Source organism: Sceloporus occidentalis, unplaced genomic scaffold, assembly GCF_023333645.1.
Source record: "Sceloporus occidentalis isolate IW3139 unplaced genomic scaffold, rSceOcc1.0.p SCAF_206, whole genome shotgun sequence".
Taxonomy (NCBI): Eukaryota; Metazoa; Chordata; class Lepidosauria; order Squamata; family Phrynosomatidae; genus Sceloporus; species Sceloporus occidentalis.
In genome coordinates this window covers 847,661-919,385 of record NW_028317186.1, presented here as the reverse complement: position 1 = coordinate 919,385, position 71,725 = coordinate 847,661, and the positions used below count along the sequence as shown (strand labels likewise).

The 71,725-nt window shown below is 44.3% G+C and overlaps 3 protein-coding genes across 4 annotated transcripts; 1 reads left to right on the top strand and 2 right to left on the bottom strand.

Moving 5' to 3' along the window:
- Window positions 1–26,645: 26,645 nt before the first annotated feature.
- Window positions 26,646–35,135, bottom strand: LOC149277892 (GPI-anchor transamidase component GPAA1-like). Of its 2 annotated transcripts, none has more exons than XM_089502614.1 (12): window positions 35,062–35,135; window positions 34,334–34,513; window positions 32,842–32,953; window positions 32,359–32,506; window positions 31,533–31,634; window positions 31,045–31,241; window positions 30,450–30,646; window positions 29,576–29,729; window positions 28,468–28,565; window positions 28,023–28,211; window positions 27,172–27,342; window positions 26,646–26,889 (listed from the first exon to the last, which is right to left on the bottom strand). In XM_089502614.1, exons 1-12 carry the CDS (start codon window positions 35,133–35,135, stop codon window positions 26,646–26,648), a joined length of 1,866 nt encoding a protein of 621 aa, XP_089358740.1. The 2 variants fall into 2 exon arrangements, with proteins under 2 accessions (XP_089358740.1, XP_089358741.1); XM_089502615.1 differs by having other exon boundaries at window positions 28,023–28,219; window positions 28,491–28,565.
- Window positions 35,136–38,754: 3,619 nt separating this feature from the next.
- Window positions 38,755–40,319, bottom strand: LOC149277891 (exosome complex component RRP41-like). The gene is made up of 3 exons (XM_089502609.1): window positions 40,149–40,319; window positions 39,211–39,417; window positions 38,755–39,126 (listed from the first exon to the last, which is right to left on the bottom strand). The coding sequence occupies exons 1-3, from the start codon at window positions 40,317–40,319 to the stop codon at window positions 38,755–38,757; spliced, it is 750 nt and encodes a 249-aa protein (XP_089358735.1).
- Window positions 40,320–46,320: 6,001 nt separating this feature from the next.
- On the top strand, window positions 46,321–62,292 carry LOC149277890 (5-oxoprolinase-like). Its single transcript, XM_089502613.1, has 26 exons — window positions 46,321–46,488; window positions 47,168–47,359; window positions 47,761–47,844; window positions 48,129–48,271; window positions 48,492–48,687; window positions 49,360–49,525; window positions 49,685–49,823; window positions 50,398–50,465; window positions 52,869–53,134; window positions 53,638–53,750; window positions 53,913–54,083; window positions 54,529–54,666; window positions 55,667–55,805; window positions 56,249–56,361; window positions 56,579–56,730; window positions 56,810–56,970; window positions 57,107–57,208; window positions 57,727–57,901; window positions 58,433–58,617; window positions 59,027–59,173; window positions 60,127–60,261; window positions 60,342–60,491; window positions 60,647–60,804; window positions 60,907–61,067; window positions 61,765–61,862; window positions 62,143–62,292. Exons 1-26 carry the CDS (start codon window positions 46,321–46,323, stop codon window positions 62,290–62,292), a joined length of 3,870 nt encoding a protein of 1,289 aa, XP_089358739.1.
- The last annotated feature ends 9,433 nt before the right edge of the window (window positions 62,293–71,725 follow it).

Genomic DNA, 71,725 nt, shown 5'->3' with positions numbered 1-71,725 from the left:
CTTACCTATCTATAGATACTTCCCAAAGCAGGGTGGTATCACCCACCACGTTTAGAAAGACATCCGATTACATGGGAAATGAGACATCGTGAACATCCTTCCAGACAGGACGCGTAGTCAGAGACAAAATTAACATTGTAGAACCCTGTGATATCCTCATACCCAACAAACATTCTGAGCTCTTAGAAAAGACCTCCTACAGACTTGTCTGCTCAATTCACTCTTGGAAAATAGACCTCCATATTTTTAATTAATCAACACAGGAATGAAACACCAAACCTCCACTGATCCATTCACGTGACTTTCACCCAGACCAATATGTAGCTTTAAAACACAGATACTGATTTATTTCATAAAACAAACATAGAAACCCAGGACCTGCCCGCAGATCAGACCCGTTTGGCCCTGTCTAGTCTGCCCATGATGTAAAGGCTCAAACCTTAATGGGTCGTTGGTCTCGAATCAAGAGCCATATGCTTATCCCATCCATGGGAAGTTGTTCCACCTATCTACCACCTTGCACCAACTTCTAATATTCATCACCATGTAAGATAATACAGAGAAAATAAAGTCTGCAGACGTTAATTCCTATGTGTCGGAGACATGAACGCAACCAGAGAACCAGGCGCAGTTTGAATGTAATGTACAGGCTGATGTCTGAGTCTCTTGCTAAGTGGCCTATTAGGTCTTCCGTATCCATGTCTGTGGGGCCGGGAGACATTTATTATTTCCCACTGCTTACTAACTTCTCATTAATGCCACAGCTTCCCTTCTGCTTCTGCGAGCTCATCGGCTTAGGCTTCCTGACATGATTAGACTATTACGGATGGAGTGATTCAATTACATCTGATGTAAAACCCAACTCAGGACCATGGAGTCTGTTCCCCAAACGTTCGTTTTGTCTGTTGGCGTTTCCAGCATCCGGAGCGTTGGAAAAGCATTGACTGTGATCTGCATTTATCATGTCTGTCTAATGACATGAGGAAAGAGCTGGGTCGAAGAAATTCTGAGACTCCCGCTGCTTAACCAAATGGACAGATTGGCTCTGATGGAACACGGTAACCGCAGTCATTAGGGTAAAGATGTTCCGGTCCTGATATTGCTAAGTGTCTGGTACACTAACAGCGGCAAATCAGTCCTTAAACCGAAAACGTCCAACAGATGGTTAGGACGGCTCCAAAATAAATGTGTCGTGTAAGTCATTCTGACGGGTGAAGCGTCGTTGAACTCATACAAGCCAAAAATGTAATGAGATCGATTCCGTGTAATAGTTAAACTAACAAAAATTACCCAAGATACTCATCTGACTTTGTTAGTTTTACGTGATGGATATCATTAATAATGGATACCCCAATAAGCCAGTAAGACTGATGGATTGGATACTACTACCTTCAGAACTCACGCTATTAAACAGTAAGTGGTGGATATCACCACCCCATTATAGACACCCCCAACACGTTAGTGATGGATGCCACCATCATGCCAGTATAACTGGGTTAAAGTGCAGGCCAACCGATTTCGCTTATAGGTAAGTAATATAGCCACGGAAAATTAGACAGGACTCTCCAAACTTGGGGTACTTGGACGCAATGATGGACGAAGCAATATATGCACACAGATATGCCTTGCATAGGTGTATCTTGAATGGTATGTTTTTGACTTACACCAATATAATAGAGTTTAAAGTGAGTATGACTGTACATTGCTGAAAGGATCCTGCAATCTACCCAAATAAAAAGACAGAGGCGAGCCTTTGGATTGTGAAGGTCACAACATACTTTTATTAAGCAACATAAAAACCCAGTGTGACACAACGTTATATATAAACTATAAAATTGTTTTCCGAGATCACAAATTTTGATTAACGGACATAAGACTGGTCATAAGCCCACATCCACTTATACCGACCCATTGCTGACATAACCCACAAGCCGTAACGCCAGAAAGTAGACCCAGTACGTAAGGAAACCGAACACAGAGCCACCAACAAGTTGCCTTCCAATTGATGAACACCCCAACTTTAACAGTCAAACATCTGCTTCTTGTGAAGGACCTCCTCTGCTGGATGGCAACCACCAGAACCACTTGACCCTCAAATATCAATACTTAAGGTCCAATTGGTACCGGATCTCCGTACTGTTGGTAATGAGTATAAAAGGCTAGCAGAAGAAGCACAGAGCTGGCCCTATATAATACAAAACAAATTCATCTCACTGTACTAACTATGCATTTGAGAAGACCAAGTCCCCCTTTTTTTATTTATGCTGTGATTGCCCAGATGTCTGAAGATACTCAACACAGCTCACCTACAAAGTCATAATTAGTGAATAAAACCCAAACACTGATGTTTTTACCTGTTTTATAGTAACATTTGTACATACAAAGATTTATTTTTGTGCTGAAGTTGGGAAGCCTATATGTTGTAGCGTGAGTTGCAGTGCTACAGTTCCAATACCAAACAAAGGTTCTCTGCAAGGCGTTTGATGTGACCAGTTGTAGTTGTCGTCTCTTCACAACTGTGGCCTTCGTGCCTCTCAATATTACCACCCAGGGGGCACAAAACATTCATGACCGAATTGCTAGTGGGAAGCTTAGATCTTCCTTGAGGACCTTATTGAACCTCAGAGCTTTGCTGGTCTTCCACTAAGGAGGACCAGGCCCAGAATTGACAGAGAGTGGTCAAAAAGATCTAAACCCTCCACTCCTGCCAAAAAGTCTTAATCTTAGGGTTCTTGGCTCTGTGGCATTCCCAGCGTCCAAAACAAATGTTGAAATCCAAAAACTTGACACCTATTAAATTGATTGGTGCTCAACAGTGCAACACCAAAAAGTATCAATGAGATAAAAAACTAAAGAAGAAGCCGTTGGGTGGCCATTTAAATTATTTTGCCTTCCAGCCAAACAAAGGCCTGGGGAAAGAAAAGGCTGATGAGTGTTGAAAACTGCCAGCAGGTAAAACACAACCGTAAAAACCACTGGGGGTCTCATAACACCTTCAGCCTCAGGTCTGAGGAAGAATCTCTTCGATGTTCACAGTTTCTCCCCTACCGGGAAATAATCCGCTTTTTAGTGTCCTAGGAATACTATTTTTCTAGACATGTACAGAAAGACATGCATTTTTTTTCACCTGAAAATCAAACATTGAATGATTTTACAAGCTTGTCCAAAACGAGTTAGAAATACACCAATAAATTATTTGATTATGAAGATTATTAAATCTGAAGTATAATAGGAAATATGTTTAGGTGGCAGTTTTTGGGGTATTCAGCCATGGGGTATTAAACGCCAAACCACTATATATGTAAAAAAAAATTTGTAAAAAAAATTCAATACTGCATACTTTGTGATTAAATCCAATGCGATCTTCTGTTAGAGTAGAAAAAAAAAACATTAAAATGAATGGTGTCGGGAATTATAGCGGGTTCTGTGTAATTTGAGAAATTAATTCTGACATTTTCCATTATTATTGTTTTTATGGAGACGGCACCATGTGCGTTGTAACCGCAGTCAATTACGACACAAAGCCTGGATGAACTCTCGTTTCGCGGCTCATCTGCCTGAATAGGCTTCTCACAACAATTACGGACATCTTGACCCCGGTTTACATTAAACATTTATTGATTCGGCTGGGAGTTCATGAAGACCCATGTCAAGCGAGACAGAATGCATGCGTTTCATGTGATGGATGCCGTAAGCCTCCATTATTATAGCTTTACCCACAATCCCTCGCTGCAACACTGACTTACTTCGCCTTTTTCGGTGGTAAAGGGATACACGGTATCACCACTAGCACAGAAAGAGTTAAAAAAAGAGCTGTTAAAATGCTGGCCACCAATGTGGATAACCAGTAAGGGCAGAGATGGTAGAACAAGGGGTCAGGATCTATCACTAGAGGGTCGGTGGCCAAAGGTGGTAGACATCAGCCGAATTAAGGAGCTTTGGGCCCTCATATTATATATTATACACTCTCCAGCTCATGTAAAGGCACCCATTGGATCTGATGGTGCAGTCTCAGTGGGGAGTGGATTCAACGTCTTTACTGCTCTTACTGTAAAGAACCCTTTTTGCTGCTAGAAGTGAAGATTCCTTTCTTCAACTCTGAATGGACGGCCTCTTGCCCTTGGCTCAGTCCTATCAACGAACAGATCACCAGAGAGCGGCTACTATTGCCCCGGTATGTATATGACTCGTGACACCCAAAGCCCCACTTGCAGGGGACACGACATTGTTGGAGGCAAAGTGGGCAGAATGTGGTGAAAGCTGCAACGTGTCTCCCATGACAAGTATTAACCCCGTGGTGACCTGGAGAAGTGGCTCTTAACCTGGAGTCTCCTGGTTAAATCCCGGGTTTGACCAGTTCCCATGTCTGTGTATATGTCTGGATTTGTGTTCCGTGTACATAAAGCAGTATGTGTTCTTCCTCCCTGAAATAGATGGCATATAGACATTGTATACCTGTTCACCCTTTGTTATAGGCATTGTATACCTGTCAACCCTTTGCTATAGGAATAAAACAGCTAACATTCTACAGAATATCTGCAAAACCGGACAGAAGCTGAGGCAGATTACACGCTGCTGATTACACACGCAGCCGTTAGTATTATCCTTTTGTCTGTGTTAAAAATGTGGATTATTGGATTATTGAATAACCTTCTAACCCTTTATTTTTCCCTTGTTCCGGATGTGAATCGTCTTTGTACAATCGAAAATAAAAATGTAGCAAATGATGTTAAAACAACAAGGAAAACAAAAAAGTTACTTCTTGAAATAGCAGGGCTTTGAGCCACTACACTAAGTTGGATTTCAGAGGGTTAAGGTATTTAACTTTTTGCCAAAATAATAATAATTAAAAAAAAAAATTAAAAAAAGACTGGAAAAATACATGAGCAAATTGCAAAAAAAAGCACCTCTGCAGCAAGCCCACACAGAATGTAATACAACAGAGAATGTACAGCAATTAGCGAAACGACAAAAAGGAATGCCAAATCCATTTGAGAGGCAGTGGAGGTGTGTGGATTTTAGATAAACAGTTTAGTACTGCGGGTCTGCGGCTAGAAGCCCAAACTTCCGACTAGCCAGAAATCAGAGATACAATACTGCCATCTACTGGCAGTCTGGTGGTATTACAGAACAAGTGGCTGGCATAATGCACCAAGGTTATTTGGTGGTACATTGTGGAATAATGGCTTCTTGCATTCCGTGGCTTATCCAGATCCTAACTTGGAAAGTCTTGTTCCCTTCCAGAGAAGAGCACGAGCCCAACAATGGAGGCAGAGGAGTCACTTATACAAACATAGAACCTGCAGCAGATAAGATCCATCCGGCCCCCGTCTAGTCGCCCGTTTCTCCTGCTGTAAAGACTCAAACCTTAATCAGTCGTTGGTTGATATGACTATCCCCTCACTATATTACCCTCTACCACTCCTGCCGGGGGGCTGTTTCATTTATCTAACATCACTGCAGTAGGGTAAGTAGTGAAGGGGAAAGGTTTGCGAGAAAGGAGACAGTGTATAAGGCTGAGCATAAGATAGTGGTCGAAGGCTAAGAAGGCAGAGAGGGACAAAATATTTGGGTGTAGAGAGACTAAAAATAAAATAAAAAATAAGCATGACATTATTTTATATATTCTAAACCCAGGTATTTTATTTCATACGTAACAAGTCTATTGAGTCCAACTAATCAAGGACAACAAAAACCCTCTGAAAATCATAATAAATTTGCATGAAAAGCTGGAAAAAAGCCTTCAAGAGCGGTCACAATAGTCCCTGGATCAGATTTTAAGCTATGATGTAAAACACATTCTTGCCATCCTCATAAAACGGTACCTTCAACCACTACTTTTCGTTGGCAGTGGATTCCAGAGCTTTACTGCCCTCACTGTCAAGAATGCTTTTCTTTCTTGAAGCTGGTAACATTGGAATGTAGTCGCACATTCTTCTTTATTTGTCTCGGCCGCCTGTGCAGAAACCCGACTCACGCCATATACAACCTATCTGTTCTCCAGCAAGAAACACCTAGAGAAGCCTTTGATTTAATATATTTATTGTCCAAGTGGATACAAAGCGCTTTGAGTTTCAGGTTTTGGTTTCATTAAAACGCAACCCTTTGGGACACGGAGATGAATCAGACATGGGTTCATAAAAAAGAAGTGCAGTTCACGGCGGTTCGGCTTGGCCCCCATGTCAGACGCACATCCTTAATGTTAAATTGGTGAAGAAACATGGCGCATGCCTGTAACACAATTAATTGGAAGAGTGTTAATTAGTACGTTTCCTGCTGAATGAAGTCCACCATGCAACCCACGGCTCTGCCAATGTTAGTGAACTACCATTAAAATGAATGAACCGACGTGTTTTCATTCCCATCCTGAGCCTAACAATTAAAAGGTCGAATAATAAACCTATCTGGTTATATTAAGACATGAAAAGGAAGAATGTGGGCAATCTGTTTATTAACCGTTCTTGCAATGAAAGTGTTAAGAGACAAGATCAGGGTACGTTACCTTTTGAATAAATTCATTAATTGTTTGGGTAACGTTTTTCTCCGGGGAAAGGGAGCTCTTTATTTTGACATTCAGAACAGTCCTTTCTGTAAAGAAATGATCAATTAGAGAATGGAAATAGAAATTTGCGATCATAAGCAAATATCCGCGAAGAACGAGCCAAACCGAGCCACAGTGACTTAGCCAACCAGGACCAAACTGCCTATCTGGCACACTGGGCAAAGGTTGGCCAACAGCGTTCCATACTCACTCGATCTGCCACACCAGCAGCAACTTTGAAAATGCCCAGAAGAGACCTCTGAGGTCTTAAAGGCTTATGTGACTCTATAAATGCCAGTCATTAAAAGATATCACCAACAAATCTAAACATGATTAAATTGGGGAGATTGGAAATCTGGTCTGGCTTTAAGAATGTAGAATGCACAACTTACCGACAACAGGGCTTTTGGCAGGAGTTGTAGTAGCTGGAAGGTCGCCGGATGATGGGCTCTTCTTGGAGGTTGAGCTGGTAGAGGGTTTCCGTGCTGTGCTGGGAGTCACGTTGGCTCTAGTGTTAGTTGCTAGGCTAGAAGTGGTTCTACTGGGTGTTGGAGTTGTAGTCGTAGAAGGTATCACGTTCATATTGGTTTTAGTTGTAGTAAGTAGAGTGCGAATACTATTAGCCCCATTTATGGTATTAGTTAGAGGACTCGCAGTGACATTAGGGATTGGTTTGGTAATAGCTTCACTGGCTGATTTAGTTACGGGACTGTCTTGAATTGTCAGAATTTTTAGGAGTTCGGTTGTACTTTTAATTGTCTGACTAATATTCGCCTCAGTGGGGTCATTTGTTAGTTGACTAGTAAAGGCCTCTGTTGTACCACTGGTTGTCAGATGGTTATTTGGGATCTTGTTTGTTGTAAAACCGGTATTTGGTTGAGTTGTTACATTAGTTTTGAGGTTAGTAGTTGTTTCAATTGAATAACTGGTGGTGAGTTCAATTGCAGTGCTAGCGTTCACAGCACTAGTGACTGTACCCGTGTTTTTGAGGGTCTGATGTGTGGGTAGATTTGGTGTCATGGTAGATATCTGCTCAAAAATGGATTCCCTTGCACTAGTAATGATTAGATCAGTAGTGGCTGCAGTTGAAGCATTCGTTACTAGACTGTTCCAGGTTTTAGAACTAGTGACAGGTGCCAGGGTAGTATTTAATCCGATTGTAGTGTTGGTTACCTGACCGGTAATTGATGTAGTTGAAGTTCTGACAGTAGCATTAGTTTCCAAACTAGTTATTGGCTTAGTTGTAGTATTATGTGTCAGACGAGTACTAGATCCACCTGTACCACTTGTTTTCAGATTGGTAGAGAGTACAGTTGTAGCAGTAGGTTTCTTACTAGTAGTATTTTGAGGTTTGGCATTATTTAATCCAATGGTGCTAGCGATAGTTGTAGCATTGCTGACTCTCAGGCTGGTGGTATGCTTATAGCTAGTTTCTGTACTTGTATTATTGGGTATCGGATTGGTAAAAGGTACCCCTGTAGTACTTTCAGTTGAACTGGTAATATCTTCAGCTCCAGCGTTAGTCACCAGAGCGGAACTGGTTATTGGGGTAGTACTTGGTCTCAGAGTAGTCGTACGTCCACTTATAGCACTTATTAGACTGGCAGGGGTTATAGTTGAACTATCGGTTATAACACTGGTTGTATAGTTAATTGTACTGTTACTTAGCAGAGTAGTAGTAGTTTCACTTTTCGTTCTAGTAGTGGGTGTAGTTGTTGCAATGGATGTCATACTGGTAGTCACAAGCTCAGCACTGGGTCTAGGAGTGGTTATGAGTGTTAAGCTTGTAGTATTTTTAGTTGTAGTGTTAGTCATCAGGCCAGCAATGGGTATAGCGGGAATACTGCCGAGTGTCAGACTGGTAGAGTATTCCGCTGCAGAGTTAGTTATCCGACTACTAATATCTTCACCAGTAGTATTAGTAGTAAGATGTGAATTGGTTACAGCTGTAGTAGTGGTGATTGTCGGACTGGAATTATCTTGAGTTGTTATGTTATTTAAAAGGCTGTTGGTGGGTATAGTTTTAGTTTTGGATGACAGACTGGTAGTATCCTTACTGTTGTTATTATTTTCCAGACTGGTAGAGAGTATAGTAGTAGTAGTACTAACAAATGTTAGTTCGGTAGTGTCTTCTTTTGTAGTATTAGCTATGAGACTAGTAAGGGGTGTTGTTGTGTTAATGTGATTGAGACTGATATTATCTACACTTTCAGGATTAACTATCAGATTCCTAGTGGGTATTGCTGCAATACCAGGTGGCAGACTGGTGGCAACTTCACTAGAGTTAATTATCAGACTTGTAGATGGTATAGTTGTAGTACTAGGTGTCAGAGCATTAGTAACAGTACTCTGTTGACTGGTTGTATCCTCCTGTGTAGTATTAGTTGCCAGACTGGCAGTGAGTGAAATTGAAGTATTAGGTGGCAGACTGGAAGTATCTTCACTTTTAGTGTCTGTTACCAGACTGGTGGTGGGTACAGTCAAAGTCCTGATTGGAGTCAGTCGACCAATCAGACTGGAAGTATTTATTATGAGACTAGTAGGAGGTATAGTAGTAGCTCTGGTTGTTGGAAAAATAGAAGCCCGACTTGTGGCATTAGTTGTCAGGCTGGTATTTTGTATAGTTCCAGTACTGGTGGGTAGCAAACTATTCCCTGCTTTAGTGGTTGGGTTAGTTACTGGCTTGGTAGTTGGTAGAGTTGTAGTACTGGTATGTATCAGACTAGTCAAAGCTTCAGTGTTTGGGTTAGTTTCTGGATTGGTTCGTGAAATTGTAGTACTGGTATGTTTCATCTTAGTCAAAGATTCAATGGTTGGGTTTGTTTCTGGATTGGTAGTTAGTAGCGTTGGAGTACTGGCTGGTATCAGACTAGTCAAAGCTTCAATGGTTGTTTTAGTTTCTGGAATGATAGTTGGTAGAGTTGTAGTACTTGTGGGTATCAGGTTAGTCGTAGTTTGAATGTTTGGGTTAGTTTCTGGCTTAGTAGTTGGTAGAGTTGTAGTACTGGCAGGTATCAGATTAGTCAAAGTTTCAATGGTTGGGTTAGGTTCTGAATTGGTAGTTGGTGGAATTGTAGTACTGGTAAGTTTCAAGCTAATCACAGATTCAGTGGTTGGGTTAGTTTTCAGATTGGTAGTAGGTACACTTGTAATACTTGTGGGTATCAGGTTAGTCGTAGTTTGAATGTTTGGGTTAGTTTCTGGCTTAGTAGTTGGTGGAGTTGTAGTACTGGCAGGTATCAGACTAGTCAAAGCTTCAATGGTTGGGTTAGTTTCTGAATTGGTAGTTGGTGAAATTGCAGTACTAGTAGGTATCAGTCTAGTCAATGCTTCAGTTATTGTGTTTGTTTCTGGATTTGTAGTTGGTAGAGTGGTGGCTATCAGGTTAGTCGTAGTTTGAATGGTTGGGTTAGTTTCTGAATTGGTAGTTGGTGAAATTTCAGTACTAGTAGGTATCAGTCTAGTCAATGCTTCAGTTATTGTGTTTGTTTCTGGATTTGTAGTTGGTAGAGTGGTGGGTATCAGATTAGTCGAAGCTTGAATGGTTGGGTTAGTTTCTGGATTGGTAGTTGGTAGAGTTGTAGTACTTGTGGGTATCAGGTTAGTTGTAGTTTGAATGTTTGGGTTAGTTTCTGGCTTAGTAGTTGGTGGAGTTGTAGTACTGGCAGGTATCAGACTAGTCAAAGCTTCAATGGTTGGGTTAGTTTCTGAATTGGTAGTTGGTGAAATTGCAGTACTAGTAGGTATCAGTCTAGTCAATGCTTCAGTTATTGTGTTTGTTTCTGGATTTGTAGTTGGTAGAGTGGTGGGTATCAGGTTAGTCGTAGTTTGAATGGTTGGGTTAGTTTCTGGATTGGTAGTTGGTGGAATTGTAGTACTGGTAGGTATCAGTCTAGTCAATGCTTCAGTTGTTGTGTTTGTTTCTGGATTGGTAGTTGGTAGAGTAGTAGTACTGATAGGTATCAGATTAGTCGAAGCTTGAATGGTTGGGTTAGTTTCTGGATTGGTAGTTGGTAGAGTTGTAGTACTGGTAGGTATCAGGTTAGTTGCAGTTTGAATGTTTGGATTCGTTTCTTGATTAGTAGTTGGTGGAATTGTAGTACTAATAGGTTTCAACATAGCCAGAGATTCAGTGATTGGGTTAGTTTCTGGATTGGTGGCTGGTACAGTTGTAGGACTGGTGGATATAAGGCTAGTCAAAGCTTCAATGGTTGGCTTAATTTCTGGATTGGTAGTTGGTAGAGGTGTAGTACTTGTAGGTATCAGGTTAGTCGTAATTTGAATGGTTGAGTTAGTTTCTGGATTGGTAGTTGGTAGAGTTGTAGTACTGGTGGGTATCAGGTTAGTCGTAATTTGAATGGTCGGGTTAGTTTCTGGATTGGTAGTTGGTGGAATTGTAGTACTGGAGGGTTTCATGCTAGTCAAAGATTCAGTGGTTAGGTTAGTTTCTGGATTGATGGACGGTATAGCTGTAGTACCGGTGCCTACGAGACTAGTAACAGCTACATTTGTGGTGTTAGTTTCTGGACTGTTAGATAGTATTTTTGTAGCACTAGCAGGTGTTGCATTCCTGGTAGCCTCCTTTGTGACATTAGTTATATGATGCATTATACTCTTACTTGTACCGGTCACTAAGTTACCTGCAGCTGTAGGTGCATCATAAGTAAGCGTGCTAATAGTTTGATCATTGAGAGTGTTAATAATAGGACTTGTCTGGTGTTTAGCACCATTTGTCATATTATTAACCACCACATTTGGACTGATTGGTACATCGGGTGTCCCACTGGGGGTGTCCTCAGCTGCGGCTTCAGGTAATAAAATACTGAGGTGTTCAGTTATTTTAGTTGAAGGATTGTTAATCTCGGTACTGGCTTTAGTCGTTGCACTAGCAGTGGGCTTAGTAACAGTGGTAATTACTAAGAGAGTTGTAGCTTCTGATGGTGATATAGTTTCAGTTATAGATGCAGGTTTAGTTGTATCTGTTGGAGAATACATAATTTGCATTTGAGTAGCCTTATCAGCACTACTAGTTACCAGAGTACTAGTAATTTCAGGTGTAGTAATAGTTACTTGATTTTCAATTGCTTTATCTGTAGTAGTAGGTAACAAACTAATAGTGGCTTCAGTTATAGGACTAGTAATTTGATCTGTCGTGTCTTCAGCTGAGCTACTAGTAACTAAACAATCAGCTTCTTGTGGAGTAGAACTAGTTACCAGGCTAATGGTACCTAAAGTTGCAGTATCTGACACATCAGATGTAACAGTAGACATTAGACCATCAGTAGCATGTGGTATACTACTGTTATCCAAGTTGTAATTCACTTCTGTTGCAGAATCAGTTAACTGGTTTGTTGAAGTTTCAGGTGTAGTACCAGCTGAGTCCTTAGTAGTAGCTAACGTTTCTATATCTGTTACATGATCTGTTCCGTCACTTGTTAATTTAGATGGGGGAAAGGTGGTGAGCGTAGTAGTGTAGCTAATAGATGGTTCCATTGAAGTACTATGCAGGACACTAGTAGTGGCTTGAGTAGTTATACTAGCCCGAGTTACAACGTCCATTTCAGGGCCGTGTCCTTGAGGTGTTGTATCAATGTTCAAACTGGAACTAGTTGGCACTATAGGATCAGGTGACAGACGAGCATTGCTTTCAGTTGTAGTGTCGGCTACAGGTTCTCCTGGGACATTGATTAATGGGATGGTGGTAGGTTCGCTTGTCCTGTGAGTTACAAGGTTAGCCTCAGTTGTGGTTCTAGTTACTAAATAAGGAACTGGAGTCTTGATTATTGTACTGCAAGGCTTGACGAAATTCTTAGTCACTTCAAGCTTGGTACTGATTTCCAGTGTGGAATCCATGAGCGCCTGTGTTGTATTGTTTTTTGTATTATTACCAGCTGGAGCATCAGTCTCCATGGTGTCACTTGTTCTCATTGTGGAGGTATGAGATACAAAGTTATAAGTCTCAGTGTTGGTGTCTCGTGCTGTCTCTGATGTCAGGGTTGTCGCAGTGTCAAAAGTTCTATCATTTGATGTTGTAGCTGTGGTGGGAGCTATTGTATCTGGCCCTGTGGTCGTTCTGCTCTCAGATATTGTTTCGCCCTCCAAAGCTGGCTTAGCGGTTCTAGTCTGTGTAGTCCTATCTGGTGATGTACTGGTACTTGCTGTGGCTTCCATGCCTGTTGTAGTAGTACCAGTATTGATTGCTGTATCAGGCTCCATACCGCCACATTGTTTGGCCTCTGTGGTTACAATGGCACTGGCCTCAGCTGTATTCGGTGCAACAGTTGTACTAGTGTTGGTTGGCCTGGCAGGTACTATAGTGGTAGGGGTACCAGATGTGTTACCAAGCGCCACAGCTATATTGTGATCTGTTGCCATGGTTACATCTGGATCAGTTGTTGAATTAATAGGGGTTTCCATGGTCATGCCAGCATTAGTTGTTGAATTGGTATTGCTTGCTAAGGGTATGTCAGCAGAATTTGTTGAACCAGTTGCAGTGGTTACACCAGTACCAGTCACATCCCTTTCTGAAGTGTTGCTGGTGTCAGTTACCACCATAAGATCACTGTCAGTCGTCTCAGAGACATTGCTGTCACTTATTGTACCTGTTGCCATGGTGCTACTGCTATCACTTGTCGAATCAGTTACCATAGTGATACTGTTGTCACCTGGGGCATCAGCTACCATAGTAACACTGCTGTTGCTTGTGAGATCAGTTACTGTGGTGAGAGTGTTGACACTTTTGGCATAAGTTTCCATGGTGATAGTGCTGTCACTTGTAGGATCAGCTGTCATAGTGATGCTGATGTCACTTGTTTCATCAGCTGCCACGGTAATAGAGGAGTTGGCTGGGTTTTGATTTGCTACAGTGATCTTTGTGTCAGTTGTTTTATCCGTTTCCATAATGATAGGGTCTTCAATAGGTTTGCAAGTTACGATAGGAATACCGTTCTTAGTTAAACCAGTTGTCATTGTAATAATGATGTCAGTAGTTGTATCAGTTGCCACAGCAATGCTGGTGTCAGTAGCTGTATCAGGCAACACAGTGACGGTGGTCACAGTAGCTAAATCAGTTACCATAGTGATACTGGTGTCGATAGCTGTGCCAGTTGCCATAGCAATGCTGGCGTCCGTAGCTATATCAGTTCCCATAGCAATGCTGGTGTCAGTAGATGCAACTGTTGCCATAGCGATACTTGTGTCAGCAGCTGTATTAATTACTATAGGAGTGCTGGTACTGGTAACTTTATCTGTTACCATAGTGATGCAGGTGTCAGTTGCCATAGCGATGCTGGTGTCAGTAATTGTATCAGTTGATCTAGGCATGCTGGTGTCAGTAGCTGTATCAGTTAACATAGGGATGCTGCTGTCAGTAGTTGTATCAGTTATCACAGGTATCTGGGTGTCAGCATATGTATCTATTGCTATAGTGATGCTGGTCTCAGTAGCTGTATCAGTTACCATAGCAATACTGGTATCAGTAGCTGCATCTGTTGCCATAACTATACTGGTGTCAGTCGCTGTATCTGTTGCTGTAACTATACTCATGTCAGTCATTGCATCTGTTGTCATAATGATGCTGGTGTCAGTAGCCATAACTGTTGCCCCAGTAACACTGGTGTCAGTGGCTGTATCTGTTACCATAGTGATGCTTGTGTCAGTTACTGTATCTGTTGCCATTACTATACTGGTGTCAGTATCTGTATCTGGTACCGTAACTATAACGGTGTCAATAGCTGCATCTGTTGTCATAGTGATGCTGGTGTCAGTGCCTGTATCTATCGCCATAGTGATGCTGGTGTCAGTCACTGTATCTGTTGCCATTACTATACTGGTGTCAGTCGCTGTATCTGTTGCCAAAACTAAACTGGTGTCAGTAGCTGTATTTGTTGCTGTAACTATACTCATGTCAGTCGTTGCATCTGTTGCCATTACTATACTGTTGTCAATAGCTGCATCTGTTTTCATAGTGTTGCTGGTGTCAGTCGCTGTATCTGTTGCCATAACTATACTGGTGTCAGTAGTTGTATCTGTTGTCCTAGTGATACTGGTTTCAGTAGTCGTGTCTGTTGCCCTAGTGACAGTGGTGTCAGCAGTTGCCATAGTGAAACTACTCTCAATTACTGTATCAGTTGCCGTGGTAAAACTGGCATCAGATTCTGCATCAGATGTATTGATAATGCTGTCGGTTGGCTCAGCGAGCCGTGTGTTACCGGTCTCCATGGCTACAGCTGTTATGCCTGGTGTTGTAGGCCCATTATTTGTAAATTGTTCTGTAGATGTATTATCTGGTGTAATAATCATACTGTTTTCAGTTGTATCAATGGCGGTATTGGTACTGGTGTCAGTCCTGGTGACAGGGGCTGTAACTCCTGCTGTATCAGGTGTATCAGTTTCGGCCAAGGTGGTAGCTGCATTTTGTCCATATATGGGCATAAAGGCTAAAGAAAATTGAATATATCGAAATATTAATCAGTGCAATATTTCTCAGTTCCATACAAGTAACTGTACTGCTGCCTCATGCTAAATACTACATGTGCCCTTTGTCTACCCCGGCCCCATCGTAAATACCCAGCATGCAGTATAGTTTAGGTTCCATGAAATGAAGTAAATCCTTCTGTATTCGTCATTTAGATATAAGAGAAGAAATTAGCCTGGATATCATTTCAGGAGCTTACATGGTTTACTAACAAGCACCATGCCAGGCTCCAGGTTACTTTAATATAGTTCCTACGGCTGCCACCTGGCCAGTTCTTTTGCTTCATACTAATCTTCTAGAAGCAATAATAACCACTTTTGTTAAAGGTGGCAGCCTTATTTTTTCCATATTTAATGTCTTGCACATACGGTGGCGTAGAGGTCTACCTAAAAACCATCATATCAACACAAATTACCCAGTGGAACTCTCACCCAAAACAGAAGATGGTAAAGAGGACCCTTGGCAGGTCTCAGCTTGAGGACACCTTAGAAGTTCCTCAAGCACTCCAATGTCTAGGATGTCCTTTCTGTGCTACCCCCACCATCTAGTACCCTTCACAATACTACCTCTTTTTCCTCCATATCAACTAATAACCATTGACCATGTTTAGCAAGGTTCTGAAAGTAGCGCAATCACCGTAGAGCTCTACTCCAGTATTGCTCCATGACTCGAGTCTCTATAGCAAAAGGTGGATGGGTTTCTTCCACAAACGTTATTCTTCCTTGTTTAGTGCACAAATTAGCACAATCATACAGGAATTACTAAATTACAGGGTACATTCTGGTGGCAACCCTAGTGCACATGGAAGGACCACTAACATGATGGGTTATGATGTCATGCTGTGTGTCCATCATAAGGGAATCTGATGAGGACATCACATGTCCAGTGATGAAATGCAACCTTTTAATAAAAAATGTAATCTAATGTTCCTGGAATTGTCCCCTAAGGTCTAATCCAACCCATTTTAGGTCTAAAAATTCCAAGAAACCCAATATTTTCTGTTAAATTGTTTAAATGCATGTAGATGTAAGAAGTTCCTACCATAATCAATGCCATTATAAAAAATATCAAGTAAACATTTTATTTCATTAGTTATAATTTGTAAGTAATATATTAGGATCCATAATTTGAAATAAATACTTTAAGCATGCTTGGTTAATGCTCCTATTGGACTAAGGACATAAAATGAGCCGCATTCATGCTTGCGCATGCTGATGTTACGTGTATATATATATATATATATATATATATATATATATACACATACTTGTATTATTTAATGTCTTTAGTTGGTGTCAGTTGGTCCCTGGAATTCTAATATGGATAATGATAATGCGAAATGCGTTAACATATGCCTTATTTCTTTGACTGAGCTCAGTGACCAAGATTATAGCCCCAGAGGGGCAGTAGATATCCCTTATCTAGATGTCAGTAAGGGTTAGATAAGTTGTAGTGTTAAAAAAGTTGAACACAGGCGGCAGAGGGTTGTAGTTAATGGTGTATATTCAGAGGAAGAACTTGTTACTAGCGGGGCTTCTCAGGGATCAAAATTGGGCCGGGTACTTTTTGATATTTTTATTAGTGATATCATAGAAGGTCTTAATGGCATGATATGTCTTTTTGCAGACGATACAAAGGTCTGTAAACAAGGTAGACATTCGGGGTGGAACAACTCAAATTAACATAAATTTCTGTGCATATGTACAGTCTGGTCATAGCTACCAACAGTCATGCATTTTGTGAGCTGTAACATGCTAGAAGTTCTCCTGGCCGATAAGGTTTGTTTGGTGAGCCCATGCTGGGGCTGGGAGGTGTTTCTTGTGGAATGATACAAACGACTGTGTTATATATTGTTTATATGTTGTTTTATGATTAGTAGTAGCATTATATATTATTATTATATTTTATTTACACAGCACCAACAATTTACGCAGCGCTTCTTACGATATATATATTTAAGGGGTGTGACAAAACTAGAATTGACAGACTAAAACCGATACATTAGGTAGAGAGGGCCATGCTCCCGAGCTTATATATATATATAAGCTCTATTATGTATACAGCACCGTGCAAAAGTAGGCAGGTGTGAAAAAATGCTGTAAAGTAAGAACATATATATTTTTCCCCCCACACATGCCTAAAACTTTTGCACAGTGCTATATATATATATATATTTATATGGGTAGTAGAAGTATTATTTTATAATACTTCTACTACCCCTTAAATTTAAATGGAAGGGTTTTCATCACCTTTTACCCACCATAACTTATGTAATGGTATATATATATATATATCGCTTTACAGACAGTATTGTGTTCGTCCACCGGGTGGTGCTGTACCATATTCTGTAAATCTGTGGATTTTAATTTAATTGTAATTCCAATAATTGTACATTTTTTAAATTTTTACTTTTAATCTTGGTGTATCTGGGCTGTTTCCAGAAGATATTTTGCTTACAAATACTAAAAAAAAATACTTAAAAAAATAAAAATATTATTTTCATTGCCAACGCAATAATAACTCTACCCGGTCTTCATGGTTTTTATCACATTTTACAAAAAAAAAATACATAAAACTACTGGATTTGCCCTAAATAATGCAAAGTATTAAAAAAACTAACTACAGGTGTTTCTAGACAAAATTAATATGGAACTGTAAAAGCTTCAACATAACTTTCGGGGGTTCTGACCCCACTAGTGTTTTATGCACACACCACTCAAACCCTAAATACATTATATTGTTTGTGAGCAGTGTATTCACTAAACACACATTCATTAATGACCTAATTATTACACAACGTAAAAGATGATTTCATCTGATTAAACTCTGAGGGGGGGTAGTAGATAAATAGAACCGCCTCCCAGCAGAAATGGTAGAGGGAAATACAGTGAGGGGATTTAAACATGCATGGGGCAGGCATATGGCTCCAGAATGGGCTGAATGGGTCTGATCTGCCAGCAGATAATATGTTTCTATGTCATTAAGTAACAATAGATGTTAAACTTACCATTAAGCGCCAGAGCGATCACCGTGAACCGGTAAGCTATGGTGCCTTTCCCACAAGCCATGGCGCAAAGGTCCAAACTGACCCAATGGAAGCCGCCCTTACGATGTCCTCATCAGACTTGTTGCCATCCGATCGACGGATGCCCCAAACAGCCCACTACCTCACACATCGCTGCGCTAACTGGGAGACAAAGGAGGCTTCGCCGTGACGCTGCATTCTGTGAGCCTTGCGAAGGAATAGAGAGGAGATGATCCATAAAACGGAATGAATGTAATTCTATAAATATGACATAAAGATGACACCGTGGTGTGGCCGGGCGGGACGGGGAACCTGTATAGCATATAGCATACCTGGGGGCTTTCTAAGTGAGCAGACCCTGAGACTCTTGAAATATTAACCCTTTAATAGCCCATCTATGTAGCGACCCAAATGGCACTGAAATTGGTTCTCACACAAACCTTGATTTGTCATTTAAAGATACACTTAACTGAGTCACCTGCAGTCAAGCAGGGATATCAACATAACATCCAGGGGGAAAAGCAGGAGTCTTATATATGATCAAAGCAGCGGGGGGGGGGGGATAGGAAGGAGTCACCTCCAGACTGTGTGACCCCGAGAATCTACCCCTTCACCCTGAGATTGGGGCAAAAAACCTGAGACTCCGGGTCAAACCCTCAGAGTTCTCAGGTATGCGGTATAGATGCTGAATGTTAGGAGGCAGCTTATATTTTCAGATTTCAGGAGTTCCTTAATTACCCAACGCGTTTCTTGCCTGAAACCTGTCTTGCATATGATGGTCTAAGCCTGGTGAGTTTTTGCTTCTATAAGCCTGAGTTTGAGAAACAGGTAAAGCGCGTTGGGGTATTTTTAGCTCACAATGGCTAACAAATTGTGATATTCTGTTTTATTTGCAACAAATAAAATGTATTTTTTGACTGAAACATATACAGGTGTCTGTCTGTCTTTTATGGAGAGGAGTCTGACTCCAATCTACTAGACAAACACTCCGACTCCTTATCATACCGGCTGTGGGGAAAAACAGAATGACTCCGTCTTAACCACTGTTTACAGCGCCAGGGTGGTTATATTACTGTATACAGCGCTGGGGGTTATATTACTGTATACAGCGCTGGGGGGTTATATTACTGTATACAGTGCTGGGGTTATATTACTGTATACAGCGCTGGGGGTTATATTACTGTATACAGCGCTGGGGGTTATATTACTGTATACAGCGCTGGGGGTTATATTACTGTATACAGCGCTGGGGGTTATATTACTGTATACAGTGCTGGGGGTTATATTACTGTATACAGCGCTGGAGGGTTATATTACTGTATACAGCGCTGGGGGGGTTATATTACTGTATACAGCGCTGGGGGGTTATATTACTGTATACAGCGCTGGGTGTTATATAACTGTATACAGCGCTGGGGGGTTATATTATTGTATACAGCGCTGGGGGGTTATATTACTGTATACAGCGCTGGGGGGTTATATTACTGTATACAGCGCTGGGGGTTATATTACTGTATACAGCGCTGGGGGTTATATTACTGTATACAGCGCTGGGGGTTATATTACTGTATACAGTGCTGGGGTTATATTACTGTATACAGCGCTGGAGGGTTATATTACTGTATACAGCGCTGGGGGGTTATATTACTGTATACAGCGCTGGGGGTTATATTACTGTATACAGCGCTGGGGGTTATATTACTGTATACAGCGCTGGGGGGTTATATTACTGTATACAGCACTGGGGGTTATATTACTGTATACAGTGCTGGGGTTATATTACTGTATACAGCGCTGGGGGTTATATTACTGTATACAGCGCTGGGGGGTTATATTACTGTATACAGCGCTGGGGGGTTATATTACTGTATACAGCGCTGGGGGGTTATATTACTGTATACAGCGCTGGGGTTATATTACTGTATACAGTGCTGGAGGTTATATTACTGTATACAGTGCTGGGGGTTATATTACTGTATACAGCGCTGGGGGGTTATATTACTGTATACAGCGCTGGGGTTATATTACTGTATACAGTGCTGGAGGTTATATTACTGTATACAGTGCTGGGGGTTATATTACTGTATACAGCGCTGGGGGGTTATATTACTGTATACAGCGCTGGGTGTTATATAACTGTATACAGCGCTGGGGGGTTATATTATTGTATACAGCGCTGGGGGGTTATATTACTGTATACAGCGCTGGGGGTTATATTACTGTATACAGCGCTGGGGGTTATATTACTGTATACAGTGCTGGGGTTATATTACTGTATACAGCGCTGGGGGTTATATTACTGTATACAGTGCTGGGGGGTTATATTACTGTATACAGCGCTGGGGGTTATATTACTGTATACAGCACTGGGGGGTTATATTACTGTGTACAGCGCTGGGGGGGTTATATTACTGTATACAGCGCTGGGGGTATATTACTGTATACAGCACTGGGGGTTATATTACTGTATACAGCGCTGGGGGTATATTACTGTATACAGCGCTGGGGGTTATATTACTGTATACAGCGCTGGGGGTTATATTACTGTATACAGCGCTGGGGGGTTATATTACTGTATACAGCGCTGGGGGGTTATATTACTGTATACAGCGCTGGGGGTTATATTACTGTATACAGCGCTGGGGGGTTATATTACTGTATACAGCGCTGGGGGTTATATTACTGTATACAGCGCTGGGGGTTATATTACTGTATACAGCGCTGGGGGGGTTATATTACTGTATACAGCGCTGGGGGTTATATTACTGTATACAGCGCTGGGGGGTTATATTACTGTATACAGCGCTGGGGGGTTATATTACTGTATACAGCGCTGGGGTTATATTACTGTATACAGTGCTGGAGGTTATATTACTGTATACAGCGCTGGGGGTTATATTACTGTATACAGCGCTGGGGGTTATATTACTGTATACAGCGCTGGGGGGTTATATTACTGTATACAGCGCTGGGGTTATATTACTGTATACAGCGCTGGGGGGTTATATTACTGTATACAGCGCTGGGGGGTTATATTACTGTATACAGCGCTGGGGGGTTATTAATGTATACAGCACCGGGGGGGGTTATATTACTGTATACAGTGCTGGAGGTTATATTACTGTATACAGTGCTGGGGGTTATATTACTGTATACAGCGCTGGGGGTTATATTACTGTATACAGCGCTGGGGGGTTATATTACTGTATACAGCGCTGGGGGGTTATATTACTGTATACAGCGCTGGGGTTATATTACTGTATACAGTGCTGGAGGTTATATTACTGTATACAGCGCTGGGGGTTATATTACTGTATACAGCGCTGGGGGTTATATTACTGTATACAGCGCTGGGGGGTTATATTACTGTATACAGCGCTGGGGTTATATTACTGTATACAGCGCTGGGGGTTATATTACTGTATACAGCGCTGGGGGGGCTATATTACTGTATACAGCGCTGGGGGTTATATTACTGTATACAGCGCTGGGGGTTATATTACTGTATACAGCGCTGGGGGTTATATTACTGTATACAGCGCTGGGGGGTTATTAATGTATACAGCACCGGGGGGGGGGTATATTACTGTATACAGCGCCGGAGGTGTTATATTACTCCCTGGGTGTTTTTGCAGAGTGGGTTTAGTCACACGTCCGGCTCACGTAAGTTTTCTTTTGTGAATATTCGCCGTCTGCGGATTCTCAGACAGCCCGCCGGTTCTGCCGAATGCCCATTAATACGCGTCTGAAGTTGTCTGAAGTTCTCTCCTCCACCGTTCTGCTTGAATAAAGAGCTTTCATGCCGTTTCTTTGCATTCCGAACATCTCTGTCCGCACTTTGTCTAAATCAGCTCAGCCGCCAGCGGAGGGTTGTTTAGATTTTCTAACCCTCCTTAACCCTTTTAATACCTGTGATGTCAACACCATACAACAGAAAAAATAGCATTTACTAATATGTTACTTTCTCCCCAAATCCTACATTTTGCAATAATATACACTAAATGGCCCCATGTAACCGATTTTACAGATTTTTGGTTTATATGATGGGTAAATGTATCTTAACTCGAATGATTATTCCTCCCCGTTCATTTGTCTCCCTTATTAAGTTGCTGATAGTGGTTGATTGGCTCAGGCAACCTTTGTGGGGAGGGTTGGGGGCGGGGAGAGAGCTTCAGGAAAGGAAATTGGTTAAATAATGTTAGTTCTGCCACAGAATCGGCTTTCTACAAATATCTACAAAATAATTATGCTATTTTATTTGACCTATATTGTCCTATTTTGGCCCAAACGACTCGTAGAATATAAAAGTCCATATTTTGAAGCTTTCCTGCCAATATGCGGGAGACCAGGCTGTCATAAGGCACATCTAAGGATCCCCTCAATCTAAGACAAGGAGGTTAAAAGGGCGACCAAATGGGATGAATTCTGTAGTTATGATGGAAAGTTCCCCTTTAAGAGGCAGAAAAGTCTGTTCATTCCTGCACATACACCTCCCGACAGCTCAGACTGCCGGAGAATGATTGGAATTAATGAGAACAGATGTACCGTTACACCTGGCCAGACACGAGTGCCAGAAAAAGCCATCCCCAGTGATATTCTAACCGTACTGTGCAAAAGTTATAGGCAGGTGTAAAAAATCCTGTAAAGTAAGAATATTTGCAAAAAAAAAAAACATGTTAATTTTTATCATTTAACAAAATGCAAAGTGAGTGAAGAGAATAGAATCGTAAATCAAATGAATATTTGGCGTGACCACCCTTTTCCTTCAAAACAGAATCAATTCTTCTAGGTCAGGGGTTCTCAAACTGCGGCCCTCCAGCTGCTGCAGGACTACATCTCCCATAATGCTCCTTCAGCTAAGGGGCTGGCTGAGGAGTATGGGAGATGTAGTCCAGCAGCAGCTGGAGGGCCTCAGTTTGAGAACCCCTGATCTAGGCATATAGTTAGGTGTCTGATTAAACAACTATGCCAAAGATTGCTAGTGATCATCAAGTTTATATGTAGGTTGAAACACAATCATTAACTGTAACTGAAACAGTTGTGTAGGAGGAACAAAACTGAGTGAGGAAAAGGCAGACTGCTGTTAAAAGGCATACACCATGGCAGCACTCAGCACAGCAACAACACACAAGGTAGGGATCCTTCATCAGCACGGTCTCTCCCAGGCAGAAACATCAAGGGAGACAGGACTTTCCAGATGTTCTGCCCAAGCTCTTTTAAAGAAGGACAAAGAAACGGGCAATGTTGAGGACCATAGATATAGCGGTCGACCAAGGAAACTTAGTGCAGCAGATGAAAGACGCATTGTCACGGAGCTGGCTCGTCCGACCGACTGCCTCCGCTGTCTTGTGCTCCCTTAGCCTGGGACTCCACACTTTCCCCGGCTCCCCAGTCACTCGCCGAGACTCAGTGTCGGGTAAAACCAAACGAAGACTGATTTATTTTGGACACACAGAGCTGGATATATCCAGCAAAACACACATTAACATAAAACAAGATATTGGGACACAAACCGCCCCCTTAATCTGCCTCCCGGAGACAACAGGGGCAGTAACGGGATTAACAATACATTGGGGGGGAGACTGATTTACACAACATAATAATGCACCATGGGGTGGAGGGGTCTGATATTAAATTAAAACAATGGTGGTCACTCCCTGGTGGCAGATCCTGGCTGTCTGCTGGAGATAATCCCCTCAGCCAGTGATGAGATGATACTGCTGGGGGTAGCCACAGAAGCCTTTACAGACCCAGGGCCCATCCTCAATAGGGAGGAGGCCGGCAGTCAGGCCTCTCCAGTGGCCCCGGTGATGGAGGCTTCCGTCACACGCATCACTTTGCATTTTGTTAAATGATAAAAAGAAACTATTGACATGGCTATTTTTAAAAGCATTATTTTTATTCGCCGGTACTGTCATTGCACTGCAGCATCTGGTAGCTTTCCATAAAATATAATGTAATAGGAAAAAAAAATGCTTTCTGTACTCATGATTGCTGAAGATTCTTTCGTACTCTGCCTGGTTAATATATAGAATGTCTATACAGAATTAGGCAAAGCATGAAAGGAAAAAAAGGATCAAATAAAAGATGAATTAAACTCGTAAATCTGTTACCCTTTTATCACCCAGTACAAGAAAGTGGAAATTAAAAGAAATTTTAATTCCCAGATATTCTGTTTTTAGGCATAAATATTTTATTTTAGTGTGTTCTTATTCATTAAGTGTTTGTAATGTAAAATTCTGCATTCATAGCATTAGGCACCATCCCTTCTACACAGCTTTATGCCCGGTGAATGAATTGGTTCAATATAGTTACAGAGTCACAGAGGCTGATAAAAGACCTGCGGCCATCAAGTTCAGCCTTTCCTGTATCGGTTAATTTTTTGCTGTTGATCCAAAAGAAGGCAAAAAACCCCCCGGTTTCGCTCTTTCCAATTTTGCACTAACCGGGGAAAAAATTCCTTCTTGACCCCAAAATGGCCGTCAGATTTCTCCTTGGATCAATAAGCCGTTTCCCCGTAATTACAGATTATATCCCGAATATTATGTTTTTCCAGGTATCCATCCAGTTGCAGTTTAAACGTCTGTACCGACTCCGATAAAACTACCTCTGCAGGCAGAGAATTCCACATCCTTACTGCCCTTACTGTAAAAAACCCTTTCCTCTGCCTTAGACTAAATCTCCTTTCTTCCAGTCTGAACGCCGGACCCCGCGTCCTGTGCACAGTCCTGTTTATGAACAGATTTCCACACAATGGTTTGTATCGGCCCCCCGCATATATTTATATAACGCTATCATATCCCCTCTGAGGCAACGTTTTTCTAAACTAAACAGATTTAAATTAGTTAACCTTTCTTCATAACTATATTGCTCCATTCCTTTTATTAATTTTGTAGCCCGCCTCTGCACCCTTTCTAGTGCTATGATATCCTTCTTTAGAATAGGTGCCCAAAATTGCACAGCATATTCAAGGTGCGGCCTTACCATTGATTTATACAGAGGCAAAATCATATCTTTATCCCGCGACTTGATGCCCCTTATTATACACGACAATACCTTACTGGCCTTAGCAACCGCTGACTGACACTGCACATTGTTGCCTAGTTTGTTGTCTATAACAATTCCCAAATCCTTCTCATTTGTCGTTACCCCTAATTCACTACCGTTTAGGGTGTAGGTTGCTTGTGCATTCGCTACCCCGCAGTGCATAACTTTACATTTATCTACATTGAATTTCATCTGCCATTTGTGTGCCCAGTCCCCCGGTCTATCTAGATCCCTCTGAAGCTCTGTAATATCCGGCTCGCCCTGTATAACTTTACCTAGTTTAGTGTCATCTGCAAACACAGAAACATGACTTTCAACGCCTACTGCCAGGTCATTTATAAATATGTTGAATAAAATTGGTCCCAGAACAGAACCCTGAGGGACACCACTTACCACTTTTGACCAGCTTGAAAATTTACCGTTTATGACGACTCTCTGTTCTCTATCTCTAAGCCAAGGTTCTACCCAAGAACAAGAATTTGCATCCAGACCGATTTCCTTCAGTTTGAATTCTAACCTATTGTGTGGAACCGAGTCAAACGCGTCGGCAAAATCCAAGTAGATTCCATCCACCGCGACCCCCTGATCCACACTTCTACTTACTTCTTCATAGAATGCAATTCAATTAGTTTGACAGGACCTATGTTTCATAAAACCATGCTGATTTTTGCTAATAATACTGTTCTTCCCAATGAATTCCTGAATATTATCCCTAAACAGCCCTTCAAATACAGAAGTTAAGCTCACAGGTCTATAATTTCCGGGCACAGAGTTGGAACCCTTTTTGAAAATAGGAACCACATCTGCCTTCCTCCAATCCTCCGGTACAATTCCCGAAAGAAAAGAATCCCGAAACTTGGGCTAAAATCACAAAGGGCCAGCTTGGCTCCCTAATGGTGGCAGCCTTAAGTAATTCGCCAAAGCAAAATGCCCCTCGTTTTACCCCTCGTTCTTTTATAAGGAATTGGGAGAGTATTTCAGAACTTGATGCACTTGTGTCCTTCAACAACTTAAATGACTAACGTTATGTTAGGAATGTTAAGGAAAATAAACTTATATAAGAAAAAAATATTTATTTCATAACCAAATATTACCAAGGGAACCATAAGTGGGTTTTTTTGTCACAACAGCCCGATAAATAATTTAATCCGCGGAATTTCTTAACTCAGATCATGCATAACACTGTCCTCTCCACGTCTCGTTACAGAGGTCCCACACAAGATCTCTCTCAAGCACACTAAGTTAAGACCACCCAAAAAAAATATACATTAAAGAAAAAAAAAATCTCATGCAGTCGACCCCTGGCTGACAATTGGTTCAAAGTCCATGTCTGGATTGATACTTTGTGTCTCCCCCTAAACCCATTCCTCCTCCTAACATCGGGATGTTGGTTCTTCACACCATTTCACTGGACTGGTAGCACCGCAGAGTAATACCAGGTGACCAGAAAAACCTTTTCGACTGGGCGTATCCTGAAGAGGTCTTCTCAGTCATGGTTTTTCCAGCCCATAATGAGAAAGGAAGGGGGTTTCGTGAACACAATAGGCAGTCTGTTTTTATTTCCAGAAGACAACGTTCCAGAGTTGCAACCAGCAAGGATAGGTGAAGAATGCAATGAACGGAAAGAGCAAGGAACCATAGAGGTAGTGGTCCAGCATCCCCCCTGCGATGGCCTGGAGGAAAAGCTGCCAGCACTCTAGCAAGGTGACGGGGTACTCTATGAGCTCCCGGTACAGGAAGATACTTCCTAGCAGGATGGTGGCTGGAGTGACCAGGACAAGAAGAATCGCATGTAGAAACCTGCAACATAAAGTGATGGCATAACGTAGCAATTCAAAGGCTTTTCTCAGTGATACAGGAGCCCAAAGTCACAAAGTGCTACCCAAACCCCCTTCACATAAGTGATTCCTACCGCCAGCCTTAACGTTGTATCCATCTACAATTTTATAACCACACATTCGAGCAAAATTACAGCTATATCCCGATCCACATTCTGATAACTCAATTATAAGCTGCACAGCTCTGATTCCTTCTATTACAGGATGGGGGTCTCATGCTTCATACAGGGATGGGAACGCTTACTTGGGTCCACCGGGTTGGACTAAGGCTGCCACGGGGACAATCGTCACAGCCAGAATAAAACCCAAGGAGAAATTTATCACAGCAATGCAGCCCAGCTGAATGGCCAAGTACAGGAGAGAGATTAATTTCAGGGTCATCCAACCTTGATTCCATCCGGCTCCCGTCAGAGCCCTGTAAAAGAGAATTACCAGCGATCAAATTCAGCTACAGCTTGTGCGATGCATGGATATAGCACTTATACGACATCCACGGCCTGATTTTATCCTAAAGAAATGGGTGCTCAGCCAGGGCCATAAGATTACAGATAAAAGCAGGCCAATAAAAGACAAGAGGAGGTCCAAGGAAAAAAAGTTTTCCTCTTTAAGTGTTGTATCCAGTAATGCAGCGCAAAATAAAAGCATTTTTTTGTCCCCGCAAGCCCCTGTTATCTGCTGACCTGGCGGCCGCCATTCTTGTCATTTTGGGTGTCTTTCCCCGTTTAAACACCACACCGAGCTGATGCTTTATGGCAACGACAATGAAGTCCGTCCCTCGGTAGACTTTCAATAGTCAGATTATCTGGCTGCTATTAGTACTGAGCGCATTTCTCTAGTGGACTGGACTGATTTGCAGTCGTGAAAACGCATTGTATTATTCAAAAATTAAATTGCTTTCAAACAGAAACTAGAATATTTTAAAAGCTTATCGCAATAATAATTAAAAGAAATGTTGGTGGGGGGTTGCCTATACTCAGCCAGTGTTACATGTGTATAGAATTCACAGCTAGTGCTGCATAGTACTAGCTTCGAATCAATTTGTACAAAGGTTGGTAAAGTGTGTAAAGGGTAGCAGCAACCGATTTACTTTAGTACCTGTGCGTGTTGTGCGGCAGTGCCAGACCAGCCACATATATAGCAATAGCGATGAGAACAACAGCCTCCGACTCGGAGACGGGAAAGTGGTCGGTCGCCATGTCCTGGCTCAGCGTAGGGAGGTAGTAAAGGCTGAGACCCGTGGCGTGGCAGATCACGATCGGGGTAGCCAGAGTCAGGAATCCAGGTCTTGAGGCCTAGTTTCATAATGTTGGGAGAGGAGAAGCAAGACAGATATGAAACCTTAACTCACCTTTTATATACTTATAAATTAATTACTGTTCTTTAAGGCAATGCTTCTCAACCGTTTCCCTCAAGGCACATCTAGCAGTCCAGGATTTGGGTATTACTCAGGTGTGTTAAGACAAAAACACCTTAGACACACCTGAGCGATACCTAAATCCTGGACTGTCAGGTGTGCCTTGAGGAGAGGGTTAAGGGCCACTGCTTTAAGGTTTGCATCCATACCTGCTCTGCTCCGTCCACTGCGCCGTCTTCCGTCGCTCCTTCGGATCGGCTCAGTTTAATCCACAGATCCAGGGAGTGATCACAAGGTTAAGGATGACATAGGAAGGTTGTGGTGGTTATCACTTACACATTCTAATCCTGGGACCGCATGGTGAGGAGTGCGATACTATTTCACAGGACAAGAAGGATTCAGAATTAACTTAAACTATCATCTAAACGTTTGGGGTCACTCGGCTGTTTTCATGGAAAACAAGGACATTTCTGGCTGTAACATAATTACAAAAAGGGTTTTTCTAACATCAATCATCCTTTTAAACTTAAACTTGGATCAGAGAACACAACATGCCATTGGAACACAGGAGTGATGGGAGTGATAAAGGGCCATTGGAACACAGGAGTGATGGGAGTGATAAAGGGCCATTGCAACACAGGAATGATGGGAGTGATAAAGGGCCATTGCAACACAGGAGTGATGGGAGTGATAAAGGGCCATTGGAACACAGGAGTGATGGGAGTGATAAAGGGCCATTGGAACACAGGAGTGATGGGAGTGATAAAGGGCCATTGGAACACAGGAGTGATGGGAGTGATAAAGGGCCATTGGAACACAGGAGTGATGGGAGTGATAAAGGGCCATTGCAACACAGGAGTGATGGGAGTGATAAAGGGCCATTGGAACACAGGAGTGATGGGAGTGATAAAGGGCCATTGCAACACAGGAGTGATGAGAGTGATAAAGGGCCATTGGAACACAGGAGTGATGGGAGTGATAAAGGGCCATTGCAACACAGGAGTGATGGGAGTGATAAATGGCCATTGGAACACAGGAGTGATGGGAGTGATAAAGGGCCATTGGAACACAGGAGTGATGAGAGTGATAAAGGGCCACTGGAACACAGGAGTGATAAAGGGCAACTAGAACACTATACTGATTAGATTATCTCTTGAGCTTTTTATTCTGAAGATGGTTAAAATAAGTATTGGTGGTGATCTCGTAAGATAACCTCTGCCCTGTGCAGATCTCACGGACATCTATTAAAAAAATTAAATCATTTGCTGGTAAAACGAGCTGCTGAGAAGGATATTCGTAAAATCAGAATGAGGATGATGAAGCCGATGGCCGGCATGTAGATTCCAATGGACACAAAACGAGACAGGGACGGAAGGAGGTAGAAGAAGTAAGACTGGTGTAAGCGCTCCGAGAGGTTATTTAGTTTGCGGAACATCCCTTCGAGAGTCCTGCAAGGACACGGAACATGACAGCAAAACTATTATCAATATGATCAATATATTATTGGTTTATTATTTGTATAATTATTCTACACAACTGGTGGTAGAAGCCCACATTAAAGGAGTCCTTTCTTACGTTAAACGCATATCGAAGCCCATCTCCCATGGACTCCACTCACACCTGTGCTGAAGCACACGTGAGACTGGCAGCTGCTTCAGAGACTTAAACGGGAGCGCTACGGAGCAAGCGCAAGTCAACATACTAATGTGTCCTGGCTTGTGTATATACGCCAGCCATACACTAATCTAATAATTAAAGAATGCATGCAGTAACCCATTCTGCATGCATTTAACAGGGAAATAGGGCAGGGAGCAAAATACCATTTAGAGCAGGGGCGTCCAACCTGCAGCTCTCCAGCTGCTGCAGGACTACATCTCCCATAATGCTCTTTCAGCTAAGGGGCTGGCTGAGGAGGATGGGAGATAAAGTCCTGCAGCAGCTGGAGGGCCACAGGTTGGACGCCCCTGATTTAGAGGACTAGACCGTTCCTTTAAGGAGATCACATTTGGCTTGAGTTTGAGGATTCTGACGAAGTTTTCAGCTCCCGGCTCTTCATCTGATCTGCTTTGTAACTCTTGATTACTGTGTCTAGTTTGGTATTAGGATGAGCAACAAAGATTGATACAGTAATCAAGAATTAAGTGTGATAAAAGCAGAGAAGGACTTACTTTCCCACCGTGCTCATGTCGTACTTGTACTGGCGGAAGCTGTTGATGCCGCGCAGGGTGATGGCCTCTATGTGGTATCTCAGAAAGAGCCCGTGGTCCCCCTGCGGCCGTCCAGAGCCCTGCTTGAGAACCATAAGCAGCATGGTCTGCAAGTTGTGAACATAGCCCGGGAAAGTGTCGTAGTCGTTGCGTTGCAGCTGCAAGAAACGGGCACAATAGTGTATTTACTAAACTGTAAGTTTGCAGGAGAACGAAGCATTTTAGCTTTTCAGGGGCGTACTAAAATAAACGGGGAGGGATGGGAATTTCATCTCCCTGACGTCACTGTAAATTACAAAGGATCAAATGAAATAAGCTTCTCTTGCAGGAAGGGCTGAGTCAGCCCTGTATAATGTATTGTTAAATGAGTGAGATTGCACGGGGTCACCTCAGTCCTTCCTGCAGGAGAAGCTCATGGTGTCGATCCTACAGGATGCACAATGACATCAGGGAGACGAAACGTTCAACGCTCCCTGCAAACCCTCAGGTAAGTGAATACACCTCTAGGATAAGAAACGCAGGAGAGAAAGAACGGGGTTAATTAGAGGTAATCCACCTTGCCCTGGATGGTGCAGAGGAGGGCGTTCTTCATACAGAAGGCGTTGAACAGATTCACCATATCCAGGTTGGGAAGTTGCCCGTTTAGTCCCTCCACCACCACATCGAAGCTGGTGATGACATCACTGTTCAGCTCGAGGGAAACGGCAGCTTGGATGGCGCCAGCTCGCCCCATCATCACCGAGGACTTTATCTCTGCAAGAAAGAAACATACCTAGGGTTAGAGTCCAGCACGGCAGCTGCGATGGAGTCCGAGTCAGCTGATTAATTAAACCCACTGTTCCATTATTAACAAAAAACACTAAATGTATTTTTGGAAAGGCTTTGGGACATTCAAGAAGAATAACTTTTTTTTAGCAAGAGGACGCAAAACAGCACATTTAACCCCTTCCCACCTGGTCATTTGTACAGTTTACTAAAACGCCTCTCATGCCACTCGAGCTGATAAACTGACTTTGTTGAGCATTTGTCTCTCGGTATCGTTACCTGTCACGTTCACGTCATGATAGCCCTCCAGCCAGGCCTCCATCCCAATCAGGTCGTGCTCGTTCACCAGGAAAATGATGTCCTTTGCCCAGTAGATCTGCCCTGAAGGTGCACAAAAGCCAGCGTAACTAAGCAAGTCAGATTATGCCGTTCATATGGGTCATGTATCAATACAAATGCACCATTTGAGCCAGGTGTTTTCTCTGGTCCACAGAGCTTACAATCAGCACAATAGAAGCTGCATATGTTTGGTCTGTTAGTCAATGTTAAAAAGGGATGACTACATGAGCATGTGGTGTTAGCGTGTGCCTGTAAGCCTATGTTTGTGTATGGTGTTAGAATGAGCGTGTGTAAGTATTTGGTGTTAGCATGTGTGTATGTAAGTGAATGGTGTTGCGATGTGTGTGTCAGAATTGAGCCCAAGGTTAGCGGGGTAGGGGCCGGAAACTGATGAATGCGCGCAGCACGGGGGGCATTCGGCATCACAGAAGTGACAGGCGCAGGTAGATTCATATTACTTTATTGATGTTTAATAACGTACTAATGCATTTATCAATTGCATTGATTTTTCTCCATTTAATGTATTTAGCAATTTATTTAGCAAGGTAATGCTTACCAATTATTAACTTGATTCACCAATAATTTATTAGTTTATCAGCTTATTAAATTTACTTTTTTTTTTTTTTAAATAGCGTTTTGCTGGCTCCTAGATCCAAAGCAAATTTGCCGAACCCTGTACCAGTGATCTATCGTGGCAACGGCAGAGAATGGCTTTAGAAATGAAACTGTGTAACTTTTGATAGGAGGGGTATTACTAATTCCTCACCTCGGAAATAGGAGGCCAGAGCCAGAAGGAGCCCTGCAGCCTGATTGTTGTTCTGACCCTCACTGCAGGGGACGCTCAGGACCAATGACTCGGTGCTGGCTGCGCGGGGGGCTCTCAGGATCCCATAGACATTTGTACCTTTCACCATCTGCAGCGGAAAGAAAACCCAAACAAATAAAGCGGATGTGATAATTTAAAAAACAACTTTAATTTAAAATAAACAATAGTAAGTGCATAGGTCAAAAGATTTCTGCATGTACACAACCGACACCAGTACCACGATCTTTACAGCTCCAATGCCACCTATGTGCCTGACAACAACGTCTAAAAAAGAAACGTCATCTATTGCACTCTATGAACTAATGTATTTTTCTTTTCCTTTGACCTTTACGACAGCTCTATGAGTGAACTCAATGGATGAAATCTTACAGAAAAAAATGTCTAGAAAATAAAACCACAATCATTATTCTCGCGGTTACTTACATATCTTTCTGTGGCTTCGTCTGGGAAGGGCAGCGTGCGGACAAAGGTCTGCGTGTAAACCTCCAAGCCCAGGCTTCGCATGGTCCTCTCCAGCCAGGCCACCGGAGAGCCCCTGAAGACAGAGAGACACTCGAGGTAACTTAAGACGCAACGACAAAGCCTACCCCGTTGACTGGAGTTATCCGGTGCAGGGGGCGTCTGATGTAAGACAAAAGTTTGGGCTTTTCATTAGCTTTAACCTTTCTTAATACACTGAAGTCTTTTGATCTGCGCAGCAACGGGAGGAAATCAAGTCTAAATTTCAAACCACCCCAAGACTATAACTGCTTCGCTTTACAAATACCTTTTGCTTTTAAACACAAAAATCTTCAGACTATATGGGAGTCTATATTTGGAATTACTTGAAGATGGATGTACATAGAACCTTTCGTCATAACACTCTCAGCCAGCACCCCAATCAAGCCATCGACCAACTGCCTGAACAGTTCATCCTGACTCGGCCAACTCATCCCCATCCAAGCCGTCCTCTCCTATTGCTTCACTTCCCCCTCAACCACCAACTAGATTGTAAGCTCACAGGAGCAGGGACCTCTTCTCCTTTGGTACCGGCTTGTTATTGTTTACATTTATCGGTAGGATAAAATCTCAATGTGATGTAATACAGACACAGACTCAGCTAGGTTTTGCTTACATCTCTCTAAAGCTTAACCCAATCCTTACCACTAGGTGGCAACAGTGAGGCGAGCACCATGCCTTATTTTTTACCCCCAGCCGCTAATCCCGTATTTGATTGATTATAAAATGACCCCCCCCCCCCAAGAATCTTGGATCTTATTAAAAGAAAATGTCCTATAGGACGACCCTATAGGTACATAAGCGTAGGGGTAGGTAGAAATGTGGGGTGGTAAATTAATATATATGTCATGAGTACAAAATCTTGTATCCTCACCGGCCTATCAGTCAGTGGCTCACAGATAAGCAACACAGCTTTAGAAACATCATGTCCCATGATGCTCAGTCAACCTTACGGCAGCCTGAGAATCAAGGGATATGTAGTCCATACAGAGTTGCTGCTATTTAAACCAGCTCCTCTCAAACACTCGGGAAGAGGAGCACAGACTAACAGGCAGGACTGCGGGAGACGATGCTGTGTTATGCAGCATAGACTTTGTGAAGATTGTGACTTAGTGGCGGGGGCTCATAGTTGCTTGCAGATCAGAGTCTGGCAAGTCTTTGGATGCCCCCAAGCGTGCGTATAATGTGCCCGGGGGCTGTAGTAGGCAGCGGAAGTGCTGATTCGACAGAAGTGCTAAATCGTAGGATTGCTAGTATGGATCGGAGGTCTGAATAAAAGACGTCATCAATTATAAGACAAGGTCTAATAATCGAGCAAATACCCTTTTACAAAGATGAATATCCACAGGTTGTGATCTTTAACACATCTCGCTGTCGCCCATAAATCACCCTACCTGTTTTGCAAGCAGTCACTCACCCAGCTGCCTTCTTGTGTGCCACAAACTCTCGGGCGTACGAAAGAGCTCTTTCTCCCGAAACAAACTGCTCCTCCACCATGGTGGACCCCATTGAGTTCTCGGATATATAAGAGCGCAGCGTGAAGGGATGAAACGCCAGGCCTAGAAACCAGCCTATCCCAATCAGATAGCTGATGATACTGTAAGAGATGGGAAGGAAAATGCCAGATTATTGGATTTCTGTTGACTGTATCCTTATGGCAGAATGTGTTGCAAGCAATGATGGAATCGGGGTAAAGATTCCATATCTGAAAATATATTTCAAAGGGAAAGCCCACCAATTTTTTTGTTAGTAGTCCCAGGCTTTAAATACGGTAATTTATTTTTTTTTAATGTTTTTTTTATTGCACAATAAAATATTTTAAGGCAGCTGTATATTTGGTCTCACTATGTTAACTGACCCCAATCTACTAGACAAACACCCTGACTCCTTATCATACTGCCTGTGGGAAGCAATAGAATGGCTCAGTCTTAATCACCCAGTCGGACTCTCTGACTAATGAAAGTCATCAGCTCAGTGTGGCGTTTGAGCAGGAAAGTCAATCAAAGCTTTACATGACTGAGAACAATGGCGGCCTCCAGGTCTGCACATAAAGGGAGTTTATTAGGACAAAATGAAACCAGTTTTTTTTTTTCTGTCAATGCTGACACAATATTGAGACGTTTTCAGTCGGAGACATTTACTCACCAAAGAGGAGTGTTCAGCCTGGTGACAATCCGGGACAGAGCCTGTCGGCGGTTCGGGTCAGAGAGGAGCCCCATAGCCAGGCTGTCTCTCACAAGGGTAACAGGAGAACTGGAAAGTAGAGGTTCAATGTGGGTTAATCTGATTTATAACATGCATTAAACATTGCTGCCTGATGTGAACCAAAATGTCTTATTTTAGCTCATTTTAATCAAACAGTAAAGTAATAGCAGATTAGATTACGCATCTAACAGAGTAATGCAGTCATTTGTTTCGAATTTTACCAACAAATTCCTTCTTGACGCCAATCTTAGAAGAAGCTCTTAAATATTAATGTGTATTCTATTATTTATACCCCTGTATTTTCTGCTTTTACCCCTTTTTGGAGGCATCCGTTGGATCTGATAGAACCTCCTCTCTCTTGACAGTGGATTCTTTATCTTTACTGCCCTCACTGTAAGGAATCCCTTCCTTTGCGGTGTATAAGATCTCCGCTCTTCGCATCTCAGAGGACGACCTCTTGTTCTTGGTACATTTCAGTCAATGAACAGCTCTCTAGAGAGCTCTTTATATCGGCCCTACGCCCCCCCCCCCCGTCTCATAGTCATTAGACCGTGCATTGTGAGAGACATGGTATACATATTGTCTTAGGGCGTAGCCTAGAAGTGTAACGAACCACCAACGCGGAGGTTTATTTGGTAAGGCAGGACTAGGGCTAAGCTGGGAGCGATCGCCATAATAAGTAAATGCAAAATTTCAGTTCTCTGTCCTAAATTCATGATTTGGCTGCCAGCATTGCCCGATGGGGGCATTTAGATAACGAGCCATTGTATTGCCAGGACAGATCCAAGGCTCAATAAATCCAAGAATTGAGGGACAAAGCGTTGAATATAACGGTAGCCTCCACTGCTTCAGCTGCAATAAGAGATCAACCCACATCAACCTCAGCTGTAATGATGGGGGTCTTAGTCTCTGAGAGGCATGGGGTGTAGAGGATCCCATCTCCATATTGCTCGATGCCCAACGTCCATAGTTACTGACACCTATCCACGCAAGCCCTGTGGCAACCAGACTACATTCATTCATTCCCACAGTCCTCATTCATAGAGATTAACCCTTGGGGCATCAGCCTGTACAGAGGACGATATATGTAAGCCCAGTGCCAGGTTTATATGAATGAACACCTATTATAGCAGGCATTACTACACCGTCTGTATTAGTAGATAGAAAAGACAGATATGCTTTGTGTATAATGACGCACTGTGTATTACCTCACACAGCACAGGGAACTCCCTGTATAAGGATGAGCTCTCTGCATTAGCAGGCAGCTCACATGGTCTGTGTACCGGGACACGCTCACTCTGTATTAACACACTTTTAACCGGGGCTCCGCCGGTACACACTCTCTGTATAAGCGCACAGGTAACACTTACCGCCTCTCGCTGCTGTCACTGCACCTGCAGCGACTTCCGGATCATAGAGCGCGAGCAGTAACTCGACAGAGCGGTACCAGAGAGTGACTGGGAGGCTGGCAGCGACACCTGCTGTCCGGCGGAGTCAGCGCAGGCTGTGGGAGAATAGAGACTTCTGTGGCGACACCTACAGGCAGCTGTGGGTAATGCAGTCTGGGAACCCCTGTCTGTATCGTGTCTCAGATGGAGCCCCAGCAGTTATGTTACCACAGGGAGGGCCCTCAACTGGAATGGGCACCGAGGGCACTAAAACGTCCCATTATTCTTAAAAGGCTGGCAAAGCATTCTGGGCATTGCAGTCTGCAGAAGATGGAGCGGCATTTGAGGATCAATCTAATCAAGCACAATTAGTGAATGCGGATCGTGATAACTCCCAACATTCAGAGCCAGCCGACAAATACGAAGGTGGCGATAAGGAAAGAACTCACTGCATTAGCCGGGCATTATGCAGGGTTTGGAGCCGTCCACATTTTGGCGAATAAACCGCAACTTCTCCCTCATGGTTACTATAATTTTAATGGTGGAGAAGATGCCAAACGGGTTCATTCAGAAAAGGGAGAACTTGTAGGGCCAATACCGGCAGGTTTCTCCAGCAAGGGCTGAGCCGGCCCTGTAGAATGTATACTTTAATGGATAAGGTGACTTTGGGGAAAAAAAGATTTGAAAAAAAACCCATTCCAAATGCAAGAACCACACTGAGCTGATGCTTTATGGCAGAGCTTATCTAGTCCCTTAGTGCAGACCTCCATTAGTCACACAGTCTCTCAGGGTGATTAACCCTTTCTCTAAAAGAAAAATATATATATATCCATATCCACATTCAGAAGACATAGCAGGTCCTGCTTTGTTTGGAGAGACAGGGAGATCTCCCCAGCACTGCGTAAGGTATCAGGATAATGACGGACTGCAGTTCCTTGGCTTGGGAGGTGTTTTGGGTTAAATATTCAACGTAGACCATAAAAACTGACCAGCCTGCTCCTTTAAGGCAGTTCAGCAGTTGAAGGAATGGACCCCTGCATACAAATGTCTACATGCTTTATTATAAATGATTATTGCTTAATAGAGCACCATCATATGCCGTAGCCCTGTACAATGGGTAGACAGGACATAAGTAGCATATAACAAATATTTGAACTACAGCAACAGATCAAGGGAGCCCTGCTCAAAGGAGCTTACAATTTATGTTGAGACAGCTGTCTTCCCCCACTTCCTCTGTTGACAGCAGGAAGCATACTGAAGTACACTTCCTGTATCTGACCTGTGACACCCCCATTTAAAGGGACAGTCCGGCATCCATGACATGCTGTAGAATTCACATTAAAGTACCCTGACGAACCCTGTTACTATTGTTTCTGTACGTAGTTATGTTTCACACTACATCATATCCTGTTATCCGTTGTACAGCGCTGTGGAATCTGACGGCGCTACTTCTGCGAGTACTTCAATATGCATCCTAATAAAACACTGATTGGCTGCTTAAGCTGTCAGTACTTTCAATGACACCTATGGGAGTTTGTAGCGTAACCGATTGACAGCTTAAGCTGCCAATCAGAGGCAGGAAAGTGCTACCATTTAAATCAATGGTTAAAATGTACACATGCGCACCACAAAAATTTGAAGGGACCCCGCACTTATACGCATTAAATAACGCGTACCATTAAAAACGAGCGACGGCCCACTGCATATACGCCGGCCGAATGCTCTTCTACCCCGCCGCTCCGCTTCAAGCAAGTATTCTTTTTAACTTTCATTTTTTTTTTAACTTTAAGATTCCCCTCCCCCCCCCCCCCTTGTCGTTAGACCCCTCCAGAGCAATAAAACAGAAGACGGGGATGCGGTTACTTAATCCAATCTACAGGCGAGTATCGCTAACCCACGAAAGGCTTTCAATGCAAAATCCTTAAAAATAAAAAAAAAATGTAATTTTTATTTTTATTTTAAAAAGAACATTTATATGCAGCTATAGTATGAGAAAACACATCAACGTAGGAGGAGGGGCTCCGAGTCCAGCATGAATAGCTTTTGATATTTTTTTTTACAGCCGTTTAGATATAGACGCCTCCCCTCTGCCCAGTGTGGTCGTTCTTCATTTTTTTATTTTTTTTTGGTCAATTTGGCGAGTCCCCAACGGAGCTTCAGCTTCTCCCACACAAAGCGCGTGAAGCCGCTTGCCGGTCTCCTCTTTGGCAGCACTCCTTAGAAGATAGCTGGGTTTTGGCGGCCTTCACACGGTTCCTCGGTCTCCCACCAGCATGCTGACCTCCTGAAGGTGCTCTCTCACGGCCTGGTCCAGCACGGTATAAACATCCTTACAGGCCTTGCTCGCCGCGTCTATCACTCGCTCGAGGTGGTCCTCGTGGAGCCGAGAGTTCATTTCCAACAAGGCGATCTGGTCGGACTTGGGAAGCAGCGCCAAAGCCAGCTGAGGTCCGCCGGCTGCCTCTTCCACGTAGCTGAGGTCGGCCAGCGGCGTGTCCTCGATGAAACCGGCCGAGCAGGCGCAAACGTAGTCCCGCATGGGGATGCCGGCATCTATCACCGCGAGGGTGGCGGCATTCACGCTGGCGCAGTAATTACCACCATCGGCCTGAAGGATCTGGGCAAGGGGAAGACAGAGAGGACTATGTTGAGACATGCGAGTTCCGGTTGCATTGACCTCTCGCCCGCCCGCTGGCCTCACCTGTACGAAGATGTCTATCTGTGAGCGGGGATAGAGCTGGGTCAGAATGGCCGCCTCGAAGGTCTGCTTGAGGTGCAGCGTCATCTCGGTGGACTTGCGATCTCCGTGCGGACGGCGTTTCCTCTCGCTCGTGCTGAAGGTGGCCATGCTGAACTGGCAGTTCACGACGGCGCGATCGTGGAGCGCTTTACTGCGAGAGCCCCTGATCTAGAGAGACGAAAGCCGACATTTACTCTTCTGAGCCGGGTAGGCGAGGAGAGAAGACGGAGGAGGAAGAGAGTCCAAGGAAACCGGCTCCCTAAAACCACAACTTCGGGCCAGGAAGGTTCTGCTTCCTGTTGAGCTGCGCGCTGAAGTTTAAGCCTAGTGTCAGGGGGGGCGGCGTCAGGGGGGCAGAGATGCTCCGCGTCCACGGGGTGGCATCTGGGGGGGCAGAGATGCTCCGCGGCATTTGGGGGGGCAGAGATGCTCCGCGGCATCTGGGGGGGCAGAGATGCTCCGCGGCATCTGGGGGGGCAGAGATGCTCCGCGGCATCTGGGGGGGGCAGAGATGCTCCGCAGCATCTGGGGGGGGCAGAGATGCTCCGCGGCATCTGGGGGGGGCAGAGATGCTCCGCGGCATCTGGGGGGGGGCAGAGATGCTCCGCGTCCACAGGCGGCATCAGAGGGGGGCAGAGATGTTCCGCACCCCGGGGCAGCATCAGGGGAGGGCAGAGATGCTCCGTGCCCACTGGGCAGCGTCAGGGTGGCAGAGATGCTCTTCGCCCACGGGCATCAGGGGGGCAGATCAGTGACCTGGGGTAGGTACTCTGGACGCACAGGTAATGGAGGAGTAAGTATTCTGCCCGCACAGGGCACTGACATGGGGGGGGGGGGGCATATATTTTGCACGCACAGGGCAGTAACAGGGGGGTAGATGGGTTACCTCCAAGCCTCACCTCGTGCGGCCCATACACCACTGCCAGGGCCTTGGTGTTCCCCTGCTCTATGTAAGCAGAGCCATCGGCCTGAGCGAACACCCCCATCCGGGCCTGGATCTTGCGCAGCTCGCCCGCCTTCCTGCCATCTACCCGGTAGCCCTGATCCGACAGAAGCTCCAAACCAGCCATGGAGACCCACGTGAGTCCGGCAGCACTGGAAACTACAACTCCCGGCAGCCGCAGCGTTCCTGACTCACGGGACTTCCGAACCGTCTCTACAAGACGCAGTGAGTACTACATCACCCGGCATGCTTCACTCCCAAACACAAGCACATGATGAAGAACGATGAGTGCGGTGCTTGCCGGGTAATGTAGTCCTAATCACTCGCCAAGGAAGGCATCTGAGCGTACGGAAAAGGGTAGGGGAGAGCGGTTTATGTGTAAATGCCATAAATATGTAAATAAATATTGTAAATATGATAGCATCATAATGATAAAATCCACATGAGAAAAGTCATCAAATAACTTAATAAATAAAACAGAATTTTGGAAAATTTTAGATGAAGCCATAAACAAAGAAGCGGGAGGGTTTTGACGGCAGTTTGTTGACATTTTATGTTTAATAAAGTTTTTTAAAACTTCAGTTCAGCCATGGACTTGGTATCATGTTTGATGGGTTGTCGACGGCCGGGTCAAGACCGAGTCCATCGGAATGAAGACTAGATTGTCAGCTCTCAAGAGCAGGGTCTTCTCCTCCTTCTGTAGCGAGTGTCTTAATCTGTGACAATGTTATTCTCAACGGCCGGGAATACCGGGCAACTCATGGGCTACGGTTACCTGCTGACGGCAGTGTGGGGTCCCGCTGACATCGCGGGGAAACACCCCCATTTAAACGGGGCGGGGAGCGGGGCGTGTCAAGACCCCGTAGTTCGGGTGCTGGGGCCAAACCCCGAGAGTTCCCACATATGTCAATGGTAATGTCATTGTTGAATATGTTCATTGTCCCGTAATGTTTCGATTCCCTTACTGTATTATCCTCTACCACTTCTGCTGGTGGCTGTTCCACTTATCTATCACCCTCCCAGTAAAGCAAAACTTCCTTTCATTACACCTAAGCCTCGGACCCTCTAGTTTTAGATCACGGCCTCTTGTTCTGATGTTTCAACTCCTTTGAAATAAAATTCCCGGGTCTAAATCATAATCTCAAATCAGACATTCAGACTGACTACAAATATCTCCTGAGGAAGCCTTGGTGGCGAAACGCGCTGAGGATCTTCACATCTACTTTCATTGCTTTTAGCTCCGATTTTTTTTACGGACATTACTTTTTTATTTATTTATATATATTGGGCCAGTCCCGGAATAAATATATTTTAACTACATTATTTATTCACTGGCACTTTAGTGGAACCCAAAGAAGAACAAAGACAAGAAACCATTGAGAGATGAGCAAGCCCTTTTGCACATGTTCTGGTGTGCAAAACTCCATGTGAGTGCAGTTGTTATACATTTTATTTTTATACTTGATTGACTTTGCACCATTGGGTCTTTGCCTTTTTCTTCTAGTTCCAGTTTGGTAATACAAGATACATTGAGAATATGTTGATCTCATTATTGAATCCCCATTGTAAACAGTCGATACTATTATGGTCTGTCTCTTTTCCTTTTGTCTTACATGAGCGCCCCCAAGTGGATTTTCCATGGCTTATTGGGAAAGGGCAGCTACGGCAAGGTCCCGCTGGCTGCCGACACCATCAGCAAAAGATTCTTGGCCGTTAAAATGATGAAGAAGAAGCAACTTCTTGAGGAGGACAGGAGCAGCACTATGGTGGAGAGGCACGTCGCAGATAGGCCATTCCTGACCCGCGTGCACGCCGCTTTCCAGACTGAGGACTCCCTGTTTTTCGCCATGCAGTTCTTAAATGGAGGAGACCTGGATAAGCTTCTTACTATGTTCGGCAGACTTGACCCCAACATCACCACGTTCTTCCATAGCAAGATCGTCCATCGGAATTTGAAGCCAGAGAACGTGCTGTTGGACAACGAGGGTCATCTTAAGATAGCAGATTTTGGTCTGGCTGTGGAGAACATATTCGAAGACAGGCGGCTGATGGTTTTGCTGGGACCCTGGGATACATAGCCCCGGAAATGCACCAAGGAATGATGCCTCTATAGACTGGTGGTACTACGGGGTTATACTGTATGAGATGGCCACGGGAGACATACCATTCTACTGCGGGACAGACATTAAAAAGGTGGCCAGATCGGTCATCAAGGACACACGGCTGTACCCTGACCATCTCAGCCCTGACACCAAAGACCTCATAGAGAAGATGCTGTGCAAGAAACCCTCCAAGAGGCTGAAAGAAGCTAACGCCATCCACCTCCATCCCTTCTTTCAGTTTATTGATTGGGGAGACCTTGAGGCGGGAAGAGCAGCTCCCCCGTTCTTCTTCCTCCCACCGTCTCCGGAGAGTTTTTTCACCTTCTGAGGTTCCAGGAGCCCCCATTGGATCAGAATCTGTTCTGTGGGTTCTCTTATTCTAGTGCTCAATGGAACGACTCGGTGTCTTCTCGTGGATATGATCAGGAACCATCTAACCTGTGGGAGAACATACAACTCACCGCCCTACTACCACAGCTACACCCACCACTACCACCTGCCACAGCTACACCCACCACTACCACCTGCCACAGCTACACCCACCACTACCACCTGCCACAGCTACACCCATCACTACCACCTGCCACCCCACTGCCACAGCTACACCCACCGCTACCACCTGCCACAGCTACACCCATCACTACCACCTGCCATCCCACTGCCACAGCTACACCCATCACTACCACCTGCCATCCCACTGCCACAGCTACACCCATCACTACCACCTGCCATCCCACTGCCACAGCTGGATGTGGCCCTCCGGGTAAAAAATACACGTTGCTGGACATAAATTGGGTCACTGTTCAGCTATGGCACTTACAGTATAGAAGAAAATTTAAGCTGTGATGTTTCAGCAAAAATGTGATTTCTTTTCTATTTTGGTATTGTTTTTTTAAAAAATTAAAATTATATTTCTGTATTTCTATGATTTTAAAAGAAGGCCCTACTTTTCCAAAACAAAATGATGTATAATTTGCGCTGTAAACATGGTAGAAATAATAAAACAATATTTTGGTCTTTTGGTTATGAAGGGGTTATTATGGTATAAAACTACTAGTCTTGTTGGACTGTAAGAAGCGCTGCGGGAATTGTTGGTGCTATATAAATAAAAGATAATAATAATAATAAAAGGTTCAGACCCTGCTCATCCTCGTGTCTCACTCTCCATAAAACCCATGGAGTTGGGCGGTGCTTACGTTCAGCCAATCATCAGCATCCTGTAGGTCTGTGTCTGTTTTGTGATTGGTGGAGTGAGAGGCGTGTCAGAATTCTATGGCTGGAACGTGAGCCTGGGTGAGTTGTTAACTCGTTGAGTACCAGACGACAGGCTGCCGGTGACCGCGCTGTTCCCGCTGCGAGGACGTCTTTGCGCTCTGTATGTATGCGTGTTTAGGATTTCTTTACGTCACATGTTTAGGTTACGTGTTCACGGCTGCTTTTACATGGTCATGCATTGGATTGTGACAAGCCGGCATGGGCTGGGGGGGACACTCCATGAGTTAATTATCCCCCGGGGGGGGCACCTTTGCAGGATCCTGGGAATTACTTGCCCTCGATCTGCAAGAAACTCCATTCTAGAACCCTTAGGTTGCACCCAGGAACCCAGGTCAGTCCAAAGGCATGGCAAGGGGGCAGGCAGGCAGGCAGGTAATTGCCCCCTGGGTTGCTCCGATTGATTTGGGGTCAATGTGTAAAGCCTTTTTTTCAATGTTATTTGCAGTTCCACATAATGTCACCAGGTCTGACTGGATCCTTACTGTGCTCCCTATACCCATCCTCCATGCTGTCCCTTTTGGTGAATGTGCACACTGAGTATATCGCCTGCTCAGGGCACTACAATGTTGGGGGCATTTTATTTCTGGGCTGAATGGTGCCGATCCTCCCCCGGCTCATAGATGCCAACAAGGAACAGCTAATGGCGCTAACCAGGCTGGTGGATGCCAGTGCTTATCTCGCTGCTGGAACCCCTGCTTAAAAACAGGTGACTTCATTCAGAATATCTTTACCGCCTGACAAGTCATGGTTTTCTTAAGGGCCGTCATCAAAACCACTTTTGCCACCTATGGCGAGTCACTACAACAAAATCCTTGTGATGGCTTAGGAAAGGGTTAATGTTTAAAGCGTCTCGGGGTCCCCAGGTGCCAGCAGCATAGTGGTGAGAGTGGCAGCCGCCCCGAGCCTCAACGCTTTTATCAAAGAGCCGTAGGGCGCGATCAACACCTCAGCCGGGATAACCAGAGGTCACCGAGCTGGAAGCCGGTCCAGGCAAGGACGGCAATCAGTGCCACGCGCCCAGCCACAAATACCCATTAGCCATGGCATGCGGACTACAACTCCTATCCCGCTCAGCCCGACAGGACTTCTACTCGACGGCAGCTGGAATGTGAATGTGTCCGGATTGGAGGAGAGAAGAGAGAGAGAGGATGGGAGAGAGAGATATAAATACATAAAGGGGTTTAGCAAAGGACAGGAGGGAAGTTTATTTCAAAGGAGGAGAAATTAGAGGGTCAGAGGCTGAGATGGAATGGAAGGAAGTTTACTGAGAGGGTGGTAGTTAAGTGGAACAGCCTCCCAGCAGAGGTGGTAGAGGGTAATACAGTAAGGGGATTAAACATGCATGGGATATACACACGGCTCCTGAATCTAAGACGAGACCAACGACTGATTAACTTTAAAGGCCATTAACAGCAGAACATTCCAAATATTGCTGTTTTAATGTAACTCCATTTATTGTTATTTTGTAAACATTCAGTTGAAGAAACAGAAGCTGATAGGTTGTTGCCATATAAACGGAAAACGATTCTTGAAAGTTTCTTTGTTGCCTCGTGCGATTAAAGCCTTTGAGGAGATCTGGTCAGGATGGAGGTTAATCATTACTGTTACAGAATGTGCAAAATCATGTAAACGTGAGACTCATGTGACGCCTGGTACTGAGCTAGTTACAGATCTCCTTATCACGCTGTGTTTTTGATAGTCAGACCCCGGGTGAGCGCTGAATACAGAAATATCCGGAGATACAGGTATAGCCACCTTGATCTAGGATTTTGAATCAGACCTGTTCTCATACCTCCCAAGCATCCCGTTTTCACCAGACAGTCCCAATTTCTGGCCATTGTGAAGCGGTCCCATAGAACTTTTGCAGGCAGTGGGGATCCTGGGCCGGTCGGGGACTTTCACTGACCGGCCCGTCGGTCTGTAAAATGGATCGAGTTTAAGACATCTGCTTGTGCCATTGTTATGACTCTAAACTCCACTATCTATTAACTGAAGCTCACTCAATGAGTCCCGGATTACATGGGAGCGCTGTGCCGGTTTCCTTTCGGTTGCCACCGCTAGTGAGTCGCTACAGTAGGATCTCCATGATGGGCTATTAAAGGGTTAATATTCGGAGTCTCAGGTAACCAGGTGGAAGAGACTGGAGGAACGCGGAACGGGGGATGGGAAGACAGAAGGAGAAATGGGTGTTTTTTAGGTTTTCTTATCTATAAGTCAAGTAGGTAATGAAGGAGGAGCTCTGCAGAACAAGGTGCATTATGGTGCATTTTATATAAATTGCTCTTTTTTAAATCAAGATAACTTTTTATTTCTCGATTATTGACAAATTATTGTTATTATTATTTTAATTTTATTATTATTATTATATATTTAGTAGCAGCATGTAGGAAATAGTTTGTACGTTATATAGAATCCCAGAACCTGTCGGCGGATCGGCCCCATTCGGCCCCCGTCTAGTCCTGCTGTAAAGACTCAAACCTTAATCAGTTGTTGGTCTCGTCTTTCAGGAGCCGTATGCCTGTCCCATGCATGTTTAATCCCCTCACTGTATTACCCTCTACCACCTCTGCTGGGAGGCTGTTCTACTTATGAACCGCCCTCTCAGTATGATATCAGTATGATAATGGTGAGCATTAGAGGAGTTCACCAACAGCTGTAAGCCAGCTCTGCAGCATTAAATCGTCTTGCAGTAGAACCTCTGGAAAGTGTCCTCCTGTTCTTATCTCTGCAGACAGAGGAGGTTCCGTGACTATGGATGTTCCGGATAAGTTTCAGTTTGCCATTGACCGTGGCGGCACCTTCACAGATGTCTTCGCGCGGTGTCCTGGTGGGAAGGTCCGTGTAATGAAGTTGCTTTCAGAGGACCCAGCAAACTACCAAGATGCCCCCACTGAGGGCATCAGGCGGATCTTAGAGGAGGTGAGAAACAAGCGGTCTTGGATAACACCAAAAAAAAATCAATCAAAAAGTCCATGTTTTAGCTTGAAATAAGTACTTGTCTCGAGGTGACATTATTACCGAAAACCACAATTTGGGGCAGATTCTTAATTATTCCTCTAGGACCTTGATAAAGATGATTTGTTTCTTAGAACCCTAGAACTTAGCCCCATCCGGCCCCCGTCTGGTCGCCTGTTTCTCCTGCTGTAACGACTCAAACCTTAGTCAGTCCCATCACTGTATTAGCCTCTACCACTTTTGCTGGGAGGCTGTTCCACGTATTTACCACGCTCTCGGCAAAGTAAAGCTTCTTTATATAACATCTAGATATTTTTTTTGGAAATCCTTCCAGTTGATAGTGGACACCTACTGTTTAATCCAGGGGTGTCCAAACTGCGGCCCTCCAGCTGCTGCAGGACTACATCTCCCATCCTCCTCAGCCAGCCCCTTAGCTGAAAGAGCATTATGGGAGATGTAGTCCTGCAGCAGCTGGAGGGCCGCAGTTTGGACACCCCTGGTTTAATCCGATTATAGATTGCACAGAGCCAAAAAAGTCGCCCGACGCTAATATTGGGTTAATGAGCATCAAAGAAATGAACATAACATATAAACGTTGGCGAGGGATTGGTTGGATTTGCTAACACTGTGGTTTATTGGTCAGGAGACGACCATTAAATTCCCCCGCGACCAACCGTTGGACACGGAGCGCATTGAATGGATTCGGATGGGCACCACTGTGGCCACCAACGCCTTGCTGGAGAGAAAGGGGGAAAGGATGGCTCTGCTCATCACACGGGGCTTCCGAGACCTTCTGCATATCGGCAACCAGGCACGGCCTAAAATCTTTGACCTGGTGAGTTACAGATACCCGTGGAATAAAGAGATCTCTGGACAGAGAGAACCTCTACATCTAGGTGGCCATGCTGGATATGTTTTATAAACAGATAAAAAGATTTAAGAAAGGACAGGAGGGGAGTTTATTTCGAGGAGGAGACCGGAATCTAACACTAGAGGGTCAGAGGCTGAGATGGAGTGGAGGGAAGTTTTACTTCACTGAGAGAATGGTAGACAACTGGTGTAGCCTCTCAGCAGAAGTGGTAGAGGGTAACACAGTGATGCAGATACACCAGCAGTGGGCATATTCCAGTTCCATGGTGGGCTTCAGGGGGCTCCATGAGCTCAGCTATTAAGCCAGACAAAGTATTTTCCATCATGGAAATAACCTCCTATGACACCTCCATGGTTTGTCCTCAGGAAATCCAGATGCCTGAGGTTTTGTATGAGGAGGTCATAGAGGTTGAGGAGCGGGTTGTACTGAAACGTGAGGGCTGTGGCCTAGCCAAGGACCCTTCCATAAACACCTTTGTAGGTGAGTGCAGGCGATCTCAGCCATACCGGATCTTGTTGAAGAAGTTACAATGTAACATTGGAGTCGATATGTGTTATTTTGTTCCCCTTCCATTAACTGCTTTAAATTTCCCAGCATGCACCTGACCTCTGCTTGACCTTGCAGACCATGCCAAATCATATGAAATCATTATAAACAATCTTCATAACAGGTGCCAGAGTCAGGTGAGAGGAAAGAAGAGGTTAAAGTTTGGGAATCGTTGCATAGTTTTAAGAATTTTCCTAAACTTCCAGGTTCCACTGGAGATTCGCTGGAAGTGTGGGAGCCGCTAAATCTGGAACATTTGAAGCATGAGTTGCTGGGTGTTCTGTCTCGTGGGATCCGGAGCCTTGCGGTTGTCCTTACGCATTCTTACACGTGAGTAGAGAGCGGGGAATTAGGCATGGATCTCCCGGGGAACATCAACGTCCATGGAGTTCACCTTCACTGATTTCACAAATGTTAGGGAGAATACTCTCTGGTAGATCTTACGAGACCCACCACCAAAGGAATGACCATCCCATGTCTATCTGAAAAGATATTTTCTGCGATGTGACATCTTCCATATTTAAAAGAAGTATGTTCTTCTCTATCTCAGGTGGTCATCACACGAGCGTCAGATAGGGGAGCTGGCACGTTCCTTGGGGTTTTCCCATGTATCCTTGTCTTCGGAGGTGATGCCAATGATTCGCATGGTGCCCCGAGGCTATACGGCATGTGCTGATGCCTATCTTACCCCTTGTATTCAACGGTATCTAGATGGGTTCTGCAGTGGCTTTCATAATCAGCTGAAGGTAAGAGTCTATTGACACCTACAGGGATCATATCGGGGACCCAGGAAGTAGGGAAACCTTTTCAAGTATCGTCTAACGACAGTTGGAGATTGTCATCGTTGACCATGAAGAAGTGACATTATGTAGAAACTGTCCAGTAATGGGGGAATCGGCATCCTGTACAATAGAGCAGGGAGGACTACTGCGGAAATGTCTCGAGTTTGGCCCTTCCACGATAACTTCAATTGCTAGTTACTGTCACAAGACACCACGGGACGTGGCATTTCATGAAAGGTCGCAAGTGTTGCGATCTCTTGAGCAGTGGCATTTAGCAGTCACCATTCATGTTAAAAATACAGCCCAAGTAAACTACAAGTGCCTGTTCCATGCGCTACTTTCTGCCACCATGTGCTTTGGAACATGGCCTAGATGGGCTATCAGTGACCAGGGACAAGTTTTGGTCTTCGAGAATTGACTGCGTCTCATAGTTTGGGCACCATGTAGAAGCCATAGGAGAATGGGACTAATGATGGCTTCAGTGGTTCGTTAAGGCAGATGATATCTTCTGCACATTCACTGAATGGTGGAGAACAAAATAAGATCTCAAGTAGAAGACATATCTCTAGACATAGTTCTTATAGTACAGGAATCGATCTCTCTTGCCGTAGAACCCAGCCTTTCTTTTGCCTTCAGGACTTGCAGGTACTCTTCATGAGATCTGACGGAGGCCTGACCCCCATGCACAGCTTCAGCGGATCTCGTGCTATCCTCTCAGGGCCAGCAGGAGGCGTTGTGGGTTACGCCATCACCACTTATAATCATAAGCAACCGCAGCCTGTCATTGGCTTTGATATGGGAGGTAAGGAACAGAACAAAGTATCTTATTAAACGAGTGCTTATTTGGATGTGTTGGGTAGTTAGCTGGATAGACTGGTCTGGTCTATACTTTGGTTGTTTTACCCCTCGTTAGCCAAACTCTTCAACTGGATCTTAACTTATCCTTTGATTTCCCTGTCAGGAACCTCCACAGATGTCAGTAGATATGCTGGGGAATACGAACATGTTTTTGAAGCCACAACAGCTGGAATCAGCATCCAAGCCCCACAGCTGGACGTCAACACGGTGGCTGCCGGAGGAGGGTCCATGCTCTTCTTCAGGTTAGCATGAAAACGTTAAGAAAGCTCTTAAAACACGTTCTTCTACTCTCTTCTGCGCATGACCTCCTATAAAGCGATCCATGTTTAAGCTAAACTAAACTTAGGAAGGGTCTCCATACTGTCCTCTACACGGTGGCAGGTCAAGTAAGGATGTTCTATATGGAGTGTTATTTACTCAAAATCATTTCCTGGTGAAAATATATATTTTTTAAATGTACACCAAAAAAAACAAGAAACATGCGCACGGTGCAAGTAAAATGGTGCAATCATGTCAAAAAAAAAAAACTATATACAAAATGTGCTTCATAATGGAGCCCCAGCCCTTAAGGCTTGTGTGATAAAAATGGATGTCCTGCCTAGGCCTGGAGCGTGGTCAAGGAGCTCCAAGAGAACCTCAGGGCTTCTAAACTGTCATTAGGCCAAAGGAACGAGCTTTCCCTCTCTCAAAGGCACCCAATAGGCAGAGAAGTGTTTTTTTTTTTACACAAAAAAAAAAGTACCGCGCATGAGCTCCAGAATACGGGGAGAAATGGAATGTATCAGTAGAAATCACAATGTGACGCTCCGTTTACAGGTCCGGTCTGTTTGTGGTCGGCCCGGAGTCGGCAGGAGCTCACCCTGGTCCTGCTTGCTACAGAAAAGGTAACGTCGCCTCCCAATCCACCGGCTAAAACCGCTCCGAAAATATTTCATACTTACAGAAAGAATTCTGTTCTTTTAGTATTTTATATTAAAATAGGCGCTCTGCCTCTATTATTATTATTATATGTTGGAGCCGCCATCTTGGTTTAAATGGCCGCCTCTGAGATATTTCTTTCCAGCCGCGCAGTTCCTCTGTAAAGCTATTATCACAATCCCCAGCGCTAGAGTCTGTTATAACAATGCAGGGAGAGAACAGGAAGTGGATGACAACTTCCTGCTTGGGCTGATGGGAGGTTTTCAAAGCAGGGATCATTGGAAACAGAGGGGAACTTGAATTAAATGCCCTGGTAATGCCTTTGGTGGATATCAGAGCTGGAAATATAAATCATAATAATGTAAGCAGTAGTATACAGTAATGTAATATAACACCCCCCCAGCGCTGTATACAGTAATATAACCCCCCCAGTGCTGTATACAGTAATATAAACCCCCCCAGCGCTGTATACAGTAATATAACCCCCCCGTGCTGTATACAGTAATATAACCCCCCCCAGCGCTGTATACAGTAATATAACCCCCCAGCGCTGTATACAGTAATATAACCCCCCCCAGTGCTGTATACAGTAATATAACCCCCCCAGCGCTGTATACAGTAATATAACCCCCAGCTCTGTATACAGTAATATAACCCCCCAGCACTGTATACAGTAATATAACCCCCAGCACTGTATACAGTAATATAACCCCCCCAGCGCTGTATACAGTAATATAACCCCCCCAGTGCTGTATACAGTAATATAAACCCCCCCAGCGCTGTATACAGTAATATAACCCCCCAGCGCTGTATACAGTAATATAACCCCCAGCGCTGTATACAGTAATATAACCCCCCCAGCGCCGTATACAGTAATATAACCCCCCCAGCGCCGTATACAGTAATATAACCCCCAGCGCTGTATACAGTAATATAACCCCCAGCGCTGTATACAGTAATATAACCCCCCAGCGCTGTATACAGTAATATAACCCCCAGCGCTGTATACAGTAATATAACCCCCAGCGCTGTATACAGTAATAACCCCCAGCGCTGTATACAGTAATATAACCCCCAGCGCTGTATACAGTAATAACCCCCAGCGCTGTATACAGTAATAACCCCCAGCGCTGTATACAGTAATATAACCCCCAGCGCTGTATACAGTAATATAACCCCCAGCGCTGTATACAGTAATATAACCCCCAGCGCTGTATACAGTAATATAACCCCCAGCGCCGTATACAGTAATATAACCCCCAGCGCCGTATACAGTAATATAACCCCCAGCGCTGTATACAGTAATATAACCCCCAGCGCCGTATACAGTAATATAACCCCCAGCGCCGTATACAGTAATATAACCCCCAGCGCTGTATACAGTAATATAACCCCCAGCACTGTATACAGTAATATAACCCCCCAGCGCTGTATACAGTAATATAACCCCCCAGCGCTGTATACAGTAATATAACCCCCAGCGCCGTATACAGTAATATAACCCCCAGCGCCGTATACAGTAATATAACCCCCAGCGCTGTATACAGTAATATAACCCCCCAGCACTGTATATAGTAATATAACCCCCAGCGCTGTATACAGTAATATAACCCCCAGCGCTGTATACAGTAGTGTCAGTCTGGTGTTGACAAAAACCTAGTACCGTATTAACTCATTCTGTTTCAATAAGCTCCCTTTATCCGCAGATCTGGAAGCCACCATTGTTGTCAGTCATGTCAAACTGATGCTTTATGGCGATGCTAATGAAGTCCCCCCCTCCATAGACTTTCATTAGCCAGAGTGTCCGACTGGGTGATTAAGACGGAGCAATTCTGTTGGTCCCCACAGGCAGTATGATAAGGAGTCGGGGGGTTTAGTAGACTGGGGATCAGATAACAGAGCGAGAATCATACAAACGGCTGATATGCAGCTGCCTGAAAACTTTATATTATGGGGCAAAAACTACAACATTTCAGAAAACATATTTTTATCTGATACGAGGAATAGGGATTGTGTGGGAGATCCCCATTCAGTGCTGGATTCATTAAAACAGAAAGTTATAGCAGATAGCAGCCATTTTGCCCATTTTTCCAGGTGATGTTAAAAAAAACTTTAATCAGTCGTTGGTCTCGTCTTAGATTCAGGAGCCGTATGTCTATCGCATGCATGTTTAATACCCTCACTGTATTACCCTCTACCACCTCTGCTGGGAAGCTTCTCCTCTTATCTACCACCCTCTCAATATGATTTTAGAAGTTTTATGAGTCATTTTCTCTTTAAAGCTGATTTTGCGATGCAAAATGTTTCATACTCACATTTTCTAAGAGCAGCCCTTCTTTTTATATTTTCTCTCTATATATATATTCCAGGGGGACCTCTGACAGTGACAGACGCCAACCTCTGCCTGGGCCGCCTGCTCCCCGATTACTTCCCTAAAATCTTCGGCCCCTCGGAAGACCAGCCGCTTTCCCGAGATGACACCCTGCGCCAGTTTCAAGAGCTTGCTGCTGAAATTAACCGTTTCCAGTCTGGGAGGCCAGGGGCCGGGGCACCACTGAGCGTGGAAGAGGTGGCCATGGGTTTTATTAGAGTGGCCAATGAAGCTATGTGTCGGCCAATCAGATCGCTCACTCAGGTACTTGGTGCGTTCGTATAACTCCGCTGACATTGCAGAAAAAGTAGCATGATTGAAGGGGAAGTGGAAGTGGGCGGGGAGTGGGGGCGTGTCATAACTCACGACCCGGAGTTCCTTACTGACGACCGAGAGACCCGGAGAAGCCGCGCTCCAGCCGGAGTCTCCGGCCAAACCTGGAGAACTCCCAGTTATTAACCTAAGGGCCAAAGGGGCCCCTGAAGGAAGAAGGCTGGGTGCCTGGGCCCTAAGCTAATACCAAGCCCTGGATTTATGTCTACATATACATTTGAGTCTGTCTTGGGGGGATTGCCGGTATCCACTTTCCAATAATATTTTCAATCCCTTGGCCGTTTCGGGTTTTGATCTCTGGGAGGATTTCGTTTTTTTAAAATCAAACCAGAAGAAAAAAATTTGCTAAAAAACTATCCTTATATTTTTCTTTGTAAAAAAAAATCACAAAAGGCTCTACTTTTTTTTTTTTTTTTTTTTTTGTTCTTGTTTAGGCCAAAGGTCACGATACGTCCCGCCACGTGCTGGCGTGCTTCGGAGGAGCGGGGGGACAACACGCATGCGCTATAGCCCGTTCTCTTGGGATGAAAACGGTGTTTATCCACAAGTGAGTGTCCCCTCTGAGAGTGTGAGTACGGGTGAGCGACAGGCCCAGAGCAAATATGATAAATAAATATATATATATTTTTCCATATGATTTTTGTGACTTTCTTTAGACTCCTATCCATTCCATACCCCGCTGTTTGCCCCTCGTTCCTCTTCTCACCAGGTATGGAGGAGTCTTGTCTGCGTTTGGCATGGCTCTGGCCGATGTCGTGCATGAAGCTCAGGAACCCTGCTCCGTGGCGTACGACGCGGACTCGTTCCCGCTCCTGGAGGAACGCATCGCGGCCTTGGAGAGGCAGTGTATAGAGGCGCTGCAGCGGCAGGGCTTCCACAGGTAATATAGCCAATGCTCATTCCCACTAGCCGCTCCAAGAGCCTTATTCCATCATGATAAAATGCACGTGACACACATATATCGAAACTGCTGTTCCACTTACTCTGCAGAATTTAACACTTCTAGAAGTAAGTACGCCGTTAGAATCGCAGTTCACGGTTTTGCAGAACGCCATTCCAAGAGATAACTGATGAAACTCAATTGTCATGTGACACAAAAAGCAGGCACTAATAGGTAGTTGCCGTAGAAACAGCACCATGTCATGTTACCATACTTTATTAAATATGTAATGGTGGCTTAGTAAATCTTAGGAGAGCCTGACGTGTGGGACGTTTAGATTGTAAGCTCTTTGTATCACCCACGGTGCTAATTTTGAATATATCACTGTTATGTCTTATCTCTACATACCTAAACATGGTTCGGATTGATGGTCATTCTCTGTTAGGTCTCAGATCGACACTGAGCCGTTCCTTCATCTGCGTTACGAGCGAACAGACTGTGCCCTGATGTGCTCTGCAAAGGGTTACCCGGCCACCGTGGGCTCCTGCCGCGTGGGTGACTTCCAGGCAGCCTTTAACTCCAGGTAAGAGCGGGGAGAAAGACACAGAAACATGGGACTGATACAGCATTGGTCTAGCAAAGGCTTGGGCATAGAATAAGAATAAGACACCTGGCTTAAGATTGTTTCAATGCAAACTCAAAAACTTGCTTGGAAGTTGGAAAAAAACAGCAACAGTTAAAGATTCAACTCTCCCAATTCACTAAAGCCAACTTTCGCATTTGCAAAACATAAAATACTCTGCTTTAAATGAGATGCAATGCAGGCTTCTAACACTGGGGGTCACTGTTGCACAGGAGTGTATATGAACGCTCCCGTGCAGCCACTGCCCGAGGACGGATTATTCGGCTTTTTGTTTTTTTATTTTGACTTTTTTTAGGTGGCGCATTTCCATGGGCTGAGAAATGTAGGGGGAAAACGGGTATGACTGTTTTTGGGTTTTTTTTTTAAGTTTCTTTAACTTAATCCCCTATTCCCGGTATAAATACCCGGATTGAGGTGGGAATTTTTAACATCCTTAACCAAAAGGGTCACTCTTTACATTTTAACCCTCATCCGACCGGGAATGGAATGGGTGATTAGAAGGAGGTACAGCTGAGGGTCCTTTCTCATTAGCAGGGGATGGCGATATAAAGGGGCATATACCCCAAGGGTTATTTAATTATGTCACCCATAAATGTAAGGGGTAGGGGAAGAGGAGAGGCAATTATCATTAACGGGAGAGTTTATTTTGCAAGTTTCAGGTGAGAACATGCAAGTTTGCATTAAACTGACATGCCCTCGCTTGTTACTTCCAAAATCTAAAGTCGCATGCCCTTGCAAAGAACTTGCAGATTAACAAAGGCATGTGGCCATAATCAGTTAAATTAACCCTAAGAGAATAGACTCCAAAGCGATCAGCCTTGTCCATATTGTGACGATTAAATAATGTTATCTTTTGTGTCAGTGCATTCATATAATCCCTGGTATATTTAGTGTAATCTGGGAGAATCTGTGTTATGACCTCTCTCTCTCTCTCCTCCAGGTATCTCACAGAGTTTGGCTTCACGATTCCTTCGAGGGCGATTGTCGTTGATGACATCAGAGTACGAGGGACTGGAAGCTCGGGCATCCGCCATGAGAGCCGGATTCAGCCCGGCGGACAGCCTCCCCGGCTCGAGGCGGTAAGAGCCTGTGAAAAAGTTCCTGATTGTGGCTCCCTGCCGCGCCAGGCACAGTCCTGAAAGCTCAGCACTCGATGACCTTTGACATGACCCATGGCATTTTAGAGAGCTGCGTGATGGACCCCCCATTAGGCCAAGTCGTTATGAAGTTTAAATTAATTATTCAATTAATAAATATTAAGATAAATAATATTGAACAAATAAAAAATATAGAAAAATATCAATTTTTTTTAAAAATAATATATATATATATATATATATATATATAACCAAAGAAAAAAACCTATATAACTTCTAAAGCCAGGATTTATAAGGGGCCCCTTAGACCACTGAGGGCCCTAAGCAGCTGGAATGGGCACATTAGATGGCCGAATGGTTCTGCACGCAAATTCTGTGTTAAAAAAAAAATGACGAGTTTGAGTTTTTCTGTCATCCCCAAACAGGTCACTAAATGCTTCTTTGAAGAAGGGTATATGGACAGCAATGTATATCTTCTGCAGGATCTCACCTGTGACCACTCCATCCCTGGCCCGGCTATTATTATCGACAGAAACAGGTCCGGCTAAGAGTCATGTGCATGCATTATAATTACATGTTTAGGGAAGATTTTAAGAAATCATAAATTAAATACAGAGGGTGAAATTAAATGTAGTAGGCGTAGAAGAAGTAATTCTTATTGGGGTCTGGAAAGTCAGAAAGTGTCTTTGGTGTCGTCGAGTAATGGAGTTTTGATAAGCTGCATTATTTAACTAATTTTATTTCTGTTCTTCCAGCACCATCCTGGTGGAGCCCGACTGCAGAGCATCGGTTACCGAATACGGAGATATTCAGATCTCGGTGGGCAGCGGGCGTCCGCGAGAAATCGGGCTGGAGTTGGACACCATACAGCTCTCCATCTTCTCTCATCGCTTCATGAGCATCGCAGGTTATTAAAGACACCTTCTGTTCTTCTTTCTTTTAACTAAGTCCTCTCGGACTCACAATCCTGTCTGAATTTTCCGTAGAACAAATGGGTCGTATCCTTCAGAGAATGGCCATTTCCACCAATATCAAAGAACGTCTGGACTTCTCCTGCGCCCTTTTTGGACCCGACGGTGGCCTTGTCTCTAATGCCCCTCACATACCCGTACATCTGGGAGCCATGCAAGAAACCGTCCAGTTCCAGGTGAGGCTAGAACCTGACTTCAGAGCTGGTTGGAGAAGTGGAGAGCGGGTGCTTCAGACGCAGATGTCTAGGGGTAGAAATAGAAATATTTTTTTTGGACTGTCCCTCTAACTCACTTCTTTTGCTAACATCACAGATCAAAAACCTACAGGACGACCTGAAAGAAGGCGATGTGATACTGAGTAATCATCCATGCGCCGGAGGGAGCCATCTCCCTGACCTCACCGTGATCACTCCAGTAGGTGCTCATAGTCATGGCCACCAGCAGTAGAGCAAGGTCTTCTGCTTTGTTTGGGTGTTTCTCGGTGTCATAAATGGCAAATATTGTGAATTTATGGCTTTTGGCACGAACGTGAATCGTGTGTATAATGTTTACATTCTGGGCCATGTGGTTCATGCCTTAACTTTCAGGGTCTGCGCGATGATTCCTCCCAGGGAGGAGAAGGGAGAGAACTTCAGGACATGAAATCAGTAATGCTGGCTCTGCCACGCGCTGCCACTGATCTCAACTTCTCCAACTTTAAATAGTCCCCTACTTTTTACCCAAATTTACCCAAAAAATTTTAGTGATTGACACGTAGTTGTGGTAGTTTTAACTCTTTCAGTGATAGATGTAGTTATGCTTAAAGCCGTAACGGCAACAGTTCTACTCTAAAGGCGTCTGTGAGCAGGTTGATAAGAGGTCTTTAATATGCCATTTGATCCACGATGTTTGTGCAACGAATTTGCTTATTTTTATTTGGTTGCCCACATCAGGTTTTCCGACCAGAGGCTCCGCGCCCGGTGTTCTTTGTAGCCTCCCGCGGGCACCATGCAGATATCGGCGGGGTGACCCCTGGGTCTATGCCACCCCACTCCAAATCCCTGCAGGAGGAGGGCGCCGTCTTCACATCTTTTAAGCTGGTGCAAGGTGGAGAATTCCAGGAGGAAGGTGAGGGGGCTGCCCGTCAGATCATGAAGGGGATGGAATAAAAAATCGTAGGACTTTGGAGCCTGTGACAGCACCAGATTGTCCATTAGGCATGTGTCTAGGGGCCCCTGATCTCTGGCAGCTAATAGGGATAGTTGCACCTATGCCTAGGGGCCCTGAAACGTCTTTTTTTTTTTAATTAAAAACAGAAAACGGAGATTTTTTTACTTTATATATATATATATTTTTTTTTTGTAAATTGAAACAATTCTGCTGATGGAATAAAATGTAACGTTCTAAGAAGCCCCCTCAGTAGTGAGACATGTGGCCCCAAAGTGACAAAAAGCAAATTGTCAGCTCGTTGTATATTTGTTTCATTATGCTGTATATTGGTCCCATACTCTTTATGTTATACTTTAGCATACATTGATAGCTTTTACCCACTGGATGCTTTATTTCTGTATATTTAATCCATTTTTGTCCCCATTAAGAGCTGGATTATAATTATTATTGGTGTTTTTGTCACTTTCCCCATTTCCTGCGTCTTTGCAGCCGTCACCGAAGCCTTGATGGCTCCAGGTCTTATCCCCGGCAGCAGCGGAACCCGTAATCTACACGACAACTTATCCGACCTTCGGGCCCAAGTGGCAGCCAATCAGAAGGGCATCCAGCTGGTTAACGAGCTCATTGATGCGTACCGGCTGGAGGTTGTACAGGCGTACATGGCTCACATCCAGGTAAGGACTAGGGGTTAGGAACACCTAGTACCCAGTCGGACACTCTCAATAATGAAAGTCTATGGAGGAACGGACTTCATTAGCATTGCCATAAAGCATCAGCTCAGTGTGGTGTTTGAGCCGGGTTTGAGCACCCAAAATATCACATGGCTCTCAACAATGGCGGCCTCCAGGCCTGCAAATAAAGGGAGTTTATTGGGACAAAATAAGATAAAACCAAGTTTTTGTCACCGACCGACATTACTGTATACAGCGCTGGGGTTTAGGCTCAAGAAGAACCCTTCCCCCTTTTAAACCATTATGGTTTTGCTGAATGCCTCGTTTTACCTTTCCCAGCTGCCGGACAGGTACGGACAGGTACTCGTTTCTCCTGGGCTTCATTTAATTTTACACAATGTCGCACTTTCAGGCCAACGCAGAGGTGGCGGTGAGGGAGATGCTGAGAGAGTTTGCCGAGCGCTGGCAGCGTCAGACAGGTGCACTGGAGGTGGAGTCAGTAGATCACATGGACGATGGGTCACCAATCAGATTGAGGGTGCAGATCAACAAGGAAGAGGTAACACAACATTCTTCCCGTGGAACACAGGAAACATCACAACGTTTGTCTGTTAAACTGAGGTTCCCTGTGCTGTTGGGGTCCTGCAGACACCTTTAGAGATTTTTAATTTAAAGTTTCTAAAACTTTCAGCAAATGTCATCCCTGTTCAACCTCAACCTCTGTAGAAGCACCTAGAGGGTAAACTCTGTTGCTGTCTGGAATTAGGAAGCGATTATATGACCTATTTATCCTGAAGGAACCCAGAAGATCAACTGGGCATTAGACCTGCGCATGTGAACCAAAAACCATTCAGATTACATTTTCATGATCCATTATTTCTGACAAATTTCTTTTCCTGCCCCTTCAGTTCTCCATAAATCAGGACGGATTTTTTTGGTCACCAAAATGAGTTGTTTTCACTTTCATTCATTCGCTCTCTCCCCCCCTACCTTCTCCAACAGCTGCTCCCCGTTTCTTCTTCTCCGCTACTCCATCTGCATTCTTCTCTCCTCCCACCCCGCGTGGAAGAACCTCTCCCCTATTCCTCCAGAGGATGGCCCCGTGGTGCGCGCGGACTCTCCAGCCTGTTTCGGAATCCCTCTGAAGAGGAGAGAAGAATGCAGACAGAGAAGCGAAGAAGCAGCGAAGACTGAGTGGAGATGAAGAAACGGAAAACGGAGAAGTGGAGAATGGGAAGCGGTTGCCGGAGAAGTAGGGAGAGAGTAAAAAAAAACATTCTAATGAAAACTCATAGCTTTCTCCTTCATTCTTGTTTGTTTAGTTAGGGGTCGCTCCTCGTTTTTTGGACATTTGAGGAATTAACAAATGTAACATATTCCAGTATGGCAAAGCGATCATAGAATTAAAGTATTAAGGAACTTTATAGGGGGGATGAAAAGACTTTGGGTCTCCTGTGCTGTCTCGCTCTACGTTTTCCGTATCCCGAGAGACAGCTGATTCCTGTCTTGCAGGGAAGCGCCATGTTTGATTTCAGTGGATCAGGATACGAGGTCTTCGGGAACTGCAATGCCCCTCGTGCCATCACTTTATCTGCTCTTATCTACTGCCTTCGGTCCATGGTGGGCCGGGACATCCCACTCAATCAGGTAGGCATCGCATGCACTCCCTCGGCTTCCCCGTCTCCAGCGGTGTCGTGTAATCAGTATTCTTTGCTTCTTCTCTTCAGGGCTGCCTCGCGCCCATCCAAGTCATCATCCCCAAAGGATCCATCCTGGATCCCTCCCCAGACGCGGCCGTGGTCGGCGGCAATGTACTAACGTCGCAGAGGATCGTAGATGTCATCTTCAAGGCTTTTGGCGTCTGTGCGGCATCACAGGTGAGACGGTCAACACAAAGCACTGATCCAAGCGGGGAACAGCCTCACAGCAGAAGTGGTAGATACCAATACAGTGAAGGATATTAAGCTTGTATGGGATTAGATGGGTCAAACGCCTCTAGCTTTCTATGCGTCTTCATTTCATGTTCCCCTAGGGCTGCATGAACAACATTACCTTTGGAAACCAGAAAACCGGTTATTATGAAACGGTAGCCGGCGGCGCAGGAGCGGGGCCACGCTGGGATGGAAGGAGCGGCATTCATACCCACATGACCAACACCCGCATCACGGACCCAGAGATACTGGAGAAACGGTACAGTGACCTACGAGGACTGTGGGGTTAGATAGAAAATGGCCGGAGGGAACAAATAGTAAATTGTCTTTCCACTTGAACGTCGCCTTTCTTGGTTCTCAGATACCCCGTTGTTCTGAAGCGGTTTGAGCTGTCCCCCGGTACCGGTGGGGCCGGTCAGTTCCGTGGCGGGGACGGGGTGATTCGGGAGCTGCTGTTCAGAGAAGAGGTCATCTTGTCTGTGCTGACGGAACGCAGAGTGTTTAGACCCTACGGACTGCAAGGTGACTTCCTTTGTCCAAACAAGTGGTAGATAAATGGAATAGCCTACCAGCAGAAGTGGTAGAGGGTAATACAGTGAGGGTATTAAACACGCATGGGATAGACATACGGCTCCTGAATCTAAGACAAGACCAACGACTGATTAAGGTTTGAGAAACAGGCGACTAGATGGGGCAGAATGGCTCTATGCTGCAGATTTCATTTTTTTCGTTCCTTGTAACTAGTAAATCCGATTTTATTTCCTTCTACGCAGAGATGTCTTGATTTTATAAAACCTCCTCCCATAATGTCTAGCAAAAGATACAGTGAGTTCATTCTGTAATGATGAGGTTCTTCCCCATATAGTCAGTCTACTTAATACCTCTCATCTATTAAATGTCATCGTATTTCTGTACATTACTTTTTTTGCCTCTAAATCGCTTTTTTTGAACATGACTGAAAATGGTGTGAGAAAAAAAAAGTACTTGGCTATTATTTGAAACATGAAAGGAGAGCAGGGAGTGGAGCCCTCTCTATTCGGGATTATGGTAGGCAGCCCCACTGGCACCAGTAGTCGGTCCCGCTGATGTTGGGATGCCAAACCTCAATGCATGTATGTGTATATATATATATATATATATATATATATATATCTGTATCACTCTCTATGTGCCCCTGATACTCTACTGAAGTTGATCCCTGCTATTTCCTTGTCCTCAGGGGGGTCTCCAGGGGCACCTGGACTGAACCTTCTGCACGGCAGGGATGGTAGAACCATTAACCTGGGAGGGAAGACATCGGTTCCAATACAGCCTGGGGTAAGAACTTACCTACTACAAGCAGAGTACCGGCAATATGACTGGCGTGGCCACCAACAAAATAATGTGAGAACGTGACGTGTGACATACAGCGTAGAATGATGTGTATGGAGTGTGACAAATAAATGTCTACTGGAGCCAGACTGCTGCTTTGGGGGCAAAAAGTGTGATGAGAGAAGGAAGGAGGCACTTATATGATAAGGAGCAGCTTTGTTGTATGGTGACTTATTTCCATGTAATACGTTCCGTTGATGGAAACGGGTTTTGCTTCTTCTCACAGGACGTCTTCGTTCTTCGCACCCCGGGTGGGGGAGGTTATGGCAAATGTGAGAAGAGAGAGAAAGCCCAGACACCTTCCAAAAAACAGAGTCGTAGCTTTGCCGAGAGAGGAAGTGTGTTTGACTACCGAATGGCTCAGGAGACCGTGTGACCTCAGACCTCGTGTTTGTGTCCTACACATACGACACGGGCTGTCAGGGAAAAAAGGGACCCGCGAAGTAAGGGCACAAACAATACCCGTCTCCGATGTCCGACATCAAATCGTGTGGAAGGCAACTGAAACTGTAAATCTTCCAGCTCTACAAAACATTCCTCAACTCGGATTGGCCCATTGGGCATACTTGGCAAATGCCTAGTTGGCTAGGGGCCCAACAGCACCTCCTACAATTTGTAGAGCGCAGTAGCAACCCTGTGATTTATTGGCTGCTGGCCTTAAAGACACAGGGCCAACATTACTGCTCCAGTTCTGTTGAGGACATGGGTCACATCCTAATCAGCCGACATGCTAATTTGATTATAAGACGACCCCCCAAAATCATTATTGAACCCAGCACTGTATATACGTTGGAGCCCAATTTGGATTGACTCCAATAATTTAACTCCTCTAATAGGTCCATGTATTTCAATTTTACTGACTTCCTTATAGTTTTGCTCCTATCGCCTTCTTGCTGAAGCCGTCCATTATACAATTCAACCATTTACCAAAAATTAAGGGGGAAAAAAAACAAGACACAAGCAGGGGAAGGAGGACTCCAGCCTTTCCTGGAAGCCATAGTCTAGAAAACCACAGGGACCACCTGGCCCTCAGGGTGGGAAAACACCATATGATGGCTGTCACTTGGTTGCTGTTCCAAATAAACCTAAATGTCAATAAACATCACGTATACATCTCAGAGCAGCAAGGTGACTCTCTATTGTAAACACAATAAAAACTAAAACATTAACCAAGGCGTATGAAGTGCCTGCCCCTGAAATATGGTTCCAGAAGAGTGCTTATGGTGGCAAATCCTAATAAGTAAAACATAAACATACATGAGGAACACATGTTCCAATTTTAAAAAGTACCCCCAAAATCCTATATGCATGATGTTAGCGTTAGTGTCAGCATACGGTGTTAGTAAATGTGTGTTTATGTCAGTATTTGGTGTTAGCATGAGTGGTTGCTTAGTATTTGATGTCAGCATCCATCTGTGTGGGGGGTTAGCCGGGGCGTAACTAGAAAGCACAGGACCCCCGTGCGAATATTGCCCCGGGGCCCCCAAACAGCTGGTCTGTCCCTTCTTTGCCACTTGCCCCCCTTCCAACACACACACATACACATGTGTAAACACACATACACAAATCACACACACTTAGTCCTACTCACTAACACACATTCCATCTCAGCGGCTAAAAAAATATAAGGAAATTATATAAAATATGGTTACAAAATGCACAGCCACTGTAAGTTACATATTTGTAATTACAAATTGCGTATAGTAAAAAAAACCACTGTGATAAATAAATAACCAAAGATATTACAATGCAGTATAACGTACAAACAAGATAAAAATTTTATATAGTCACAAAATCTTTTTAATCATATGTGGAAGCTTTTTGGGTTTGGCCCGGAGTCTCTTGGTGAAGCCCGACTTACCCAGGTCTCCGAGTCAGTTTCTTCTTTCTCTGGGAAAGAGTACAGGGTTTTTTCACACCAACTGCCCCTCCCTTCCCTCCTACTCTCCGCCTACTTCCCCTCTCAATAAAAGTTCATTATCTGGGGTAAGCCCCACCTCCACACATTGATAGCTCCACCCATGTACACAGATAGCCCCACCCTCACAAGTTAGTCACACCCTGTCCATATCAAAGCCACTCCCCCAGAGGAGGAAGAACTCTTGAGTAGCCTACCCTGGGGCGTTCCCAGGTATGGAGGTAATTTGAGTTCTGGAGCAGAGGACCCAAAATGGCTGATCCAGGGCAGACCCTGTTTGGGGATCATACGAGAGAGATTCCTTTTTATGGGTCTGTGATAAACTATTGTGATGATCCAATAAATGGCGTCCAATCCAAACAAATACACTGATCTCAAATAAAATACAGTTGATATATTAGTTCTTGGTTAAAAGGCAACCCCCGTCACCGAGGCGCAATTCACCGATGTTCTGGTTGCTCCCCAGGTTAACGTAACATTCCCAAAGTGAGGCTTCAGGCGAAATAAGGAACATGTCTACAGAGGAAAGAAACATAACCAAGATTAATATCATGTAATTTGTGGTTAGTAAAGTCCATAACACGCTTCTGCCCAATGGGAAATCATCATATTAATGGATAATGTAACATGCCCATCCGCATGCTACACTGCAGCCACAGGTATCCAGCCGTCAGCCGCACCTACATCATCAGGCGGCCACTGGCCTTAAAGTGCCAGGGCTACCTATACATCACCAGTCCGGTGCTGGGTGAAGAAACCCAACCTTAAGACTCCGGCCACCTTACAGCACACGACTTTAACGCATCACGAGATGGTCCCGTGATGGAGATCTCTGCTGCAACAACACAGGCCTCTATCGGTTTCACAGGATGGTGGGTACATAAACGGGGGACAGTGCACGGAAATTGGGATGTTTAGGACATGCGTTGTAACATGTATGTGTGGAGAAATCAGGTCATAGCAATCACACATTTGTCAGTTAAACTTGATGGGCTTTCTGGACTATTAAGATCCTGTGAGAAGCCCAGTGAGGACTCATGAGGGCTACTTATAAAGATTCAACAACAACCAATGGAATGTGACTACTAATAGGACCATTCCATGGGTTGCTATGGCGATAATACCGCATTTAAAATGACTTGGGTGCAAAATAAGAGAAAAATGAGTTCAATGAAGTTACATGGTGTATGTCACCTTCCAGAAAGTAAAAGTAATACTGTAAGCCATGACCCTGGGTCTGTATTTACCAGTCGCCATTGGGCAGGGTTCAAAGAGTTCTGTGCTCCACTCCAACTATGGGGGTCTTACACATTGAGTAATGGTGTTTCATTCCATGAAATTACCTTTTGTATGAGAGCGTCCATTAATCGAGCGTAGTTGGTCTCAGAGCTCTGTATTTTAAAGTTCAATACAGAAATTCCTGTTAAAAGGGAGTAAAAAATGTTAACAACAAGAGCAAGGGGAAGAAAAACAGCAAAGCAGCCGAGCCATAAAGCCACACCAGGGAACTTGTGAGCTCCGGCTACCCGGGGCTTACCCTTCCAGGACGCGGCCAGCACTGCCCACTGACGTTGGTAGGTGGTCCCGCTGACATTGCGGGAGTGTTTGGGTGTTGACTCAGAGAATCAGAGAATCATCACTTCTCCAGGATTTTCCGAGTATGCATATGTCTCTAAGGTATAGTGTATTACTGCCCCACTCTTCCACATAATTCACAAAATGGGGGCCGCACAGGACAAGACAGACATTTAATATTTACTGTTTTCCTGATAGCTGGACAGAAAGTGATAATCTGGCTGCAATTCAATTCATCTAATGAGCCCATGCGCTTGTGTAAATCTCACTAGTAAACCTCTAGCACCTCTACTGGAAGGCTGTTCCATTTATCTACCACCTTCTCAGTGAAGTAAAATGCAGAAGGTTTTAAGCTAGGCCTAAGACCTGGAGTAGCGAAACCAGCAGCTGCCATTCTCCCTGCTGAGTGCTGGACATACTTCGCAATTTTGTGCCGCACAATGCTGATTGAGCCACTCTATACTGCTGCCCCTTGGGGGTGGAAGTTGTGAGGTATGGGGTATGATGTCATATCCTGACACTTAGCAGAGAAGATGACAACTGTAGAGGAAGATCATGGTCGGCCAAAGCATAATGTGTGGCACCTGGTAGAGATATCATAGTTGCCTCCATGGTGTAAATGGGTCAGTTACAAGGGAGATCCCAGTTGGCCAATTAAACAGCGGCACACTGGGGAGTCCATCACCCAACAGGACAACCTGCCTCAAGGGCCTGCTACCCAATTATCAGCCATTATCCACCACCGGAGACGAGCTACAGAGAAGCACTCATCAACCGAAGACTATCATGAGGGTGCCAAGGGACCTCTGCTCTCAGGCAATGCACGTGGATCACATGCAGTCAGGCCCGGACTGGGACAAAAAATAGGCCCGGGCATTTCAGACTGAGCAGCCCATTTTTATGAAAAAGCATATATGTACATACATATACATAATACTTGGTCATTCAACATGGGAAGCCTGAAGCCACAATTTAGTGCGACTAATCCTTGAAATAAATATTATAGAGTAAATAACACAATACCTTATCTTTTCCACTATTTCAGGGTGATTTCAGGGCCTTGAATGTTTTGTCCCCTGAAGTCACAACAAATTCAGGAGGGCATTTTATCTCTGGATAAATTAAAATGAAATAGTTCCCACTGGAAATTAACCCCTTCATTCCCCTATAGACGTACCGGGACGTCCAAAAAACGCCCACAAAGAAACCCCTATGGACGTCCCGGTACGTCCAGCACTTCAGTTCAGGGAGACCAGGCTGTCGTTTGACCCAGCTGTCGTTTGACCCTTCTGCCCCCGTTCACAACCCCCAAACCCATTAAGCCATAGGCATAAAAATTATACAAAATTGTACACCTTATAGTATGCTCCCTGGTGCTGGGAAAGTCTGGAAAATCTATATAAATTAGGTATTTCTGAAATCAGGACACCTGAATTAATAATCTTGGAGGGGATTTTCCATCACTTTACCTAATTTTGTGAGGATTCAGAGGGAAAATGTAAAAAAAAAATAGTTTAATTTTCTAATCTTCGCTAGTTTTTACTAAATTTCTCATTCTAAATTTTCAGCTAATTATCCAACTATGGTATCAAACGAAAGCTCTATCTCTCCTTGAAAAAACAATATATAGTTTATATGGGTACACTATTCACAGGAAAAGAGAATCATCGCTAAACCGACATACCCCAAAAATGGCAAAATTGTTCTGGGCTTTGAGGTACCAAAACCCCCTGGCATTGAAAGGGTTAAGGAAACAGATAACCAAACACACACACCAGGACAGGCTTTTCCCACACCGACGCCCAGACACACACACCAGGACAGGCTCTGCCACACTGACACCCAAACACACACCAGAACAGGCTCTGCCACACCGACATCCAAACACACACACACACACCAGGACAGTTAAAGAAAGAAGAAATGTTTCAGCACTCAACTTCCAGGAAGCTGGGAGCTAGCAGGAAAAAGGGCAAAACAAAAACAGAAAGCATAACAAAAATAGCAACGTTTCGGCCAAACAGGGCCGTTTGAGCTTGACAAAGACCCTGTTTGGCCGGAATGTTGCTTTTTTGTTTTGCTTTCTTTGAGTAAAGTAACCTAAGGATTGGAAGCTGATTGGAGTGCTGGGGTTCTTTTCTGTGTTCGTACACACACCAGGACAGGCTCTGCCACACCAACACCCAAACACACGCGCACACACACTAGGACAGGCTCTGCCACACTGACACCCGAACACACACATCAGGACAGGCTCTGACACCCAGACACACACACATCAGGACAGGCTCTGCCACACTGACACCCAGACACACACACTAGGACAGGCTCTGGACAGGCACACCGACACCCAAACACACACACACCAGGACAGGCTCTGTCACACCGACACCCTACACACACACACACACACAACAGGACAGGCTCTGTCACACCAACACCCATACACAAACACACACCAGGACAGGCTCTGCCACACCGACACCCACACACACCCACACCAGGACAGGCTCTGCCACACCGACACACACACATGCACACACACCAGGACAGGCTCTGCCACACCGACACCCAAACACACACACAACAGGACAGGCTCTGCCACACTGACACCCAATCACAAACACCAGGACAGGCTTGGCGACACTGACACCCGCATCCGGAGGGTTTCCACAGACGGTTTCACTCAGCCTGCCAGTGGCATCTTTGCCCCCATAACAGCCTGCCTGTGGCAACTTTGCCACCAAAACAGCCTGCCTGTGGCAACTTTGCCACCAAAACAGCCTGCCTGTGGCAACTTTGCCACCATAACAGCCTGCCTGTGGCATCTTTGCCCCCCCCTTACACATCCATGCTATCACACACACACACATATTCATTCACTTGTTCACAAATATTTATTAACTAATTCACAGATAATCATTCACTCATTCAGATATTCATTCATACATTGATACTCATTAATTCCCTCATTCTGATACTGATTTACATATACTCATTCAAAAACATTCATTCACTTACTCCTTCACAGATACTCATTAATTCACTCTTTCATTCAATCTCACATACACCATACAGCCTCCCTCACCCCCTTACCTGAACCGATGATGCACGCGCCGCTCGCAGACTTCAGCTAATCTGCACAGGGGAAGCAGACGCACAGCAGGGTCATGTGACGTACGTCACGTACGTCACATGGCTCTGTTGGATTCCTGCGTCCCCCTGGCCGTGGAAGGGACGCTGCTCGCGCGCGTGTGCCGGTAAGTAGCGGGCCCGGTCGTAGTTGCTGCAGGCTTAAGGGGCAGGTGCCCCTTTTGCCCTGCGTTAAGGACGACCACATAGGCCTAGTCAGTCCGGTCCTGACTGGGCCTATTTTAAGGTACGGGCCTGGAGCTGCAGCTCCATTAGCCCCTAAGTCAATTCGGCCCTGGCTGGCCCGGCCGCGGCCCTGCTCCGGCAAATGCCCGGTGTGCCCGATGGCCAGTCCGGGCCTGCATGCTGTATTCGACTGTTTTCACAAGTTCACCAAGTCCCACCCTTCTCTTAGCAAGTCTTAGCATACTTATTTTACCTCTTATTCGCCTCCATACCACCCATCTGTATTGGCTGGTTGGGTCTTCTCTATACAAATAAATTATAGTGGGCCTCCGAAAATTGCCCTAGCTTAAGATAGCCCTAAAAATATACTATTTTGAATAAGACTTACCTCCTGTGACTGTGGAGTAAATTGTAGTGCTGTTTCTGCTGGTAACACTCGGCTTCATACTGGTATAGCTTGAAGAAGTAGAATTGGGGGCCTGTGTGGTGGTGGGTGCTGTTCTTGTTGTAGTAACCATTGTGGTATTGGATTGTGTTGTTGTTGTAGTAACAGGTATTGTAGCAGACACATTTGTATTTTTTACTGTATCAAAGGGTGTAGTATGTGCAATTGTACTTTCTGTTGCAGTAACTGATGCTCTAGAGGGGGAAACTGTAGTTTCTGCTGCAGTAGCTGATATGTTAGCAACTGTCGTTTCCATTGTAGTAATTGAGGCTGTAGTGGATGCATTTGTTATTTCCATTGTAGCAACTGAAGCTGTAGATGGTACAGTTGTAATTTCTGCTGCAGTAGCTGATGTGTTAGCAACTGTTGTTTCCATTGTAGTAATTGAGGCTGTAGTGGATGCATTTGTTATTTCCATTGTAGCAACTGAAGCTGTAGATGGTACAGTTGTAGTTTCTGCTGCAGTAGCTGATGTGTTAGCAACTGTAGTTTCCATTGTAGTAATTGATGCTGTAGTGGATGCATTTGTTATTTCCATCGTAGCAACTGAAGCTGTAGATGGTACAGTTGTAGTTTCTGCTGCAGTAGCTGATATGTTAGCAACTGTAGTTTCCATTGTAGTAATTGAGGCTGTAGTGGATGCATTTGTTTTTTCCATTGTAGCAACTGAAGCAGTAGAGGGTACAATTACAGAGGGTGCAACTGTAGTTTCTGCTGTAGTAAAAGATGTACTTGCTGCTGTTGTGTATAATGTTGTAGGTTTTACTGTAGTTCCAGTTGAAACAACAGATGTATTAGGCGCAACTGTCAATTCTATTGTAGTAACAGGTATTGTGGTACACACTATCGTGTATTCTCTTGTATGAAATGGCGTAGTGGGTGCAATTGTACCATTTGTTGTAGTAACCGACGTTGTAGATGGTAAAAATATAGTTTCTATTGTAGTAGCTGATGCTGTAGTGGATGGAGTTGTAGTTTCCTCTGTAATAAATGGTGTGCTAGCAGCTTCTGTTGTACTTGCTGCTGTTGTGGTTTCTGCTACAGTTTCTTTTGAAGCAACAGGTGTATTGGGTGCAACTGTTGTTTCTATTGTAGTTACAGGTATTGTAGTAGACACAATTGTATTTTCTGTTGTATGAAAGGACGTAGTAGGTGCAATTGTACTTTCTGTTGTAGTATCCGATGCCGTAGATGTTGCAATTGTAGTTTCTGTTGTAGTTACAGGTATTCTGGTAGACACAATTGCATTTTCTGTTGTATGAAAGGACGTAGTAGGTGCAATTGTACTTTCTGTTGTAGATGTTGTAGATGTTGCAACTGTAGTATCAATTATAGTAGCTGATGCTGTAGTGGATGTAGTTGTAGTTTCCTCTGTAATAAATGGTGTGCTAGCAGCTTCTGTTGTACTTGCTGCTGTTGTGGTTTCTGCTACAGTTTCTTTTGAAGCAACAGGTGTATTGGATGCAACTGTAGTTTCTATTGTAGTTACAGGTATTGTAGTAGACACAATTGTATTTTCTGTTGTAGTAACCAATGTTGTAGATGGTGGAAATGTAGTTTCTATTGTAGAAGCGGGTACCATAGTACACACAATTGTGTTTTCTTTTGTATGAAAGGACTTATATGGTGCAAATGTGGTTGCTATTGTAGTAACTGATGCTGTAGAAGGTACATTAGTAGTAGCTAATGTGGTACCTGGCTCTTTTGTAGGTTCTGTTGTAGCAAGTGATGTTGAAGCGAGTGGAGCTGTAGGTTCTGCTATGGGAACTGGTGTGCTAGCAGGTTTTGTTGTACTTCCTGTTGTAGTAAGTGTTGTCATGGGTTCTGTTATCATTTGAGTTGTAGCAAATGGTGTTGTATTGGATACAGCTGTAGCTCTTTCTGTGGGCTCCACTTGAGTTCCTGTTGTAGCAGCTGCCGTTGTATTGTCTGCGACTGTAGTTTCCATTGTATCGCTAGGCGCTTGAACTACTGAAGCTGATGATGTGGGGTCTGCCGTAGTTGATGTAGCAGATGAGGGTCCACAGCCTATAAAAAAAACAAAACTATTAGTTTACTGCATCAATTATAAAACATATTACAAGCACTTAAAAACTAAAATTGTAAATTTGTAAAACGCAACACAAATTTTAAAACAGAAAAAAATGTAACAACTTTTCAAATGTAGATTTTTTATCTAGAAACGTACAGATCCTACAGCAGGGCCATACATTTTTAAAATAAAAAAAGATGGCTTGAAAAAAAATTCTCTTTAAAAAAATGAAAAGCTTGGAAAATATTTTTATTAAAAATAATAATGAAATTAATGCTTTGCTATGCTTTTTTATTACAATTCTATATTTGGTCTTATTATAAAATGAAGATTCCGTTCCAGTTTCTTCTCATAAATGTTATTTGGCTGACGTTACCAATAAGGGCAATTATTGTAGTTGCGAGGGTTACATACGTTAATAAGGGGCAAAGCTAGATAAGTTTTGAAAGAACCACTAAAAGCCGCCGACAATAATCCCCCCCCAGCTGCTCTAGAACAGCAAACCCAGCCATAGGAAATTA

Excerpts from the sequence above, each read along its gene's own strand:
- LOC149277892 (XM_089502614.1), bottom strand. The coding sequence starts at position 35,135 with ATGGGGCTCCTCTCTGACCCGAACCGCCGACAGGCTCTGTCCCGGATT. Across the intron at positions 31,635-32,358 it reads TCTGGCCTCCTATTTCCGAG|GGCAGATCTACTGGGCAAAG; the intron begins GTGAGGAATTAG and ends GTGCACCTTCAG. Across the intron at positions 27,343-28,022 it reads CTGCCGCACAACACGCACAG|GGCTCTGACGGGAGCCGGAT; the intron begins GTACTAAAGTAA and ends TCTCTTTTACAG.
- LOC149277891 (XM_089502609.1), bottom strand. The coding sequence starts at position 40,319 with ATGGCTGGTTTGGAGCTTCTGTCGGATCAGGGCTACCGGGTAGATGGC. Across the intron at positions 39,418-40,148 it reads TGGTGTATGGGCCGCACGAG|ATCAGGGGCTCTCGCAGTAA; the intron begins GTGAGGCTTGGA and ends TCGTCTCTCTAG. Across the intron at positions 39,127-39,210 it reads AGATAGACATCTTCGTACAG|ATCCTTCAGGCCGATGGTGG; the intron begins GTGAGGCCAGCG and ends CCCCTTGCCCAG.
- LOC149277890 (XM_089502613.1), top strand. The coding sequence starts at position 46,321 with ATGGATGTTCCGGATAAGTTTCAGTTTGCCATTGACCGTGGCGGCACC. Across the intron at positions 57,209-57,726 it reads ACCTCACCGTGATCACTCCA|GTTTTCCGACCAGAGGCTCC; the intron begins GTAGGTGCTCAT and ends TGCCCACATCAG. Across the intron at positions 58,618-59,026 it reads CGTACATGGCTCACATCCAG|GCCAACGCAGAGGTGGCGGT; the intron begins GTAAGGACTAGG and ends TCGCACTTTCAG.